Source organism: Odontesthes bonariensis, chromosome 9 (genome assembly GCF_027942865.1).
Source record: "Odontesthes bonariensis isolate fOdoBon6 chromosome 9, fOdoBon6.hap1, whole genome shotgun sequence".
Lineage (NCBI taxonomy): Eukaryota > Metazoa > Chordata > Actinopteri > Atheriniformes > Atherinopsidae > Odontesthes > Odontesthes bonariensis.
In genome coordinates, this window is record NC_134514.1 from 23323677 (window position 1) to 23395765 (window position 72089).

The 72089-nt window shown below is 41.1% G+C and overlaps 1 protein-coding gene across 1 annotated transcript; it reads left to right on the forward strand.

Annotated features, from left to right (window-relative positions):
• The first annotated feature begins 12974 nt into the window (after positions 1-12974).
• Positions 12975-24710, forward strand: LOC142388447 (cholinesterase-like). The gene is made up of 10 exons (XM_075473693.1): positions 12975-13082; positions 13946-14253; positions 14923-15151; positions 16184-16316; positions 16403-16554; positions 18494-18680; positions 19102-19412; positions 19643-19852; positions 19928-20085; positions 23998-24710. The coding sequence occupies exons 2-10, from the start codon at positions 13953-13955 to the stop codon at positions 24090-24092; spliced, it is 1776 nt and encodes a 591-aa protein (XP_075329808.1). The 5' UTR covers positions 12975-13082; positions 13946-13952; the 3' UTR covers positions 24093-24710.
• The last annotated feature ends 47379 nt before the right edge of the window (positions 24711-72089 follow it).

Sequence of the window (72089 nt, forward strand, 5' to 3'; positions counted from 1 at the left end):
CTGAAACATGGCACTATTGCCCCTTTTCCACCGCCAAGCTAGCCCTACTCTACTCGGTTCGATATAGCCCGACACTACACCACACGACACGGCACCAGTAACATTTCCTTTTCCACCCAAACCGTGACCTGGAAGTGGGCGGAGTCGGCCCGTTCACCACTAACGTGACGTCGGTTTCAGGTGACTACAAAGTGTCAAGCCGCGGTTAGTCAAAAGTAAACACAACGATGGAGTGTAATGTGTAATGCAGTTGACAATCCATATTGTTTAGTTAAACCAAGCTCTTTATTAAAAAAGACAGTACAAAAGTAAACAGCAGGAGTTGTTTCAGATACAGGCGTCGACGCCAGTGTTGGTGCCGGTGGAATGCAGATAGCAGCTGTTGCCTCAGCTGCAGATTGCGATGCCAGTGTCGGTTCTGAAGCCTGCGGAATTTGAGGATCTTCGCTGACCTCAGCAACCGAACACTCATCGGTTGCACAAACCGAGTCTTGAGGGGGAAAAAAAAAAAAAAGTGTGAACATACGAAACGCATACACGTAACCGCATAGGTGAGACACTGTGCTAGCCTTCCAAAACAGCGTTGTTTGCTAGCTCACTCAGAACAACTTACATGAGACACCTGTGTATCGTTTTATACAAGTTAAAGACTGAACATGTATTTGTTACGATATAAAACATGCATTTGTTAAAATATAAGCGTTGCACCAAGGGGATAAGAACAACACTTACCATTTTCCATCGCCTCCAACAAAGACGTTGCCGAATCAACGCCGTTCGCCGGGCGGTGACTGTAAATGCTGTCCATTTGGTCGAACCACTTCCATGTCTTTCAGTTTGACCCACTCCGGCTGTTGTGGTCCTTTACCTGCCGGTAATCACTCTTCAGTTTGTCTTGGCACTGCTGAGAATTCCGGTGATAGCCATGGTTAGCCATCAGCTTGGCTATATCCTGGAACACCTTCTCATTTTGTGTTGCTCCGTCCAGGTCCTTCTGTATGCGGTCCTCGGCCACCACACACAGAAAGGTCTGCACCTCGCTCATCGTCCATGGGCTGGCTTTCCTTCGCTGGTCTTCCGTCTTCGCAATTCTGTTTATTCTCTGTTGCTCTCGCAGGTGTGTTTTCATATGGCGGGTGATTATTTAAAGCTCCCCGAGCTTCGTTGCGTGTATGACGTAATTTCACCTGACCAATCAGTGGACAGCACTGATGACATGACGTTTTAGCACCGACTAGACCCACCTCTGAAGCAGGTACTAGCCGGGGCTAAAAATTGTAACGGGTCCCACCTTCAACCCGCGGTGGAAAAGCTCCCAATCAGGGTAGAGTCGTACCGTGTAGAGCCGTACTGGTACAAAAATGTTCGGTGGAAAAGGGGCATAAGACTGGCCAACCAAGACATAATGTAAAACTATCATGAAATGGGTGTGTGTGCACATATCATGTCTTTCCTCAGAAAACGTTCCATCACAGATCTCTCCAGGGTGTACTCAACCCCTTTCCCAATGGCAGTTAGAATAGTAGAATTTGTGTCAGCCAGAAGAAATGATGGTTTTTTCACATATGTTTCATGTTAGATTTGGCCAAGCATACTGTAAAAACCAAGATCTTTAAAGAGCCGTTCAGCTATGCTGCCAGCACTGACCGTATTCTTCCCACCAGTCATATTCAGAATAGGGTAGAAAGTTTCACGAGTTTTCAACTTACAATTGCAAGTCAGGCAAGTCTAAATGAAACGTAGATGAATTCAGCATCATTTCAATTTCCCTCCAAACAACTGTACATGCCGCCTATGCCGTCTGACTTATAGGCTGAAATAAGGAGGTTTTAAATTGATTTCAGAATTTCAATAAACATGCATGGGAAAGACAGCTTCACATGCATATGCAGAAACAAACAGATACACAAACCTTGCAGTACAATAAAATCTGTAGGCAAATAGGTATCAGCTGTGCCAAAGGCCAAAGTGATTTTAAAATGAGTTTCTTACTGCCTTAAATTGAATGTCACCAGCAAGGGATGTTATGTTCATGAATGTTTTAGCATATATCGTTGTTTGGGATGCACTGCATATTGGTGTGAATTTTTATGAGTGTGCACCGTTCTGTTTGTGTGAATACATTCTTTTTTTTCTCCCACTATGATCAGTAAGCAGTCAATGCATCACCCTCAGAGAGAATGTGAATGTTTCATTCCATCTTTTTTACATGCAGTGGACATAATGCACGTTTCCACAAGTTGGGCTTCTTTAAAATATGTAAAACATTGAACATCTTTTAAAACGGTGATGCAACAGCAGGAAAGCAAATAAATTGTTTCAGAGGGAACAACTTCATCCTCCCTGGACAACACAGGTTGTCTTATAAACACCCATGATGAAGAATGACATTATGAAAAACACATGTTGAAATATCTTCAATACCGCCTCAATTTTCATTCCAAATATGTTGTAAGGGAAAAAAAAATAATCAAAACGACAAAAACAACTCAGTTTTAACGCCAAGAATTTTCATTTTTTTAAATTACCATCAACGTTTTACTGTTATACTAGTATGGGACTTCCCTCTCCTCTCCTTTGCTCTTTTGTTCTCGTACATCATTCCCCATTTTCACCTGCGAGTCCTAGGAGCAATTAAACTTTCCTTGCAGGGTATGCTTGGGGGAGAAGCTTATAGACAGTAGGAAGAGAAAAATATAGGGGGAATAAAGGAAATGAAACACAATGGGGAAAAGAGACGCATATATAGAGAGAGAGTGAAGGAGGCAAAGAAAATGAATAAGAACATAATCAAGTCTCTCACCTCAGTTTCTTCTCCTTCAATCTCATATATAAATATGATGGTTTCTCTCCCCATACAAAACCCCATAGGCAATTTAAAGAAAGTAGGACAAAATGAAATATGGCTGCAATATAAAAACAACACTTCAGACACACAGCAGCAGGATTGGAGCCCTTTGTGTGCGCACATGAGCCAGTGAGAAAGACAGCATGAGTTTGGGGTAGGTATGGGTGCAATGGGACACTAAATGGGTTGCAAGACAGTTAAGTGTGTTATTAAGATTGAATGGGAAGTAGGATTTCAAATGAAATTTTATGGCATCGAAACAGCTGCATAATCTATCATCCTCTTTCTTCCTCATTTTCTCCCCCTCACGTAGATGCCCACACAGAAGCAGAAGCACATGGAGGACTCGGGCTACCCTGTAGTCAGGCTGCATTCACACTTCCCCAAACCTTTTAGCCACCAACATACTGTAGCATAAACAGCCTAAATCCCTGATAATCTGTGGGACAGCCATGAGGACCGTGTTGGCTGTGAGCAAAGCCTGACCCAAATATGGATGTGGGCATTAGCTGATAATTTGACCTGTTAGTAGTGTGATGTCATGTATGATTGCATAAAAACAAACAAACAAAAAAAAGAAAAAAAAAATATTACTGTTAAGGCTTGAAAAAGAGAACACAGCAGCCTCAAGTTTCACTCAGAGATGACAGTATCACCTTGTTAGACTTAAAGGCTTAATTTCTCAGAAATATGTATGGTGACGTATGTAAAGTGGAAAAATCCTCTTCCAAATGGTTCAAAGTTATTTTAAAATGAGTGCAGGAGGCTGAACCACAGTTGACAAATCCAGTGTGCTAGAGGACAGACCAGTAGCTAGCTGCCATTATAGAGAAATATTTGAGTGTATCCAAGCCAACTAAAAGCATGTAGCAGTAATTTATATCCATTGGAATTTTCCAGCAATACACGTCATTATATACATAGCCTACCTGTGAGGATGTGCAGAGGAGCGAACACAAATGCAGAAGAGAATGGAGAGATGTCGACCGCTGATGGTCTTGGAGCTTTCTTTAAAGATTACTGGGGAAAAAATTAAAACTAGGAATCAAACAGAATCAACATGAAAATAACTCAAGAGTATGAAGCGAAGCAGCATGAATGATCCAACAAGAAACAGCTGAAAAACAGGGGTGAATACACTGAGGGACTGAATTACAAACGAATAGCAGGTGAGGCAACGAGTAATGGAATGGAATGAAAACCAGGTGCGCAACAGGAAGTAAATACAACAAAATATTACAAAATAAAAAAAGAAGTGAACTATCTAAGGGGCAAGAAGTAAATTGATGACCAAAAGGAAAGCCAGAACGTCAGAAAATACAAAACACAAAATACTTTCTTTTAGCATTACATACCTAAACCAAGAGGCAGAGATGGTAAGCATTAATGGGTTGAAGTGGATGAAATAGTAAAAATCTAACAGTGCAAAAATAATTATGACTTATTAGCTTTTCTTGTGAACATTCTGAGGACGTGCACATGTGTGATTTTCACATGCACAGCTTTTGAGGCTCACAAATAGTCTTAGTTATAAAAATAAGAAAAAAAGAAAGGAAAATTTCAGACCATCCAGGAAGATGTATTTTTATAAACTTTGTTTGATATCATTATGTTTGTGCTGCCTATATTGGTACCCCTTTTTAACAAGTAACAACACTTACAAATTTCCACATTAGTCAGATGTTTGAAAGCAACTCCCTCCTGTCCATCGGCCCTAAAGCAGACAAAACTTTCACATCCTTTTTTTATTGCCTCACACATGAAGCTAACCATTATGTTTTTTTCCGCATAGCTGCATTTCCTCATAGATATCAAGATTTTTCAATGTTATGTCCTGTATTTGAAGGAGACGAGGAAGAAGTAATCCTTTAGATTTTTAAAAGTTAATATTTACTGCTGAAATAAAGCCCAAACCGGGGATGAAAAGGTCAGATCTCACTAATGCCCAAGAGTCAGGATTCTCTGTCCCCTCTGCAGTTCGGATCTTTTGGATTAAAAAAAAAAAAAAAAAAGCAGAAAATGCCTTATTCATTTCAACAGTTTGTTGCAGCATAGTGATGTGCATTACACGTTTAGACAGCTTTACCTGTAAAATACGATTTAAAAATAAATAAATCAAATTCAGTGATTTGCTATTGATTGATCACCTTCTTTCACTTGTCCATTTTATGTTCAGCCAAAAGAAATATGCACTATTCACACAATGGATTGTGCATTCCATAAATTGGTTGTGTAAAATGTTTTCGGATTTGTGTCTTCATGTCCCCGCTGACAGGAGTCCTGTAACTCAGCGAGAAATTAACCCTTATATTGTGTTAGAAAGCTGTTTACACCTGTGGTGTTCGCGGGTCAATTTTGACCCATGATTTGAAAATGCTTGAAAATGCTTTAAATCACCAGTTTTCTTCCAATATTGTTTTTCAACTCATTGTTGGCTTAGTATACATTCATATAGATGGAACCAGTGTGGGAAATTTCTTTAGTTGGCTCCACAGACACAGTGTTTTAAAATGTACCACTCGTTTTTGAATGCAAAAACTATTTAAATTCACTAAAAATATTTGTCATTCTTATAGACTGAGTAATTAGAAACTGTAAATGTGTTATATACCTATATTAGAGCACACCTATCAAAGAAAAAATTTATATGTTTTTTATTATTTAAAATTATTAACAAAAGTGACATCTTTGGTGTTTTGGGTCAAAACTGACCCGCATAGATAAATAGTAGGATAAAGACAACAAGTGTTCAAAGTTCAAACATATCACAAGTTATGTTGTGCCCCCGAAGACCCTTGGTCATGTCCAGGACGACCCGCTTGCCCTGGTTCTTCTCTGGCACTCCGGTGGCAGATTTTCCGGTATATATTTGCATATTCCATGCATAGGCAGTTTTTGCATCACATGCTGCCCATATTTTGATCCCATATTTTCCAGGCTTGCTTGGCATGTACTGCCTGAAGGGACAGCGGCCTCTGAAAGGGACTAGCGGTTCATCCACTGTCACCTCTGGCCCAGGATTGTACACAAAGGGTAAATTTTCCACCCATTTGTCCCAAACCTCCCTGATGGGAGCAAGCTTGTCATTCTCACGACAAGCAACTCTGGTCTCCCTGTTGTCAAAACGTAGCACTCTTGATAACACATGAAAAGCTTGAAGCGACATTGTGGCACGGAAAATAGGTCCTGACTCACTATCCCATAAGCTGGCCGTAGCTTCATTACAGGATCTGTACACCCCCGCAAGAAGCAACAGTCCCATGTGCGCATCTAGCTGTGTTTTGTCCATCTCCGTCCAGCTATCACCAAACACTCTTCTCCCTTCCATGTTGGTCATCTCAAGTAGGATACTCTGAATAGGTCGTGGAAAGAACAGTTCAAACGTTGACTTGATGTCTTGGGCGTGTGACACAGCGTATCTAGTAGGCCCTGGAGTCATTCTGAGGATGTTCTCCGTCGGTGCCCTGGCTTGGGTTTGAGATGGGCTTGATAACCATGAAATGTCACCTTTTTTTGACTTGAAGGCCTCTCCTTGAGCATCTGTGACATCTGGGTCCTCCTCATCAGATGTTTGGTCTTGTTCAGGGTCATACTGAACATCATCCTCCTCAGCTTCACTTTCCTCTCTCCTCAGGATCACCATCATTACCAAAGATATGATCTAGCGCTGCATGAACAGAATACCTTTTGCTCATGTTGACTGATGCTCCTACAGAATTCAACTAATATTATCCCACCCAAACCCTCTTTATATGTGCCAATGTTTATAAACAATGTATCAATATGCTGTGAGAAAGTTTTAGTTCACGTGGGGGGTGGTGTGTGTGTGTGTGTGTGTGCCTGTATGCGTTTTCTATATGTCTCTGTCTGTGCCTGTGCATGTGAAAGAAGCCTGTGTGTGCGTGTGTGTGTGTGTGTGTGTGTGTCTGTGTGTGAGTGTGTGTGTATGTTGGCCATAACTGGGCATATTGGGCCACAACTGATCCTCAGAGCAACCCATAGCTTTTAGGTGATGCATAAAACAACCAGTATTCTCTGCCGGGTCATTTTTGAACCGTAACACCACAGATGTAACTTTTTTTTTTGAGACCTTTAGAATTTACTAAAATGGCGAAAATTGATATTTCTGCATTCAATCGGGTGTGTCTGATATAGATGCTGGCTTGCTGATTTGCTGTTGAATGGTCTAAACAGGATTTTTGTGGTTGTTTTGCTAGCCGCTAAATGTCTGAATGTGAAAGGCCCGTCCACTGTACCTTACTACTTAAAGACCCCACACACACACACACAAAGAAGCAACAAAATGTCAGGGTGGGGTGGATGGAGGACACGGATGCGGACTTTTGCGAAAGGAAAACTGGATTTATTGAACAAAAACAAAGTAACAACACAAGGCGCGGCTAAGCCGGATACAAAAACGTAACTATGAAAAACAAACAAAAAGACTTGGCATGGCAAGGAATAAATAAATACTTAGCTTCGTGAAAATGACAAGGAACATGGGAATCAGGTCAGGTACGTCAGGAATCAATGGCATGAATGACAAACAGGTTTCTTGGCATGAATGACAAACCGGTTTCTTGGCATGACTGACAAACCGGTTTCTTGGCATGGGTGGCAAACAAAGATCAGGCAAACTGAGAGGGGAGACTGGAAACTAAATAGGGAGTGAGAGTGATTGGGGAGTGAGTGCAGCTGAGGGAAAAAACACAGGTGAAGTGAGTAAAACTAATGAACTGGTAAGTGACGTGAGGGGAAAAAGCAATGTCAAAAACTAAAAACCAAGACATGAACACAAAAACGTAACCTAAAACATAAAACTAAAAATGAGAGTCCATGGGCGTGACAAAAAAAAAGAAGAGGAAAATGGAAGAGGGCCAGCAGATAGCTGACCCACAAGTGCTGAACCCACTGACAATGCAGGATGCCCCCTATACAAGCGTGTGGGGGCAGTGTTATGAACTGGGGTTGCATTGGTTGGTCAGGTCCAGGTGTCATGTCCCGCAAAAATGGGATCAACTGACCACCTGATTATACTGAAATGAACAGGTTCTGCTGTCGAGGATTTTACCGTGGAGGCATTAACAAATATTTCTAAAGTCAAATAAATGAACAAAGTCTGTTATGTGCCCTGGTAGTTGATTTAGTGATACGTGCTCATTCAGAACACGGAGAGATCTCTGATGTTGCGTCGCGTCATACAAGCTTTTATACAGTGGTACAAACAGGTTACAAAGAGGGAGACATTTCCTGTCTGGCCACAAGAGTCTCCTTTACAATTATGGATGCAGGGGGAGGATGCAGATGTTCGCAGATTTTGCAAGTTTGCAGAGCAGATATTGATGACATGTCTTTGACATGTTTTGCAAAGTAACGATATCATGTTGTTGCAAGGCAGGGACAAAGTGAATTTAAAGGTTCAGTGTCCGGTAGTTCTAAGGGTTTGGTTTCTGACAGGGCAAAAGTTCAGTTTCTGTTAGTTCAAAGGTTCAGTGTGTATTCAGACACAGAGCATGAATATAAGATTGCCTGCAGCATGGGTATATAACATTCTCTGCATCGGTGAGTATGTAGGCACATATCATTACCTGTAATTATGAGTATATAGAGTATATGAGATAAGTATATAAATTCTTTCACACTGCAACCACACTTTTTATTTTCCTGATGGCACGGGCATGTTTTAAGATAACAATGTCCAAAAGGCTCAAATTATGAAAGAGTGGTTCAGGGAACATGAGGGATCATTTTCACATGTGGACCGTAACCTGAAAATATTTGGGCTGTGCCAGAGAACCTCATCAGTCTCCTTTTCAGACTCTGCTTTACTAAATTACTTTATTATAATGGTGCATCTTTTTAAACATGTTGGTTAGCTGTCAACCAGTAATTACCACATTCCTTCTGTTTCTCAAGTCATCAGTTATTAAGCATCACAACAATTGAAGCCGAACAAGATCCCTGTTCTCTGTACCTGCATTTGATCAACCAGTTAGTAAAGCTTATTTCAGAAAAGGAAAAGTACTTAATTTTACCTGTGAAGATTATACAAAGCCAGACCTTTAAGATTCTTCACTGGTTACGCTGATGTCATCGTGGGAGTGTACCTGGAGGCTGAATTAAGAATTCCCATTCAACAGTTTTGATGGTCTTTATTAAGGTATTTGTCTTTGTTCCCAGCATTGTTGCTGTAATAATCAGGAATGCTTAGTTTTTTTTTGTAGATTTGAAATTTTGTAAACAGGTTTAACAATGAAAAACCCATGGGATTAAAGTACCAAAAGCTGTGGCTTTAAATAATTTCAATATTGACACACATGCACACTAACACATCAAGCACATATTCAAATAAAGCAGAGACAAACAGAAAGAGCATGACATAAACCAATATCCTTCTCTCTGACACCATGATTGGATATTTGCTATCTCTTTGCTCCAGGCTTTTAAACAAAAAATGAATTAAATGTATTTTTCTGTCCTTTTGTCTCCTGTCTTTATTATCTTTTTTCTTTTTTTTCTTTTTTTTAAACTGGTGAGCTCTGCCTCCATAACAGCCGATTGACATGCAAGGGGCATGGATGAAATTAACTTCTGTGTTTTGGGGGTAACATTTCACTCCACAGCCTATTTTGATGATGTTGGAATGAGAGGCATTTTCTCAAAGGCTCCTATCAAATGCCTGTCATTTCTTCCTTTAACCACCTAATCCCTGATGGTGTGCGGTTAGAGCGTAGATGGTGTTGTCATGCATCCAAAACAAATTGCTTCCTTCGTCTCTCTTTCTTTCTCTTTTCCCGCCTCTGTCTGTGCACACATCCAACCCTCCTGGCAAGCTGTACCAAACTCTAAAGACCCAGACCCAGACCTCCCATGGCCCCCTCTGGATTGATGTCCACATTTACAGTTGAGTGACATGCTGAAAGAGAAACAACAAGTAATAAAGAGGAAGACAAGAAAGAGAGATGGCAAAAAATGACAAATCCTTGCTTAGGAATGACGCTAAATATTCTTACTTCCAAATCAGCTTCAGTATTTAGTATCGTATACACCATGAATGTGAATACATTGATTAGGTTGACATATTCAGAGTGAAGCCTGTGTCAGTACCTCAGCCTGCTGTGTCATGACATTGCATCAGCAAGGGTTGCTTTGTTTATTATTGATCCAAATGCATCCAAAATGCAATAAGTGTCATGAATATATACACATATAAATGTAGAGACACATACATGCAGCATATGCAAAGCCATACACTTAGTAGTGAAATGTTCTAAGATATTCGTTTCTCTTTCCTGCTTTGCACTCTGGATAAGTGAAACAGGAAAGAGCATGAGATCTGACATGAGATGACAAAAAAAAAAAAAAAAAAGCCGCAGACAGTATAACTAGACAGTAGTGTGAGAAATAAACAAGGGGCACACACAGGAAGTGGTATAATGAGAGTTAACTTACTGCCTCTGTTTCCAGGGAGGTCTTGAAAGTAAATCTGTGTGCAGTTTGACTACACTACGAGTTATGCTTGTAGCTATGAATGAACAAGTTACTTTGGTTAGAGTTGGTTGGCTCAGTTTAGTTTTTAACCTCAATAAAAATTAAAGTTGTGAAGCTATGTGAAATGTAAATAAAAACAGAATGCAGCGAGTTTTAAATGTCATGAAGTAACACAGAACATGAACATTTAAACTGTTCAAAGTGGAACATTTGTGGTGCCTCACATAACCCTAATCACCAATTCATTCATATGAAGATAGCTCACAGAGCATATCTTACACCCAGAATTAGACACTTAATGGGACAGGCACCACACCCATTCTGTATGTTTTGCTCCCAAAATACTTTAGGCACTTTCATGCATATTATGTGGGACTGCCCTAAGATTTATAATTTTTGGAAAATTGTTGTACGGACTCTGTCAGATATATGTAACTTTAAACTGCCCATGGACCCTGCTCTACACCTTCTGGATGATGACTCTCAAATCTGTATGAATGAAAGGTCTAGAAAACGCTGGCTTGTTGGTCTGACTGCGGCCAAGAAAATGATTGTACAGGTTTGGCTACCCCCCCACAATTTATCGCTGGAACACTGGCTGCATATGTTTTTGGACATTCTTCATCTTGAACTTTCTTCTGCAAAGACAAATGGTGCCAAACCAAGGACGATGCAAACTTGGTACAATGGAATTACCAGAGTTAAAGACTTGTTACTGAAGAAAACCTAACAAAATTGTCCGTGTAACTGTTTGTGAACTGTTATAGATGTTATTTGATTCCCATGTAGAGGGGTGGGGGGAGGGTGGGTAAGTTCAACAACCGTACTCTTGTCTATTGTATTGATATTTCCTTGTGAAAGTCAATAAAAAATGAGTACAAAAAAAATAAATAAAAAATAAACTGTTCAAAGTGAGACACCACACTGATGAGAAATATTAGCTCATTTGATGGCAGCAACACGTCTCAAAAAAGTTGGGATGGAGCCATGTTTACTCATGTTGTAGCATGCTCTCTTCTATTAATAACAGCCAGTAAACATCATGGGAACTGAGGAGACCAGTTTCTGGACCTTTAGGAGAGAAATGTTGCCCAATTCCTGTCTGATAAAAAGAGTTTAGCTGCTTAACAGTCCAAGGTCTTATTTTTTGTATTTTACGTTTCATAATAATGCACCAAATGCTTTCGGTTTAATTTCACACTGAGCAGCCTTATTCTAAACTTTCGCCACAATTTGTAGAAGCACGATTTAGCAGGTTGCTTAATTTCTCACCATATTTACTTCTTAGAGACTCTGCCTCTACAAGGTGCGCTTTTTATACTCAGTCATGACCTGTTGCCACTTAACCTTATTTTTATCAACATGTTCCCCCAGCTGTTTCTTTTGAGTGACATTTACTTTTCTAGTCATTTTTTTCCCCATTCCATTTTTTTTTGTAGATTTTGTTTCTGAAGGTGAGCTAAGATTTTTCTTGGAATAGTAAATTGGCTCACTTTCAACATTTAATATAACTTTGTGGTTAACTCTCTGCTGTGTTTATATGAGAATTAGTTAATCAAATCAGTCTAATAAACATGATTAGTTAAAAAATGGAACACAAATTTTCAAATGTGTCTTCTGATCCTTTGGAAGAATGGAATCACTGAAACTAAATAGGTGTGTATACACCCACTCGGCATGACACCAAAGCCACCCACCTGGAATAGAATAGAATTGTACATAATTATTTCCCAAAAAATGTAATCATAATGTTGTGGTCTTAAAGAATAACAGCCATTAGTCATCAGATATTATAAACAGTCATTGTGTAATGCTATTGCTGTGGGCAGGATTGACCTGTACCGTTCATTGTTGCAGTGACTGATTACACTCCTACACTCAAGAGGCTCTAGAGCAGTCCTCCTCATGAACAGTAACTCCTTCTCATTCTGCCAAAACAGCCCAGACCATGTCATGGGATGGACAAAGAACATCTGAGGGTGACCTGGAGTGTCTGGTACCCAAACGTTAGCAATAAATCCTTTGAGCCCTGTGTGATGCCGTCTTTTTGAATTCGGCTTGCTTGGCACTGATGCCATCGAATTCCATCCGGTTGATGTTTGGGGAGTTTAGCGGCTGGTTTAGCACCTCTGACTTATTGTCATGTTCTTAGAGCCCATCCTAAGAAGTTCTGGCAGACCCCACTGCTGTCCTGCTGTGGGATGATGCAACTGTAGGGAAGTGCTTTTGCCATATGCGACTGCTCTGCAAAGAATGTTAGGTAGGTGGTGAGTCCACGCAGATGCCACGACAGAGGCTTTCCCAGCAGAACATTGAGCTTAAACAACATGAGCAGTGATAACCCTTTCAATGATTCTGTTGTCATGGCTGATCTGGGTTAAGCATTTTATACAAGCTCCACCTCAACATTAGCCTACCAGTCTTAAGTAAGATGGCTGTAAGATGATACAGTACGTCATTAATCAGTCTGATATGATTTTATTTATATATATGTATATATATATATACATATATATATACACACATATTATCATTGTTTCCCTTGTTTATTTGGCTTAGTGGGAGAGAGGCTGTTACATTTTTAGATTGTTCAAGCATGGTCTACAATAGGCTTGGTTGCAGCAGTTGTAACAGCTTTGTCATACACTGGGACAGCCCAAGAAGAGGGTGTACACGCCTCCCTTATCCCATCAAGGCAGTGTTCTCACTCCTTCCAGACACACAAAAACTGACATTTGACAAGGTAAGACATGCCTTAAGCTTTTTTGCCGGCAATTTATCGCAGGCTCAATTTCTTTACGTCGCTTGTTTGAATTTCTGTCAGTGCGTGTCTCCTCTACGCGTGCGTCGAACCAAGCTGTGTGCGCTTTTTTTTTTTTTTCCTTTTTGAGCATTAGTTTACTCAGTGCCTCTTCGAGGTAAAGCGGCTTTGCGAACGCGCTGCATGTGCTGTCAGCATAGATTTAGTGTTAGCAGAGATCGACTATATCCCTACCTGTTTCACGCATATGCGCCCGCGCACACATGCACACTGCAGCCTGTGCCCGTTGTGTGGGCTGAAGTGCTGTAAAATTAAGCTGGTTTAGATCGGCGTGGCCAAAAAAAAACCCAACATGTGCTTGATAGATGTTATTTACAGTATGAATGTTGCTAAGTCTTATCAGGTCCTATCAAAACTCTAAACTTTAAAATTGACACATGCAGTAAAAACACTGATAAATACAATCAGTAAGTCACTGTTGTTTGATCCTTGAACCCAGCACCAATAAAAATGATAGAGGGCATGGTTGCTACCATCTACTTGTCATAAACATGATTCTTTTCAACACAGCATGTGACACTATATTCATTGATTCATGAGAGCAGGTAGAATCTTCGTATTCTACGCAAAACTTTAAATATCCAGTGGAAGCCCAATTTTTTTGTATGATTCGTAATAATATTCTTAGTATTACATGTGGAAAATGCTAAAGTAAAAAACTAAAATGTGATATTAAATGGATTGAATCCTGTGTTTGATTGTGTTACAGGTAACATATTAATATTATAGATTATTAATTAAATGAATTAAAAACTTGTTTTTGTTCTTTTGTTCCCCCCCCCAAGCTTTTCCATGGCGATAATCTTTCACTATATACATCTAGCTACTTTTTTTGTACTGCTTTTCTTCCTGACTCTATCATTTGCAACGCAAGATGACCTCTTAATCAGTACTACACATGGGAAAATTCAAGGGAAGTTGCTTTCAGTGCCGGGTGGAGAAGTGAGAGCATTTCTAGGAATCCCTTATGGAAAACCACCCCTTGGGAAACTGAGGTTCAGAGCTCCAGAGCCAGTGGAGAGATGGGAGGGTGTGAAAGATTCCACCAAATTCTCAAATTCCTGCTGCCAGATCCTCGATACATTGTATCCAGGTAGGACTCATACAGGTGGACGCAATACATACTGTATATGTACTGAACAATGTAGAATTTCTCCCTTATTTGGTCCTCCCTAATAATTTTTTTTTTTTTGCTGAAACTAATTACTTAGTATTAGTAAAACTGAAGTGCAGATTTTTTTTTTTTTATTTAGCCCAACTAAGCAGTAGAATCTTCCATCTACTGTGTCTCCGGTACCCCTGGCCAGGGGGGCGGATAGTTATATAACTCCATATAACAAAAACTGACACACACAGTGTGTTTGTAGCTGACTGAGTCAGTGCTGTATTGCATTTTCTTGTAAATCTTGGACATAAATCATAAAAAAAAAAAACATATACAGTTTAAGAATGAATAGTAAAAATGTAGTTGTTAAGAGCCAACAGTTCCCCTTCACCCAAGAGGTGGACTTGGGCTAAGCCATGGATGTCTAACTATTAATAGACACAGCCCCCTCTCAGGGATTGTTGGAAACCACCAATGCCTAGCATATGTAAGATGCCTTAACATACTCTAAATCTAGATATGACCACACCAATAGATATGAATATAAGGCAGCGAGGAAGTGTATCTAAGAATAGGACAACAGGTAGAAGCATCTATCAGCTGTTAAAACACAGTTCCAGTCAATCTTTATCGACATCATATTGATATTGTTTCCAGGGTTCCAAGGTACAGAGATGTGGAACCCAAACACACCTCTAAGTGAGGACTGTCTGTACTTAAATGTCTGGTCCCCGGTTTTCAACAAAACCCAGCCCTCACCACATGCTCCTGTCCTTGTTTGGATCTATGGTGGTGGTTTTGTCGGAGGAACATCTTCCCTGGACATTTACCAAGGCCACTTCCTGAGTAAATCTGAGGGTGCTGTTGTAGTGTCAATGAATTACAGGTAAGAAGTTATGTTACTTGAAAATATAAAATATAGAGTCAATATACTCTACAGTTGTCATGACACAAGACTGTAAACCAAGTAATGATCAGCATGGGGATAAATGCTATAAACTGGAACATGTTTCCTGGATGAAAAGAGATCAATTAGATGCATTAAACCTTTTCCCATACTCATTTGAAATTCAATAGAACCTATGCAATTAGGTGAGTAGAAAATGTGTCTTATGCTTAGGGCTGGGCGATAAAACGATAACGATCGAGGAATAATTTGTGAAACATGGTTGATATACTTTCCGATAGATTACATTCGTCCATCTTTTGACAGAAAATACGAATAAGCAATGACTACGAGAGTTGCGCCGCGCTGAACCAATCACGTGGCTGGAATAGAGCCATGCCAGCAGCTAGCCGTGGCATGTTTGTTCGTGCTGCTGCATGCATATAAAAAAAGAAAATGATTGCTAAAGAAACGATGGAAGACACAGCCTAAGGCTTAAGGGATGACATTGTTGATAAGAAGGGCCCGAAAAGTTTGTTGGTCTGGAAGTATTTCGGTTTCTTGAAGTTCGACACGAATGAGTGTGCACTACAAATTATTTCGAGCACATGTTCCAACAAAGATAAGGAATACCACTAATCTTTTTCATCGCCTGAAGCAGCGCCACCCGTTTGTGCACGGAGAATGCAAACTTTTACAAACGCAGCCCGGAACAAGTGCTAATCTTGCCACAATAACAACGCCTGTGCAGCAGCAACAGAAGACCATGCGGCGCTGTATGACAAAAAATTTAAGAGACACTGGGATATTACAAATGCAGTAGTTTATTATATTGCAAAAGACATGCTACCAATAAGTACAGTAGAATATAAGGGGTTCAAGTAGATTCTAAAAGTTTTGGACCCGATATATATTGATATCGAGTGATATAAAAAAATAACTATCGTGATATGACTTTTTCCCATAATGCCCAACCAACTTAATCTATATGCTTGCAGCATCTTTGTCCTTTATTGTGGTCATCAATAACAGAGTGGGAGCTTTTGGATTCCTGTCTCTTCCTGACAATAAGAACATCCGGGGGAATGCAGGCCTGCTGGACCAACGTTTGGCCCTCAAATGGGTAGCCAATAATATTGCTGCATTTGGAGGTGATCCGAAAAAGGTAACATGTTTCTGTCTCTTACCTTTTCTTAAAGTCTATGAGAAAGACAGAAATAAAGCTTTTGAACTTTAATTTGCTGTGGCCAGGTGACTATATTTGGGGAGAGTGCTGGGTCAGCGTCTGTGGGCTTCCACCTGCTCTCTCCAGGCAGCAACAATCTTTTTCACAGGGCTGTGATGCAGAGCGGCTCACCTAATGCACCCTGGGGTACAATCAGCCTCAGTGAGGCCTGGGACAGGTATTGTGTTTGTACAGTTTTAACACAAGTCTTTAACTAAGTAAAGTACCTAAATAACTTCTACATGTATATTTGTATAATTAAGTTTTCTACTGAAGTGTGACTCCAAAGGCTTAATATCTCCATTGCTGAAGAACTCACTTAACATGGAGTTCATCTGCGTAGTGTGTGCGGGACGCAATTGATTTTAATTTCAGAAGTTGCATGTTCTGCTCTCAAGTTACAGCTGGGAAACTGACTTTTCAAATCAAGTAAAAAAAAAACTGTTTTGAAGGCAGGTGCAGTACAGAAGCAGCAGCAGACATGTTGGTGTAGATACAAACACATAGCTGCTATGCACCAGACAACAAAGCAAAGACTGCACGCACAAGATGCTCTCAGTGTGAGCTTGGCCTAAGGTTTTGCACAGAATCTCATTAAAGGTAGTCTTAGCATTGCAATCCTTTTTACGACAGCAGAATTCTATGCTTGACATAACCTTTATTGCATAAAATGAAATAGTGCACAATTGATTTTTAAGAAATGTCTGGAGAAAGGAAAACAAGAAAACCAAACTGGTTACTGTATTTCCTCAAATAAAACCAAGATTCAATCAAAAGCCATGCCTCTTACAATGGCCATGGGTGAAGCTAAAGCAAAAAAACAAATGTTACCGTCTGCTACAGCCTGGGGCTTGCAGGGAGGGAGAGAAGACAGAAAAACAAACCAAAAAAAAAAATCATACTGATCATTACAATGTTCCTATCAAATATTTTGTCTTTACCACTTTTGTCTAATAAATTCAATTAAAAATGACCAGCCTTACCTAGAAAGCCACTTAAACCAACATTTTTACTGCAGTTCACTTGGAAATATTCAAACAGAATTTAAAGAACACATAAAACAATTAATTAGTTGTACTCAACTGAAATATGGTGGTGGAAGCATCATATTTGGTGGAGCTTTTTGGCATCAGGGACAAATATTCTGTTCCTTTTGTCTGTTTCTGATTAATGAATATGACCAAATATACAGACTGGTCCTTAAAGAAAACATTGTTGCAGTTAGCAGATATGGGGTGACACTTATTATGCTTTTCAGCACATTAATGATGGGAAGCACACAGCCAACACAAGTGGCTTGAGGACAACTCTTTCATTATCCTTCCGTAGCCCAAGTTGAACCGTACAGAATATCTGTGAAGAGACCTGAACATAAAGTTCACAAATAACCCTTAGCCAGTCAAGGGACTTGACAGGATTTGCTATGAAGTATAGTGTAAAAGAAAAATCAAAAACCTGTAATTGCTCCCAGAGAAGCTTTTACAAGATGTTGAATTCAGGGTCTGGATGCTTTTAATGAGCATTTCCAGTTTTGGATTAAAAATATAACAGTACAAAATATGCAGTGATAATTCCTAAGACGTTACTTTGGCTCATGGAGCTATTATAGTCACTTACATGGGATAGACCCCAAGTTAGAAATAATTAGGACACCCCCAAAGAATTAGGCTGATTTAACTAGATGTTTAAAATCCTTTATTGAAGCTAAAGCCCTTTTCACACAGTGGTTGTACCTTATCAGCACAATGCAATTGCTAAGATGCTACTTTTCCCTTTTGGTAATTCACACAGACCAAATAGAAGAATCTTAGTGCCCCATTAGTGTGTGCCTATCCACAACAAGAAAGTGCAATGGAATCAAATGAGCAACTACAATGCTGTTGTTTAGGACAGAATCCTCTGTGATGCCAGCTCACCCTTACAGCATATAACTTCACCAAGTTAGTTATCTTGTTTTATCGTCTCCCTGTCACTTAATAATCATACACTGCGTCTTTGCACCTCCTGTACTTTGTTGAGGCTTTTGCTCTACCTCTTTTTTTTTTTACCCCATTTCTTATCATAAGCCCTTATTCCTTCTTTCACAAATTGCCCCACTCTCCTTTGTCATGATCCAGGTCTGAGAGGCTGGCAAAATTACTGGATTGTCCTGCATCCCATCCAGCTCAACTGGAGGCTTGTCTGCAGCAAGCGGATCCAAAACAAATCGCAGCCAAGCAATTTGAGGTCCCCTCACAGCGCTCCCTCTTAGGCTTACCATTTTACCCTGTTGTTGATGGGGACTTCCTTCCAGCTGATGTTGACGTGGGTGTCTATGCGTGTGACTTTTTGTATTTGGTTTGGTTGGCATGGAAATAAGTCAGCTGTAGATAAAAGTGTGCATTTCATACCTTATGTTTAATCAACATTTCCAATATCACACACAGTACGTAAAGGTTTGACATGCAGGCACTGAGAAAAAAGGAACAGCTATCAAGATGTTTGTTTTCTGTTTATAACCAGGTTACTAGCTGTTGCATCTTAATTGCTCTTAGTCATGCTTCCTCACATACATCCTGTTGTGTAATGATTTAAACAATGATTAACCAACAGTAACCTGGTTTCAGCCTATTGTCAATGGCAAACTCACAAAAGAAGTGCAGTATATAGTATTATCTGGCTCATATTGCCATTCTGTACTGTTCCTTTAAGACTCTACTACTTTCTTTCTTTTTTCCTCCTGCAGGTACTGCTAAATCACAGAAATCTTCCTAAAAAGGAGCTGATGATGGGCTTAAATAAAGATGAAGGTACCTACTTTCTAGTTTATGGAGCGCCTGGTTTTAACGCCACTGGTCAGAGTATCATCACCAGAAAGGAGTTCCTGGAAGGTGTTCAGCTGGAAATGGCCAGTGCAAGTGATGTCACGAGAGAGGCGGCCATTTTCCAGTACACTGATTGGACTGATGTGGAAAACGGGATGAAAAATCGTGACCTACTGGGAAGTCTGGTTGGAGACGAACAGTTCGTCTGTCCTGTGGTGGAGTTCGCTCACAAGTGAGGAGCAAGCCTCAGTTTTCAAAAAATGACCTAGACTTTAAAGTTAACAATTAAAGTCATAGAATTGGATTGATTAAGAGGGTTAATTGCCTTCTGAGCGAGCGGGAAAGGTTCAAACAAAGCAGTTTTCCAGTATGACATTGCTATCTGTACAGTATGCAGAAATTTAAAACAAAATCACTCTGTCTAGAAAAAAAAAAATGCAAACATATTTGTGTCTTTTTCAGGTACTCACAACGTGGTGGTAAGACGTTCCTGTATTATTTTGACCACCGGTCATCTGTCAATCCGTGGCCAGAATGGATGGGCGTTATACATGGCTATGAAATAGAATTCGTCTTCGGAATGCCTCTGAATCCATCCCTTGGATACACAAAGAATGAAGTTAACATGACCAAGACGTTTATGAAACACTGGGCCAACTTCGCCCGAACCGGGTATGAGATAATCAGTCTGTGTGAGGACCCCCGTGATACTGTTTATATTCCAAGATTTTAATTTCTTAATTTCAGAAATCCAGGAATTGGTGGAACTACTTGGCCGATGTTCACTGCTGAGCAGGGGGAGTATGTCACCCTGAACTCCAACCCTCCGCAGCTAAATAGGATGATGAGAGCAAGAGAGTGTCAGCTCTGGAACAAAGTTCTGCCTCAAATAGAGAACATCTCAGGTTAGACCTATCTGTTCACGTTTGTTACATGCATGCAGACACATTAGGTCCACTTACACACAAAGATCTCTTTACAGCATCTGTAGTAAGAAGCCTTGTGTCAGCCTCTGCCTTATCTCGCCTTTAAAAGAGATTTTAAATACTTGACTGCTCCCCCTACAAATTGCATGATCTGAGTGGGAAGAGAGGAAGGTCCGCCATCCCACCACTAATCACTTCTTATACATTGGGTGAATAATACTAACACAGCCACAGGTAGATCTTTTTCTGCTGTCATACTTGCTGTCAAAACTTGTGATATAATACATTACTCATATCCGGATTAATTTAGCACACACATTGCAGCTATGGTCCGAAGTTCACTCACACTCATCATGCTCAAGAGTGTCATGGCAACATTGGGCTTTAAGCTGTTTCCTTGAAATATTCTTTTACTGATCAAAAAATAAATAAAAATACACAACATAAATTATTGATGTAGAGCAAGAGAGAAAAAATATATATATTTACAAGTTTTAGTTTAATTGTGGGTGCTGAAAGTTCCAAGTGTTCTTTAAGATGGCAAGGCCCCCTGTTCCTTAACCCGACTGACTGCAGCTGTTTCCTCTATCTGCTGACATGAAAAGGTTTGTTTGACAGTTCTCATGGAATTGATCAGCAGAGATCAATTCAAGAGCCTAATCTTAACCCTAATTAAAACACAAATTTTGTTGGAAGTTTTCAAATATTAAAGCTGGATGAGCCCCCATGAGCTGTCACCTCACCGTGGTGGGGGGGGTTTGCGCGCCCCAATGAGTCTGGGAGCTATGTTGCCCGGGGCTTTAATCCCCTGGTAGGGTCACCCAAGGCAAACAGATCCTAGATGAGGGACCAGACAAAGAACAGCTCACAAAAACCCCCTATGATGTACAATATTGTTGGACAACGCGTTCCTTCGCCCGGACGCAGGTCACTGGGGCCTCCCCTGGAGCCAGGACCAGGGGTGGGGCCCGTCGGCGAGCGCCTGGTGGCCGGGTCTGTGCCCGTGGCGCTCGGTCGGGCACACCCCGAAGAAATGACGTGGGTCCCCCTTTCGACAGGCTCACCACCTGTGGGAGGGGCCAAGGGGGTTGGGTGCAATGTGAGCTGGGTTGCAGCCGAAGGCGGAGATCTTGGCGGTCTGATCCTTGGCTACCGAAGCTGGCTCTTGGGACGTGGAACGTCACCTCGATGCTGGGGATGGAGCCTGAGCTGGTGCGCGAGGCTGAGCGGTTCCGGCTAGATATAGTCAGACTCACCTCGACGAATGGCTTGGGCTCCGGAACCAGCCTACTCGAGAGGGGTTGGACTCTCTTCCACTCTGGAGTTGCCCGTGGTGAGAGGCGTAAAGCAGGTGTGGGCATACTTATTGCCCCCCGGCTGTGCGCCTGTACATTGGGGTTTACCCCAATGGACGAGAGGGTAGCCTCCCTCCGCCTTAGGGTGGGGGGACGGGTCCTGACTGTTGTTTGTGCTTATGCACAGCAGTTCAGAGTACCCATACTTTTTGGAGTCCCTGGAGGAGGCACTGGAGAATGCTCCTCCAGGAGACTCCCTCGTCCTGCTGGGGGACTTCAATGCTCACGTGGGCAATGACAGTGAGACCTGGAAGGGCGTGATTGGGAGGAACGGCCCCCCTGATCCCCGAATAAGAGTGGTGTTTTGTTATTGGACTTCTGTGCTCGTCACGGACTGTCCATAACGAACACCATGTTCAGCTATAAGGGTGTCCATATGTGCACTTGGCACCAGAACACCCTAGGCCGCAGCTCGGTGATCGACTTTGTAGTTGTATCGTCTGACTTGCGGCCGTATGTCCTGGACACTCGGGTGAAGAGAGGGGCGGAGCTGTCAACTGATCACCACCTGGTGGTGAGTTGGCTCCGCTGGTGGGGGAGGAAGCCGGTCAGACCTGGCAGGCCCAAACGTATTGTGAGTGTCTGCTGGGAACTGCTGGAGGGGGCATGGGAGTTCGCCCAACATGTGTTTTGTGGACTTGGAGAAGGCGTTCGACCGTGTCCCTCGGGGACTCTTGTGGGGGGTGCTCCGGTAGTATGGAGTGCCGGACTCCTTGATATGGGCTGTTCGGTCTCTGTATGACCGGTGTCAGAGTTTGGTCCGTATTGCCGGCAGTAAGTCGGACATGTTTTCTGTGAGGGTCGGACTCCGTCAGGGCTGCCCTTTGTCACTTCTGTTCATAATTTTTATGGAGAGAATTTCTAGGCGCAGCCAGGGAGTTGAGGGGGTCCGTTTTTGCGACCTCAGAATCGGGTCTCTGCTTTTTGCGGACGATGTGGTTCTGTTGGCGTCGTCGGGCCGTGATTTTCAGCTCTCACTTGAGTGGTTCGCAGCTGAGTGTGAAGCAGCTGGGATGAGAATCAGCACCTCCAAATCTGAGACCATGGTCCTCGGCCGGAAAAGGGTGGAATGCCCTCTCCAGGTCGGGAATGAGATCCTTCCCCAAGTGGAGGATCAAGTATCACGGGGTCTTGTTCACGAGTGAGGGACGAATGGAGCAGGAGATTGACAGGCGGATTGGTGCGGCGTCTGCAGTGATGCGGGCTCTGCACCGGCCCGTCGTGGTGAAGGAGCTGAGCCAGAAGGCGAAGCTCTCGATTTACCGGTCAATCTATGTTCCTACCCTCACCTATGGTCACGAGCTGTGGGTAGTGACTTAAAGAATGAGATCGCGAATACAAGGTGCCAAAATAAGTTTCTTCCGCAGGGTGTCTGGGCTCTCCCTTAGAGATAGGGTGAGAAGCTCGGTCATCCGGGAGGGGCTCGGAGTAGAACCGCTGCTCCTCCGCATCGAGACGAGTCAGATGAGGTGGCTCGGGCATCTGGTTAGGATGCCTCCTGGACGCCTCCCTGGTGAGGTGTTCCGGGCCCGTCCCACTGGGAGGAGGCCCCGGGGAAGACCCAGGACACGTTGGAGAGACTATGTTTCTCGGCTGGCCTGGGAACGCCTCGGGGTCCCTCCAGAAGAGCTGGAGGAAGTGGCCGGGGATAGGGACTTCTGGGTTTCTCTGCTTAAGTTGCTGCCCCCGCGACCCGACCCCCGGAGAAGCGGAAGATGATGGATGGATGGATGGAAAGCTGGAGCAGCTTGCAAAGACTCGTTCCACCAAGTATTAGATGTGGTATATATGTATTTTGCACCCTGTTTTGATTTCAGAAAACCCAAAATAAAATAAAGCATTTTCTGTCAAATGTCGCTTTTCCACTAGCTCGGCACGGCTCGCCATGGCTCGGTTTGGTTGTGTTACCATTACAAACGAGTATACTTCGTGCCTCCTCGACGTGGGCGGGGTCGTAGTAACAGGGCTGCGCGTGTTGCTGCTCACCCTGTGGCTTTTTGTCGCACAGAAGGCAAGAGAAGAGAGCCAGAGAAGACTCCTGGCCGCCAGACAAAACAGTATTGAAAAGTACCGGAGAGTTTTGTTACGAGCTTCAAAAAGACGTTTGGAGGTAAGCTAACGGTTCCTGACGCTAACTTTTATTATCCGCGTAATGATGCTTCCAGTGACGACACTCATCGCCCAATCAGTGGAAGGCATTGGACTGACGTCACGTTTTAGTAACGCTTCGGCCCGCTTGGAACCAGGGCTGAGGTGATACGGAAAATCATCCCGGTTGCAGGTACGGTGTGCTAGTGGAAACACGCAATAGCGCGCCTAGCCAAGCCGAAGCGAGCTAGTGGAAAAACGCCAAAAGATGCATGTTGTACAGTCATTTTGCCCCTGTAAAAGAACAGGGTCAAAGAAACTAGAATAGAATCGGATTTTACTGGATTTGTACACAAGCCCACTGTAAAGTTGAATGATTTTTTTGGTGATAATTTGCTTCATACAGTAACATTCTCTTTATCCCGTTGTTCTTTTTCTGTTTCCACAGATGAGCTGCAGTCTTGTCTGAATGCAAGTGGGATAATTCTCCACTATAATGATTTAATCCTCCTTTTGTTATTGGTTATAAGTTTAACCTGTTGACTGAGTGAAGAGGCCTGTCCTCTGTTGAGCTCAGCTGCTTATGTAAGAGTCGTCAGCTGTATGTTCAATTGACAAAAGATATTGTAATATTTTGTGTTCAATTTTGAAGGCACCAGTAAAGTGCAACACTCAAGCTTATAGTGACTAGTATTTACATGGGAATGTTATTTGTGATCACAAGGTTCAAAATTAGCATGTAGCATTGATTAAAACCATTAAGTTAACAAATTTAACATTAATGTTTCTCCTCTAAATGTGAGCTTATCAGTAAGGCTTGTAGCTAGTGTAAATTTGCATGTTTGGATAGACTCATATTGGAAAAAGAAGACAGAATTACTGTATATCAATACTGTATAATGCTCTGGACTCGTAGCATTCAAACGTTGCAACTTGCTGACACAAATTCATCTTGAATTTATATGTAAAATCAACAGCTACATAAAGGCTATACTCGCTTCTTTGCTTTGTGAAAGAGAATTTTCATCTAATTTTAATATGATTCTTTTTTTTAGATGTGTTTTTAGAAATATTAATCAGACCATGTAATAAAAAAATTGATGTTGATATATGTTTGTAAAGAATTGTGGTGTTAAAAAAAAAATTGATGTTTAACTATCATGTTGTTTCACTGATTTTTCCTCTGTCCGACACAACAGGAAATAACTTGTTCTGTCTCTGTTTTGCACATTATTTCTAAATTTTGAGAACAAATATGTTATTCTAACAATTCATAATGTATCTAAAATTGACAAGAACAATCAGATTTTAAAATACATACTGTAGTCTAACTGGAGGTGCATGGTCAGCAATATGTGGGACTTTTTTGTCTTTCTCTTTATAGCCTTCTTCATCTCTTTTTTTTTTAAAGTTTATTTGAGTCACTGGTTCTGATGTTGCTGCCCACAAAAGTTGTCTTCAAAACACTTTGCACTCTCTACCACTGACTTATAGAAGATTTGCAACATGTTGATGCAGACACTGATGGACCTAAGTTTCCGTAGGAAGCCTGCGCTCTCCTTTCTCGAAAACGGCTTCAGTGTTACATTTCCAGTCCAGTCTTCTGTCCAGGTAAACGTGTCTGTATTCCTCAACCACCTTCACATCTTCTCCTAGGATGGAGATAGTTGTTGGCTTATTCCTGGTCTTCCTAAAATCCACAATCATCTCTTTCTGTTACTCTTCATGTTCAAAATGAGGTGATTATTCCTCCACTATGCTGCAACGTGGTCTGCCAGTTACCTGTATTCAGCCTCATTATTCCTTATAGACAGTCAGTCTCCTGCTAGGTTTTTTTTTTCCAGATGTTTTCTCGAGGAAAGCTCAAAGATGATGGGAAACAAATCATCTGCGGTGTCAGGTTAGAAAAATACATGCTGATTTTGAATGAATGCCACCACCATATTTAGAATCAACCAATCAATCAATAAATACATTGGTACAAGTAGAGAAGAGACATAACGATTAAGGTAAGATTGATTACTGGGGTTTTGAAAGCAGATATTAGTAGTATTAGAGTCCAGATATAGGAGCTGAAACTGGAATTCCTTTCAGGAATGAACACCTATAAAAAGCAAAACATCCACTTGTCAGTTTGTCATGTCAGACATACAAACTATTAACAAACAGCATTCTATAAAAGTAATAGTTTTGAACTGGAGGAGAAACGTCGTATGGCACTATGTTTTTTCTCCTTGTTTAATTTTATATTGATTTTAATTCTGTATTATGTGTATCTCAGTAGGAGATAAAAAAAAATTAGATGTGTATATATATATATATATATATATATATATATACACAAATATGCACTCCACCAAACAATTTTACATATGCCATCGGGATCTCCTACATGAAGTTTTACTCTTATCATCAGAAGTGTTACAGAATACAGTGATCTGTATTATTGTTTCTTATTCAGTCATTGAAGCCAGCAATGTGATAATGAACAGTGTTGCCAAGCAAAGGTCAGTCTCTTGATTCAAAAGCTGAATGCAATGTTGGAGAAAAGTTAACTGGTTTGATAGAATGACCCTGAATTCTTTTTAAAATCCTCTGGAGCAAAGGTTCTTATACTTTGAGGTTCTCTGCAGTGTGTGCTTCTATGGGCATTTAAATTTTTTGAGTTTATAGACTTTCGTGAGACTAACATGTTTAGGTTTTGCCCATACAAGTTACAATTTGGGCTTTCGGGTAAAATCTACTTGATAAATATTAAGTCATTGTTTTTGTTAGAATAAGTTTGCGGTTTTATATCGACTCACTGCAACCATGCAAGTGATCACATCAAATATATAATGGGTGGGTTCACATCAGAAATGAGCAAAATCTCGGAAATGTGAAACGCTTAGAAGCTAATCACTTTTTGATAATTGAAACAGAGATGGATTTATTTGGATAAAAAAATAAATAAATAGATATACTTACCTCTTGAAGTGGTTGGTTTCCCCTGAGATGCACGACATCCTGCCAGGCTCCTATTTATATTTTGTTTGTGGCAGACACACAACATTTCAAACCAATTAGCATTGTTACTTGTAATAATACTAGTGACAAAAAGAAAAATCTGCACTTTTGCATTTTGGCTCCATGTGGCCACATAGAAGAAAAGGTGCCAAAGAAGGGAAAAAAAAAAAAAAAACTCAACATGGAAAAAGAGAGAGGGAGTTTATCGGAAGACCAATCAATAATCAGTGGAAACGCAGTCTCAGCAGCAATCAGTGGATGTAAATTGTGCCATTGTACCATGAACCAGAGCTGTGCTATCTTTCCTAAAATGAGATAATCTCAGCTCTGAGAAAGAGGCTGGCACATGAGTCAGACTTGGCTTTGTGGGTTTGTGTAAAGACCAATGGAGTTTTCTTTTGATCAAAACTCAGTGGAAAGGACATACTGTCAGCCTCTGCAAAAGGTTGCTATTCAGCACAGATAAACTTAGCTTAGGATCAGAAAAGAAAACTTTAGAAATACATTAAGAGCAGATTCTTTGGTCAGATTAAACTAAGATACATTTGCTCAACTCAGATGGTGTCCACTGTATTTGAAATGAACCTGGCCGGAACAAATGCAGCGAATGCATTGTCACAGTAGTGAAGCACGGTAGTGGGAGTGCTTTGCTTAGTGTGGGAGTCACAAAAAACAAATGACATGTAGATGGCAGCACAAATGTCTATGGTTTTAAAATACTGGCCGACAAGATGAGGTCCTGTCTCTGGAAGTGGTAAATCCAGTATTTTATCAGTACAGACCACACTGCCAAAATACACACAAGTCTTTTTTGATTTGTTGCATTTGTATGTTGCATTTGTATGTGAGTTATAGTCTGTGAAGTATATATGGAATGCAAGGTCATTCAGATTATTTTCCCTCATATCTTACGCTGGCAAGGCTGCTCAATTTCTCCATTGATAAAATAAATTCACAACTCTACAACAGAAAAAATCATAAAAATTCATGTAGAATATGGCATATACTTTGTTGTCTACAGTAGTAGATCAACCCTCATCTTACTTTGAAGCTCCCAGATCAAGGAAGTGACGTCGACGCAGCTTTAGCAGCAGAGAAGCTATTAGGCTTGTGTTGATAATAATAAACTCCTGGACTATGTACAAACTTCCAAATGCATCGTTTTGTGAGTACAGACCATATTTGTACTACTGTAGAAGTTTGGTGTCATGGCATGTGATTTTAGTGTGGTAATTTTGGATATACTGCCAGGGTCCATTAGCGCTTGTACTAAGCTATTCGGGATAACTCAGTAACTCAGCTGATGTTCAGCCAATATCGGAAAAACTTCGGTAAAGTATACAAAGTTTTTTACATGGAAAAGTAGAAAATGTTTTTTTTCCCCTAGCTACAAGCGCTTTCATGTGACTTCAACACCGGGCAAGACGAAGTCTAGGCCACCTATAGGGGGAGGGGGAGGAAGGTGGGCATTTTTACGACAGTGTAGAATTTCAGGTTGCCCAGTAGAGATCGCTATACTGTCGATAACCAATCCTACCTTGTATCCCTTTAAGATAACGGAATTTCCTGCGTCGCCTTTGACCATAAAACTTTAGATGTAGCATGTTCATTTTCTGAGTGGTTCCACTCTAAAATACCAACAGTGCAGGTTAAGAAGGGCTGACATGAAGAGTGTGGCACACCCTCCCATATCAGACATTGCTGAATAAAAAGATAGTAGCCAGTGCATGTATTGTTGTAATGTTTTAAATACTTGAACGCAGTTTTTCTAGAGAAGATAATTGTTTTGTATATGGGAGTATCGTCTATTGACTCTTTTGGGCTTTCACATGCGCGAGCGTACAACTAACCGGTGAGTTACATGCTGTTTATAAAGTTGTTTTGTAACGTCCCCATGCCAGTAATGTGAGAACCATGCATATGGACTTTATTGTCGGATGGTTTATAAAGTGGTGTGACGTTTCTGCAGTGTGCACGTTGTTGTTTTACGTGGAAGGGTTGGCGCTTGCCCCTAGCCACCACGTATTAGCCTCACATGACAGGCTGAGCGAACAGCGCGATCTCCACACAGGGAGCGCAGATTTGCACCTGTCTGTGTCCTACTATCAGTATTTGACAACCTCTAGCAATGGAAATGCGCTTCAAATGCCCCGGAGTTCTCATTTAAGTCTCCTGAGCTCAGCTCCAACCTCCTCTATAGTTAGACACAGAGGTTGTAGCGGAGGGATGGCGACAGGAGTGATGTTGCTATCAACCATTGAGATGGGGGTGGGGGTGCAGCTGGACCGAGGAGGCCAGGCGGTGGGAGCAGCCACAGATGTGGAGATGCAGCTGGGCTCTGGATGCCTGGTGGTGGAAGCTGCCGCAGAGGTGGAGGTGTGGCTGGGTTCAGAATGCCTGGCAGTGGAAGCTGCCGCTGAGGTGGATGTGCAGCTGGGCTCTGGATGCCTGGTGGTGGAAGCTGCCGCAGAGGTGGAGGTGCCGCTGGGCTGATGAGGCCAGGCGGTGGGAGCTGCCGCACAGATGGAGGTGTGGCTGGGTTCAGAAGGCCTGGCAGTGGAAGCTGCCGGAGAGGTGGAGGTGCAGCTGGGCTCAGGATGCCTGGTGGTGGAAGCTGCCACACAGGTGGAGGTGTAGCTTGGCTCAGGAGACCAGGCGGTGGAAGTTGCTGCAGAGGTGGAGGTACAACTGGACAGAAGAAGCTTATTGGTGACAGCAGAGGTAGAGGTGCAGTCAGGCGGAGGAGGAGGCTTGGCGATGCAGGTTGCCATTGAGGTGGAAGTACAGCAGGGCAGTGGAAGCAGTATAGAGGAAGCAGCTGTAGTGGTGGGGGAGGAGGGAGCAGCAGCAGAGGTGGGAAAAGCCACACTGTCAAACCTGTTGTAATAATGGTTGAAAGTATTGGCTCTGTCCACATCACCTTCCACAGACTGAGAGTTCTTCAGTCTGTATCCAGTGATGGTCCTCATGCCCCTCCACACCTCCTTGGTGTTATTGTTCTCCAGCTGTCTCTCCACCTTTTTCTTGTACTCCACCTTAACTCGACGTAATGTCTTTTTAAGCTCCTGTTGTACACTCCTCCGCCTTTCTCTATCCCCATTCTGGAACGCCCTCTTTTTCTGGTTCAGGAGGTCTTTGATGTCACTGATGATCCATGGTTTGTTATTTGGATAGCACCTTACAGTCCTGACTGGAATCACAGTGTCCTACACAAGTTAATGTAGTCTGTGATGGTGCTGACCCTCCTGTCCATGTCAATGTCCATTTCATCTTCCTCCAGCAGTACAGCCCAGTCTGTGACATCAAAGCAGTCTCTCAATGCATCACTCGCCTCTGGTGACCACTTCCTGAAAGGTCTGGTAGCAACAGGAAGTCTTTGTACACACTGTCTCTATGTGGGTTGTAGATAGACCATGCTGTGATCAGATCTACCCAGTGGTGGAAGAGACACTGCCCTGTAAGCCTCCTTCACGTTAGCATAGAACAGATCTAATGCCTTTTCTCCACGTGTTGGACAGTCCACATACTGTACAAAGCCAGTCAGGCAGGAGGATAGAGAGACGTGGTTGAAATCTCCTGTGATTGCAATGAATGCCTCAGGATGCTGGGTCTGTATCCTAGCAACGGCGTCATGGATGACGTCACACGCCGTTACAGGTGCCGCCCTCAGTGGAATGTAGACAACGATGATGTATGGGAACTCTCTGGGCACATAAAATGCATGGAAACCAACTGACAGCAGTTCGATGTCTGGATAACAAACCCTCTCCTTAACAGTCACATTGCGGGGATTTACCCACCTCTGATTAAAGAACAGTATAACACCCCCGCCTTTCCGCTTACCGCCGTTCGTACTCAGGTCTCGATCCGCTCGTATGGCTGTGAAGCCGGGGATGTCCACACATGAGTCTGGTGTGTTGTTGTTCAGCCAGGACTCAGACAGAGAGATCAAACTGCTCTCCTTATACAGCCGTTGGTTCTGCACAAGCGCCTCTAACTCATCACACTCATTTGGTTGCGAGTTAGCGTTTCCCATGATCACCGAGGGCAGAAAAGGTTTGTACCTCCACCTCCTGTTGTGCCTCTTTGCCTTTAGTTTCACTCCAGCTCTGCATCCATGGTACAGCTTTTTAAGCTCGGTCTGAATTGGATGTTTAATTCCGCGTCCAATCCTTGACAGTGCCAACAGTTCTTCTCTTGTGTACACTGCTTTAGTAGTAGTGCACATTGTAAAAAAAATTAATTAAAACAAAAAAGCAGATCAATAAAAACTAACTAAAAATGTTTAGATAGAAACAAAAAATGAAAAATGACAAATAATCATATAAACGATGAGAAAAATCGAGAGCTACACAGATTGCCGATAAGGTCGGCGCATAGCAACCATATTGCATGAAGATAAGAAATGAGGTTCTGCATATGGGACATTGACTACAAAACACAACCAAAATGATAATGAAATCTATATAAAAAACTTTAAGGAAATAGTTGGAGGTGTAGTGGTTATTTCTAATTTTGTGCAACATCTTCACTACGCGATGACAGTGTGATGCAGCTATGTCATGACCACAGGGACAGGTGGGAATAAACAAAAGCACAGTCAGGTGGTTATTCTTTCCGTAAATTGACTCATCAAGAGGTAATGACCTAGTTTTATCTTTGGCTGCATGTGTTCTATAGTTCACTGATTTGCTGTGTGCCATTAGGAGGGTGATCGAGTCTATGGGCCTCTTTAGATTACGACAGAGGCTGTAGTGTGTCCTTCCAAGTCACAGAATATCATGGAGGAGGGAAAGAAAAGTTAATGGTTGGTCACAAATTAATGCAGATATGTTTGATACTTCACAGTCTGGTGCTGCAAACCCCTATGATGTGAAAATGGTGTGAGGGCTTCTGGTGAATGTGAGAAAGGTGGTGACCAAAGCCTCAAAAGCACCTGTCGTTCCTCACGAATAGGTGGCTTTTCCACGCCTGCTAAAGCACAACCGAGTCCCGGGTGTTTTCACAAGTTTCAACAGTTTCCCTGACATATTTTATCATTTGGAAAGGAGCAGAATGCCGTCAAGGAAGATGGCATGACGTGCAGCCAGTCGGACAGATGAAGATATGCTACTGATCCAGGAGGTCATCAAATGGATGTCCCGCCTAAAAGTGGCAACCACACTCTTTTATAGAGAAAGGGAAAAAAAAATATGATAATAAAATAACTCACCATATCAGTGATCTCTCAAATCCAGGGCAAACTGCTGAAGCATTTCTGGCCAGATGAGAGCAATATACAGTTTTTTTCTGATAGGACTTTGATGGTTACACATTACCTCTTCAACTAAACCTCAGCACTTGATTCATATTTTGATTATCTCGCTGTCCTGAACAACAGTGACAGACAGTGCATCATACTTAAAGCTGCAGTCTGCAACTCTTTTTCAAGCATAATGCCTGGAACTGTCTGGGGATTCTGAAAGTAGTACATTAAATACCCCAATACAAAAAAAAAAAAGAGTTCTCTAGGTCCCGCTAGGTCCCTCCAAAGCCAGCAGGTTTGTTTACAAAATTGCAGACCGGACCGGTAAAAGGTAACCAATCAGGTTACGACCTGGGCTCTGCTGCCTGTCAATCACCGATTGTGCACGCGCAATACAAGGTAGGCTCGTCCCCACGCTTATTTATCTAGACTATTGAACTTCATTACGGGCTAGTCTACTTACTGTGTCTTCTATGATCGCAAATGACAGGTGAGTTGATGAATGAGGAGTCGTGTACGCGAATCTGGCGTGCACGTAGACGTGCACGAGTTCTCATGTGTTTTGATGGGGCGGGACAGGAAGTTGAATAACTTTTCATTTTTCGGTTAAAAAATAAGCATTTCTTGCATTTTGCGACTACGGAGGTCACCGTTTTCAACTTCAAGCGTTATGATAGATCATGTAAACTCTTAAAATGCCAAAAATTAGGACTTTACGTATGACAACAACAAATCCTGCAGACTGCAGCTTTGAGAAGATAACAGCAATTTTTATCTTAAAGTAAAGCTATTATATTTTTCTTCAACAACAAATGTATGTATGTATGTCTAAAAATATATCTAATTTCACAGACATCTATGATTTTAGCTATTCATACTGTAAGTTAGAAACAGCTTGGATCAGGTTTCCCCTAGTTGACAGCCTCAACATTCATCAAATTATCTCAATCTTTCATAATGAAGCTTTATCTCCATCAAGAATTTTGTCAGAAAATACAGGGATGTCCATGATTGGCATGTCCGTGTAAAGCAGAGCTCAACTGAATAATCCTATAATAAGGGACATTTCAGACAACCCCAGGAGTTAACCAAAAAATGCTATTTAACACTGTGGCAAAGTGGGAATGAATCTGACCTCGGCTGTCAGTTGAGACGCAGACACCCATCATTCAAATGAGACAGGTGATTAGGGAGAGGACAAATTCCGACAGCCATCGAGAAACTGAGAAGGAAAGAAGGAGGCTGCAGTGATGGGAGAGAAAAAAAATGATGGCGGGTAATGAAGAGGATACAACAGCAACAGGGGGTGGGTTCAGATACTCAAGGGGAGAAAAAGGACTGAGGGAGAACTGGGAGCTGTTGGTAAGGATAGAGAAAGAAACTCCAAGAGATAAAGAGAGGGAGGATGAGTTGTTTTCATGCAGACCAAGAAAAATATACACAAACGTTTGGAAAGTGATAGAAGATGAGAAGAAATGTGATAAAGGGACACACAGTGAGGGTAATGGAAGACTGAAGAGTTTCAAAATGAGAAGGGATTTGGTGACACTGAATGATACAAGAAACGGCAGCCGGCTTTCATCAGGCTACTGATGAGTTGAGGCGAAGAAATATAATAGCATCATTCCATGGAAATTGAAAAAGGGCCTGGAAATGTCTTTTGGAAATCATTTTTTAGGCACACTGTAAGGTTTATCGCCGGGTACGGGGATAATTTTTGGAGCAGAAGAGCAAAAATAAATACAACCTTGTCTGAAAGTGCAAGACAAACATTAAAAATTTGCCCAATTTCAACTTTTCCCTTACCACTGTCCTCCTTGTCTTCTCACACTTATTTACCTTACAAAGAGCAATATTTTAGTTATGGGATGTACTGTACTCTCAGACAGTATAATCCTATCAAAGTTTGTGGATCTTCAGCTAGCTCTAAGGAGCTAGTCTGTTATGAATGTTTTGTTTGAAGAACTTGGGTCGAACATGTCTGTCGTTCAATATTAATATTAACATGATATCCATTTCTATATTTTGGGGATTTTAGACAAATTGGTGAAATCTTGCTGATTGTGCTGAATTGACAACAGATTTAAAGTAAAAAAAAAAGTCTTTTTGTGCTTAATTTTTTTTTTGTAAACTTTGACCCCTTTTTTTCAGTCCATGTTTTTATGCAACACATATGCATGGTGATAAATCTGTACTGCGTGTGGTCAGATTGGTTTTAATCGACAATGCCTGATGTTTTTAAGGCATTGGCTAAAAATAATCGTCTTTAACTACTTTACCTCAGAATTCCAAAGTACTTAACATTTTACATTTTAACAGAAAATGAATCAACTTTGGTTCCTGTTGCACTTTATTGTGACAAAGCAGCATCACAATAGGCCTCCTGTTTTTATACACAATAATAACAATTAACCAGACATGCAGTCTGCATCACCAGCATATTTTAGCCTTGTACTTAGGAACAATTATGCTGCTGGGATTATATTAATCCCTCTGACCTTGTAAATTTTGAAATTGTTATGGCTTTCTTTTAATAAGCTGACAGTCACGAATGGGATAATAACGACTCTACAAAACTGGTATGTGTGAAATTCAGATTTTTACACATTATATGGCACTGATAATCTGTCCTTGCAGATAACGTTGACACAAAATGTTGCACATGGTCTGAATTGTGGCTTCACTATAGAACCCAAAATTAGTTCCCAGAGAGCTTTTTACTCTCACTTGTTGCATGTGCGGTGATGCCGTGGGTGGAGGACAAACCAAATGATGTGACAAAAGCACGATTAGAGGCTTTACAATGTTAAAGCCCATTAATCCACAGAGCAAATTACTGCTCAAATCTCAGCTGATCACATGTGCACATCTAAAATATATTTTTTTTCAAAATGCAGGAAAACAGTGTATGAGTGCTTTTTGTAATTTCTGTCTTTTCAAAATCCATCTCTTTGACAGGAAGTTGGCTTTCTCCTCTTCTTCCCGAAGCTTTGATGAGGACAGTGGTGCAGCCTGTGTCACTGAGGGTTAAGGAGAGATGTACAGAGTGATAAAGATGACAAGGAAGCATCCAGGGAGGAGCTGTCATTATCTGTTGTCACTGAATGACAAGTGAAAGAGAAGAGGGAATTAATCATCATATACATAATGAAGTGGTGAATAATGCAGTAAAGGCATCAGTGTGATGGCTGTTTGAGGTCAACTTAGATTTCCCGTGCAGATTATTTTTTTGTAACAGGCTACGTAATTGTTTGTGAAAATTCTTTAAAAGTGTAAAGTCCTAATGACCTGCAGCTGACTTCAGAAAATATGAGACAGGGATGTTTAGTTTGTTAAAGAATTACATATCAATAAATGCTAAATATGAGGAAAATACAATAAAAGTTATACGTAATTTTGTACTTTATATCTGTTATGGAGTGAAAAGAGCAGACAATGACTAAGAGAAGGCAGTACACAGTGAACAAGACAGAAAAAAATAACTTACTATCTGAAAGTGTTTATGAAATTTGTTTGATGTTTTAGGACTATGCTCTAAAAAGATTTTCAGCAATATAGTGTGACAAAATTGCATAAAGCCAGGATTCAATGTTCATGGTGCCTTTTTAGGGCTTAGAGAAATCTGTTCAAAGTAAATATCAAGGCCCAAAGCCCCAAATCCACGCTGACTGTAGGTTCGAATGAGCTTGACATGCTCTGATATGTCCACATCAATCTGTTTGCTTAAGTAGGATTGGTTGAGAAAAAAAGGACCCAATAATAGAACTGACAAAAGGAAAGGGAGCCTCGAATAAAAACAGAACTGAATTTAACCTGTGGAGGATTATTCAAAACGCAATAGGAAAAAGTAAATCCAACAAGTTTAAACACACAAAAATGATCAAGAAATTAATGGGAATGTGAACAATCCAGGATGGACTCTCAATGAAAACAAGGAAGAAAGGAGAATAAAGGGTGGCTGGTTGGGTAAAGAGACTCAAGTGGTTTTTCAAACTGTAAAACAGAGCATGGCTGTGTTTGGACGGTGCACTGAAAGATGATTGCTGATGCATTTCAGACATTACTGTACTTGTATGCAGTGATGTAACTATGTGCCAGGTATTCAAATATATATATTATATAAAGAAAAACCTGTGGACAACACCAAACCTGTGTTAATGGGCAAACAGCAAACCTATTGCTCTTTTTCGGTATGAATTTGTTGTAATTAACATCTCTCTCCACAACACTGACATGGTACTTTGTAACTAGTTTTCTCGAGATAACGAGATAATTTACAGATGGTTTTCGAAGCCACTTTTTCTCCCCAGTCCGCCCCTGATTAAATGTGTTTATGTATTTCTGGCAAAGGTGTACCCATTTTTACCCCCCTTTCATTGAAAACTGAATAAAGTAGCCTATGAATAAGATATGGAATGTGGAGCGTTTGTGTAACAATTCTGCTTGTGACAATGCACAAAGCAAATCCCGCTGGTGTGACAAGCATTTGAAGAATGGAATCAGGTTTAACACACACCAATCATGCCGTTCTCATTTCTCGTTATCTCGAGAAAACAATAATGGCACCTCTCTTGCATCATTCGGTAACCGTGGAGACGGACTGGTCCCCTCAGCTGGTCACTGATGATGTTGACTATATCAGCAGGATCACTTGGGTGTAAACGCCTATTGAGCTGCAGTCGAACCAGCCGTCTCCAGCTACTTTATTCAGTTTTCAATGAAAGGGGGGTAAAGATGGGTACACCTTTGCCAGAAATAAACATAAACACATATAAACAGGGCCGGACTGGGAACAAAAAGTGGCCTCGAAAACCATTGGTAAATTAACTTGTTATCTCGAGAAAACCATCAGAAAAAAGTTTATACATACCACTTCCGCTCTGGGCTTCCGTAGTTTTCTGTCTGGACATGTGATTTCACAAGATATGTGTCGTATCCACCCGCGGATATTGATAACAAGTTAGTAATAAGATAAAAATGCATAACATTTATTAAAATGTGTCAGGAGAAAAAAGCAACTGTTGGCAAACAACTGTTTTTAGAGGCAAGCGGACCCATTGTCGAAGCTTGCATGCAGAAATCTAAATAGTGAGTTGCATTACAACTTAAACCTAACATGTTTTCCTTACCAGGCATTCTGAATCATATAAACACGCTGCAACGCACACACAGGAGCACACGTTTCTCATGGCCTTAACACTTCTTGGGGCTTGACTTTCTAACTTCTTCCTCATTCAGTGAGTGGGGATCTATGAATATGCCACTGAGCCACCAACTTGCTTGTCCGCCTTGCTTGTTTTAGCTTATTGTGTAACTTTTTAGCCTCACCCCACAGGTTAGTCAGGATTGGTTGGCGCTGGTTCCTCCAAATAGTCTCCACAGATCCACAGATTTTAAAGCTAAAATCCTGTTTCGTAACACATACACAACAACCATATGGACATTTTATGAAGATAAAAAAAAATGATGATTTAAGGGATCATTTAGCTCATACAAGAAAAAGGATTAACATTTTGGTCTGGAAAACAAAAGTTGATAACTAGTATAGCATCAGTGCTACATAATTTTCTCCAAGAGAGAGAGTGGATCCCAGCTTCTCTGATGGCCCAAACCTCCTTCTGCATTTACGATGCAGAGAGGTGTGAGCTTGAGCCAACAGTGACTATATATCAATGTATACATGAAACTATACTAACTTTAACTAATGAGGATGCATTTAAAGGCTATTCTAAATTCGATACATTCGATACACATTTACGCTACAATCCATTTACTTTCTCAAAATTAGTTTGACAACAGTTAAGAACCAAGTTTCCATGTTTTTATTTAATGTATCTTTCACTGTCCACTTTCACTGTCTACAATTTCATCAAACAATCACTATTTCTTGCACCAAGATTTTTTTCAAATCTTGAAAGAAATATTTTTCATTTTATCGAGTTAAATTCAACGATACACAGATAAAAAAAAAAAAAAACATGCACTCCTCTCTTCATCTTTCCATCCTCTTCTCTCAGTGCACTGCGTTTGCCAAGCGCCTTAGTGCTGAGCTGCTCTCTTTTCAATACCGCTGATTAAAAATGTCTGATGCATCAACACAACTAAGCTGATTACAGATTTAGTTTCCCTGAGCAAAGGTTTCCAAAGATGGGAAAAGTGGGAGAGAAGTAAGCAATAACAGAGCACACAGAGTGAGACGGGCTGTATTGTGTTGAGTCGAATTTCTGAAAGTGTGTTGTAGGTAAGGGAGCATGTACTTCTGTGTCTGGGTGAACAGCTCTGGGTGTGACTGGATAAGTATGTAGTGTTAAGAGGCAAACCTCTCACGAAGGAAGAGATGAAAAGAGTCTGCGAAAGTATGTGTGTGTGTGTGGTGGCTGTTTAAAAAGGGAAACCTGATATCTATAGGAACCATTGCAGAGACTAAAGGCCACCCAGTCTTTCTTTTTTATGTTTGTCCTTCTTTTTCACTCATCCAATTCTGCACATCTAAAAGGTTCGCATATGGCCCTATCTTACGTGGCTGATCTTTTATTCAAGACTCTCAACCAAATTGGTTTTCTTTGCCTAGCTTGGCATCAGGTCAAAGTTACTAGCCAGATCACAGCTTTGCCACTTTCCTCTTTTATACTGTATCGATTGTTGTGGTTCTTCTTTAAAGACTGTCAGATTTTGTTTTTTTTTGCCGTTAGCTCCGTCCTGAAGCTGTGTGCACCCAGGTGTGCACGCAAAACTGGAAGAGGGAGGACAGCTGTCTCTGATGGAAAAATGATCTGGGAAATAATCTGACCTATTTTAACACAGATCTTTGCTTTGAAGTTCTGTGGATCAAGCAAATGTTCTAGTGGTAATACACATGAATCTTTTAGTTGCTACTTTGCATGGCGACTCCATAATGCAGATCAAAAGTACAAGATTATATTAATGCTGCTACAGAAACCAGACAGAATCCATTCCGACTGGTGTGATGGGGATTGAAGTTAAACCATTTTCAGCCCACACTGAACATGAATACTGCAGGGTAAAAGTGGCATTCTCGATGGTATGGTCATGCAGTGGTTGTAAAAATAGTATTTCATTGGATCTAAACATGATTATTTTCTAACCCTAACAATATAGTTTTTATTTATAACTCTAACCAAATAATGTTCATTCCTAAAGCCAACCAGAAAGTGACAATGTTCCTCATAACATCTTGTGTTTACATGTAGCCAACTGTCCATGACAGTTTATTTCAGCCAAAACCATGATATTGCCTTAACTTTAACTATGCATTGTTTTTGGCTCAGCCCAATCTGTTAAAAAAGTATTTTAGTAAAGGATTGTCGTGTTATTTGTGTTATTTTGCATGTCGGCCTCAATCTCACATCAAACTAAGGCCCATGGTGGAAAGCTCAGCACTTAGCTCTTCCTTACTTATTTCTTTAACTTTGTGGCCTCCAAAACAAACGACTAAATGTTAAGATGAGTCTAATTTACCTTCTGCCGCTTTTGGTGACGGTATTTTACAGGCCGCTGTTATGAGCTGTAATGAGCAGTGTAAACAAATTACTTGTGTGGCCATGTAAGTTGGAGAACTTGTCGGAATGAAATATGTGCATAACATTTTAAAGGCCAACTTTCGCTGGAAACCACTTTTGTGTCACTCATTTTAAAATGTGGTAGGTCACAACAAGTCATATGAGTATGCGCCGCGCCAAAGTGTAATTCGATCTACTTGGGCTGCACTGGTCATTGAAGGGTCAACCCACTTAGAGACACAGACAAATGAGCGCGTGAGAGAAGGCGAAACTTTGATTCGTCACTCGGTCGTAAGCCTCGCCCATAGCCTTGTATGGCATGGCCACAGCTAATCTGATGGACAGGCGCTCCGCAGCTGAAATGGAGTCGTGTCTGTGACATGCAGATGGGACTGCAGATGGAAATTAGCTTCTAAACTACAATCTGGTGCAGGTCATCTCTTTACTTTGTAATGAATGTACTTTGCACATGGTCCCTGACTAAATAAAATAAATAAAATAAAAAAATAAACCTGAAATCACGGCACCGATTTCAGGTGATCACGGCACCGTAGCTCCATTTCAGCTGCGGAGCGCCTGTAGTTGGTGTCCTGCCGAGAGATCACGGCACCGATCCTCCCGAGCAGGTCATCAAACTGGGTCCTGGTGAGCCTGAAATACCGCTGGAAGCGGCCGTCATCCAGACGCAACTCCTGGAGAAGGCGGTGAAATTCTCCGAGCTGAATGCACCACCGGATGATGTCACTGACCCAGACACGAGGGCGTGTGCGTTTCAGACGAATCTCGGACTGCCACAGCAGGTACAAGGACGCGATGGTACTTATATCAGCCATGGTTGATGAGAGAATGAAATGGATAGCCCCTTGAGCTATTCGCTCGTTTTTTACTCGCGCGAATAAGGCGAGTAAATTCAATTTACACCCGTGGCAATACTCGCGCGAGTAAAGCGGTGCGAATACATGAAGACATGAAGACATGATTTTATCCGCCAACTTTCACAAATTCACAGCAATGATTGCCAATCGTTGCAGTGCAACAAGAAACTCCGGGCACAGTTCAAACATGGCGCGCTGCGGGCTGGCAGTGGCACAGCTCAGCTGGGGTCTGGGGGTGTGCCCCGTGACGTTTTTTTTTTAGAAACCAATCAGAGGTGCCTTATTGTCACGTCGCGGATATTCATGAGGAAAACCGGAAAAGCCAGTCGTTTGCCACACAGGCCAATTCTAGCTCACACAAAACAGCTTGAAACAAGGAGACAAGGACGATATTTTTGACAGAAACGATGCACAATGCATTCAATCATAGTGGTGACCACAGTAATATGTATATTTGTAAATTAAATAACGATGGAAGTGGATCTTCAATGAAACCACGTAAAGGCTTCTGAGCCGGTATATTTTTGTTTGTCTCCTCTATGATCTCTCTGATCTAAAGTCGAAGCCTAAAAAAGCATTACAACAGTTGAAATGCACACTCACTACTGTTGTGTGGTATAAACTATGCTGAATTATTAAATAAATAAGTACATAAGTAAATTTTCAACATAGGTATACAAGAGCTTTAAAGTTTTTCTGAATAAAAAATAATATGATTCAAGACCCGATCCCCGGACCAGCGGAAGATAATGGATGGATGGATGGATGATTCCAGAAACATTACAGGTTACTCTGATGTTCTATATTTTCATGAATCAAAAAGTTTGATTTTCTTTCTCAGTCACAATTTCAAGAGTCAGCAACTTACTGCCAATTCAGTGGGCTTTAATGCCGAAGTCATTCATATTCATGAGGTCCTGCATTTTTACTCTTAATGGTAGAAAGATACAGACTCGGATAAAAAGAAAGACTATGATTTTACTCAAAACATAGAGGAATGGAAACCTATTATCTTTGTCCCAGTCTCATCATTCTCTAGATCAGTACTTAGATTGCAGTGCATAGAATCCATAAAAAAAAAATTCCCTAAAATATTTCAGCTGTCAGTGTGTGTGGTGACACAAATACCTGATGGCATTTTTAATACAAAAATTCTATTTTGCTGATTAAAACACATATTTAACAAAAATCTGGCAGGGCTCAGGGAGACATATAAGTTTTGTGGGTGGCAGTTGGCATAGCTTTCTAGGTAAGAGGATCTGCATTGCATGAGTTATCCACTGTGTATGCTTATGTGTTTGTGAATGTGCTGACAGAAGGCATAGATTATGCAGTATTAAAGAAGTACATGCACAGTGCTTTGATATACATACTTTAAAGCAAACAACTCTGGAAAGGTTTTTAAGTGACACATAAGAACCACACTGTGTGTGCATTTACTTATCTTTCTGATGCTGGATTACACACTTCATTTGTGAGTTTGAGGAGCTCATGCTTGTTAAGGAATACCCTTTTTTTACATGTCACCATAGATTAGGTTCCTTTTTAATTAGCATTATGTAACAGTTTTGCACACTTTTTAAAATACATTTTTTTATGAAATTTTATAAAGCCCACTTGTGAATACAGTATGACAACACTGAAAAAGCCCAAGGTGGAATTTATCATAATGCATTAACAGGGTACACCGAGCCGAACTTTTTGTTTTAACTTAACCAAACTGCTTAGATATTAAATCACAAAAGCACACAGCAGATATTAAATATTCAGTTGCCTTCCTGTCATTGACTATGTTATCAAAATTCTTACACTTTATTGTGTGGGTTTCTCCTGATAGTAATGCAGCTTAGCTGCCTGCACCATGAGCAAGTTAGCAGGAGGGAGTGGTGTATCCTTTAATCCCAGCTGTATCTGGTGAAAATTGGTATAACTACCAGGTAAATGAGGCAGGTGTTGGTGCTAATCCTTATTTCTCTATTACTGTGGCACTGCACTGCAAACACACACACACACACACACACACACACACACACACAAAAAGTCAATCCGCAGGTCATCCCCTTACTTAGAGTACTTGTAATTTAGTCATTCAATCGTTGGAGCATAAATCTGATTTTCTGAGCTGGTTTATAGCCATTTCCACATCTTTGGTGCAGCACTTCAGTTTTGCTCTTGAAAAATAAATCAATTTCTTATTTATCTTGTTTTCATCTGCAATTGAAGTAAGCAGCCTTAGTTATTTCTGTTGTCCAGGGAAGACACATTTCTTTAATTAAAGCAAACCAATTAGTTACATAGCTGTCATATTCACAGCTAGTATAGATAGCATGGTTGACTAATTGCTGGCTAATCATTGTAGTATGCCTATTCAAATTATTACAGTGTCAGCTGTGCGGTTCGCTTTTGCATGGCCTAAATATCACTCTGTTGTGTCAGGGAGGCCTGATTTAAGAATAGCCCTAAAAATCTTAAACCAAAAATTATCCATGGTAATCTAATGTGTCCAGTTTAAGGGCACACTGCTTTTTGTCAGGTTACCACTTAGCACATTGGAATAATGAACAAAACCTGCACACCAGGAAAAGTACATAGACTTAAACTGGCCATACACACTGACCATGCAGAGGGGGGAACCTTCTACTTAACTGTTCTTTCTAGACACATGTTCAGCAAGTGGCAAAATTCAACATTACTTCCAGTCATTGTTTTATGATGATAACAAGTGAATATCTGAAGCTGTTGGACTTAACATGATTCTTGGGACCTACTGAAGAATCAGTGGATTGCAAAAATGAACTGTGGGGTTTCTGTGTTTTAGGTGGGATTTCTCTGCAAAGTTCAAGTGAAGAGGATGGATATTCTGGTTGTATATAAACAGGTTTCACTTTTATTTTCTTCAAACATTTGTAAGGAAAACCGTGAGCCAGCAGTGCGTGTTTTTTTTTCTTTTTCTTTTTAGCTCACTCCGTCTCTTAAAGTTATCTGTGTTGTGCAGGCACGTGCAGAGGGGGGGGGGGGCGGAGGGTGCTGAAGCACCTGCCCCTTTGGCCCTCTCTGCCGGAAGTACCCTTTTGTCAAAAAAATGTTCTTGTTTGTTTGTTTTTTGTAAGTGTCTGTATGAAAGTCTGTCTGTGTGGCCCAAAATAATAATAATGAAAAATAATAATAATTTAGATCTACCCTCGGTCGGTTACATGATCCACATAGACTGCGAGATGCGGAGAGAGCACAACTGACGGTCCGGTGAGTAGGTTTTGCAGCAGTATTTGTTTGTGCACGCCACGGTGTGTTCTTGCAAGATGACTGACGAAGTTAGTGAAGTGAGCAGCATCCTGTATGTGTGCGTCTGACTCTGCACACACTCTCATAAGTTATAGCCACTAATTAAACACACAGTCTGCTGAGGGGGAAAAGTATGTCTGTATGTATGGCTTCTTTTTGTTTCTATATGTTTCTTTTGTCATGTGCAAAGTTCATTAGAGAGATGTATAATTTTACTGTCAAGTGAGTTGCAGTGTTTTTCCTACATGTATGTTTCTCGAGACAATGAGGCATAGGTTATTTCACTAAAACTATGCAATGTAGCCTACATGCTTATTCACATAATTTTGGACTAGTATAAATACAACATCAATGACAATAATAATTAGAATAATCTGAATTGTGATTTTCTCAACCTCTCATTTAAACAAATCATTACTTGTTTATAACATTTGTATACTCACAAATTACATATAATATGCATAAATATAAAATATATAACTTTTATAACCTTGCTGTCTTGCGCAAAGTGGTCAAGCACAAATACATTTAAATACATGATTTCTGTATCATTTCATTCTTTTTTACCTTATTATAAGCATTACGAATAATAAAGGGCAGATTATGAATCAGTACCATGGAGCAAATTCGTAGCTATACAGTATATGTCTTGAAAAAAGTATGAAATGTCACTGTGTGTGTGTGTGTGTGTGTGTGTGTGTGTGTGTGTGTGCGTGTGTGTGTGTGTGTGTTTTATGTGCATTAGATTATAGTTTAACAATCATATTTAATTCTGCAAAGATGCCTCTTAAGGAGAGGACATTAAAGCAAAAACAAAAGGAAAGGAGTGTTTCAAATTTGTGCTCCATGTGCCCCCCTTTTTACTTTGAGCACCTGCCCCTCCAAAGGTCTCTGCACGGCCCTGGTGTTGTGCAGGTTAAATACAGGCAAATATGGAATGCTAGCAAAAGTATTGCAATAAAAAGGACCATAAATGTGAAATGTGAAATGCTAAATACGCGTTTTAACCTGTGGTTTGTCAAAATATTTTACAATTAGGATTTTAAAGCAAAATTTTAACACAAATCTTCAACAAAAATTTCTGAGGGAGGATTTCCGTTGTCTCTTTGCAGAGATCCATTTAGCTTTCTTACCCTCACTGTTTGAACACTGTAAAAAGAAAATATTTTCGCTGAATCTGTAGATACAGCTAGTTGCTCAACAGATATTCCCCACTTTGAACATGTCTGTATGTTTTGCACTGGTCAAAATAGTCCACGGTCACTGAGCCAAGTGTTGTTTTGCCACTCAGCTGGTAAAACCCGAGAGCAGTGCATATCTTTATATAGCGCCCAAAATCTACCCAAAAGCTGTGAGAATAACATGCCGGTCCACTTTGATCTAAATGCAACAAATGGATTTGTTTCTTGCTTGAGGAAGAGATAAGTAATTCATTTCCATGTTTGTTTGCAAAGCTCTGATTTAGTCAACATATTATTAGGTGATGCAATTGTTCAGTCAGTCATCCAACATTTCTGTCTATTAAATTAAATTAGGCTGCGTCATAAAACACACCATCGAACCAATCGTTCATCTTCGTAATATATTTTTTTACATAGATAGATAGATAGATAGATAGATAGATACTTTATTGATCCCGAAGGAAATTCAACTTAGTCACGAAACACCAATTGATACGCAATGATTATGTGACATCACAATCAGTTGTTCAGTTGATTAAAAATCATTTTTGGCATTTGTAGAAAGTGGAGCACAGTAAGTTGGGGTTCCATCTGTTGGTGTTCAAATGCAACACCTATTCAGAATATACATGACAGTGACGTACATATGCGATGCAAGTACAAACACAAGGGAAGGAAACCAATGAGCTCGATAGCGTGTTTGTTCATATGATGACAGACAGCAGATGGAGCCTGTTTAATTTGAGATAAAAGATCGTGTACATGTGTGTGTGCGTGTGTGTGTGTATGAGCACTGTCTGATCAAGAGGGCTGCATGACTAAACGCTAAAGGGATGTATTAAAAGAAGTAATGAGTAAAAAAGCTTTCACAGGCACTTACATTGCCTAAACAGAATAACTATATGTATATAAATATATGTGTGTGTGTGTGTGTGTGTGTGTGTGTGTGTGTATAATCAGTCCTCAGCTTTACATTAGGCTTTATCAGAAAAAGGACACAGAAAATGACCCATTTATTTTCAATCTGTTTGGTGACATCAGCTGGTAAACTGCTGTCTAGGGACATTATTTACCTTGCTTCCCCTGAAATCCCACTTCACTACCAGTTTTACTTTCATCATTGATTGTCCCATGTGCGACTGGAGCTATCTGCAGTTATCAGTGGGAGATGCTGGGTAACAGGGTGAAACAGAAAGACAGAAGGAGAAGAGGGAGTGCAAGAGATAGGACAGAAAATTGAAAGCTACAAACGGGGTACTTCGACATCATCACGTACAGTATTTGGTTTGTTAGAATAGAGACGATTGCACAGTGTCCTACACAAAGAAGTGCAGTATGATCAAATTAAGTGCATGAGCTTAGCATACTTATATTTCAATGTGTTTTTTTGTTGTTTGTATTTTCAAAGACTTAACTGGACACAGTCCTAGAGAATAACAAATTGGAAATCTAACAGCAGATGTGCAATCAGGACCATCTAGATCGGTTGATGAAAGCACACAAGTGACACAGTTTGGTCTCCTTTGGCCTAAAGCACAGAAAAATCCCGGATTATCCTGGACAGCTGATGTTCTTAGGCATGATAGATGGGGTCCTTTTTAAATCTGGCAACCGCTGTGAACCCTGTGGATGTCCCAGCAGCTTGGGTGGAATGACAAAATCCATGAACTTTCTGTACCAAAGTCACTGCCAGCAACAAAGCTGTTCCATAGACAGCCGGTTGAGGGTCATTTTCTTTAAAGCTCCTAAATTGCTCAGAGAAAAAGTTAAGTATGAGAGGCTTATGCTGGCTTCTAATGCATCATGCCAAAATCCTCTCATCTTCTCTCACCATAACCGGCGATCTGTCTGATTCTTTGATGAAGGCACTATCAAAGAGAATACAATAAATCAACTGAAGTACAGTGAGTCGATTTCCCACACCATATTTGAAAAGTAGTTAACCTTTGATAAATGGCTTGTGTGGTCGAGTCCACTTTGGTTTGACGAAACTGCTTGGAGTCTGAAAAAAAATGAAGAAATGAAAACACTTTGATTCATTAGTGGATGCCATGCCAGGTTTAGGTGCTGTGAAAGCAGCATCTAGTCAGTTACTATAGCCCCTTTCACACTGCCGAATAACCCGCGTTTAATTCGCGAATTTAGCGTGTCCGCTGTTGTGTTCACACTGCCGACCCGGGCTGCCGCGTCAACTCGACTCGCCTTTCGACCCGCGTCGGACCCTAGTCTTTTTGCCGAGCCGAGTTTGATGTGAACGCAATCGACGCGGGTCGGACGTGGGCGTGACGTGAGGAGTTTAAAAGACAGAATGGACAGCTGATTCAGAACAACAGCGACAGGTGAGGACAAGTTTCACTCTGTTTTAGCCTACATCAAGTTGGAGACATTTTTTAATATGGCCAACTGGGGAGACAAGGAGGTCCGCGAGCTCCTCAGCCCCCGAACAGAGGATGTTATTTTCCGCCACATTTCGGGGACGGTGAAAGATGGACCTCTGCTGGAAGGGCTGGCGAGAAAGATGGGAGAGCGCGGTTTCCCACGCAGCAAGACGCACCGTAAAGTAACATCTCCATGAACTGCATTGCAAAAATGAGTTCTCAAGGTGTCCCGCCATCGTTTGTTTGAAAAATTTAATGCAGACAGGTGTATTTCACCCTACCTCCGACGCATGGCTTGTGCCTACGTCATTGTACACACCCAGCATTTTATGTGTTTCGTGTGACGCTCTGCCACTAGGCAACTCCCCCTGAACTCGGCTTCAGGCGACACGGGTCACCCTGACACGCCAAGCGTTCACATTGCTCGACGCGGGTCGAAGGTGCAATTTGGACCCGCTAAGATAGCGGGTCGCAGTGTGAAAGGGGCTTATGTCTAATAGAACATACATCTATCCATTTTCAGTACCCGCTTAACCCAATTCAGGGTCGTGGGGGGTGCTAGAGCCTATCCCGGGTGCCGCTGGTCGAGAGGCAGGGTACACCCTGGACAGATAGCCAGAACAGCTCACTGCAAATATTGGTAGGCCAACCAAGGTGACCATATAAACTATGTCATCTTAAAGCACAGGTGCCAACACATTGAAGCCAATGTGACTGATACCAACTGTGTCAAAATGTGTTGTGAGTTCAGGTATTGTAACAAGGCCAATGCCACTGGGTTCAAATAGACACACACACACACTACAGAAATGGAATGCCTGATGACTCTGAACAGAAGCCTTGAAAGAGAAAAGGCACGGGTTGAAAAGGAAAACACAGACAGATATGTAATATATCTTACATATAAGAAATGTAAGAAAAGTGTGAGAAACTGGTGACATAGAAAGACTGTAAAATTACAGTCTATGAGACAGAGCGGGGAATCAAACAGAAAAGTAAAAAGATGAAGGCAACAAATCGAAACAAAACACAGGACCAGAAGACAAAAAGGTGTCTGTGCCCTCATCCTGTCGTCTGCTGCTTTAATTCAGACTCTGGGTCATTAATCAGACTATCACAGCAAAATGTGAGGGAATTAACTATCCTCACAGAGCATGAAGCAAACACATATGCACACATAAACCTGAGACTCCTTTTTATATTACACATAAACACACAATCTCCCACGTATTGAGATATGCTGTCATACAGGTGCAAAGCCAGGGTTATGGCAAATGTTGTTTTCATGTAGTTTTATTGCATCAGTGTGTGTTTAGTGCATATAGTGCATATAGTGCTGCTTTAGTGTCAGGACAGTACCAAAGTGGGAGGAGAGGTGCAGCAAACAAACCAACAAATATAAACCATACACAAATGACAGCACAAAACTGTATGTGCCAATTCCAACCGCATTTTACTGAAAATACAGGTGTGTCTTCAAAAAGCAATAAACCCTCATTTGAAGGTTAGTTTTTATATTTGCTACACAGACTAAGACAAAGAATTGCTCTCACTGATGTTGACTTTGATGATGAGGATGCTTCAACACAATGTGGATTGCCTGATATCTTCTTTTATCAAATATTTGCAGTTACAACACAGAAACTAATTCAACTTAAATATCGGCTTCTATTTAAACAGAGATGGGAACTGCTGATGATTTTCAGGGCTTAACATCCTTTTTTGGCAGCAGGATGAGTCATATTCTACAGATGAATAATGTTTTATTTTCTTTTGCAGGTCTCGGATTTTCTTTTTTTCCTGAGGTATTGCAATTTTAAGAGTAAAATAATTTGGAGCTTTGAAATAATAGTAATAATTTCTGTTCCATGATGAAGAGTTTTGTCATGACTGAAACTCATTCTGACTCTCTCTGACAATTTGATGCATTCCTCTCGCTGATAATTTATTCAACCTCTGTTGTACGTTGTGCTCAGATGAAATTATCTGCACCTGGTTAGCTCCAGTGACATTTTTTCTAGCTACCGTATGTAAATGAGCCAGTCCTCACTCTATCTCTTTTTCACACGGGCTCAGACTGACACACACACACACGCGCCAAAGGTATACAAGCATGTAGACCCTATTATCTAAACAACGCAGTGTGAAATTAGAGTGCTCTGCAACTCTGCTCTAGTTCCTTGACCACGGAATAACAAGGAACATTAACTTGCCTTTCTGTTTTACATGCATGTAATGATGGTAAACCCTGGTCGCTTAGCCTGCAAACATCCCCCACTAATAATACTACCAATGAAAAAAAGATGTCATGAAATCAAAATCAACCAATTGATTGATTAATGGGGCTGAAGTGATGAAATGCTGCCAATCTAAACGATACTTTGTGTGTGATGAATTAGAGTTAAATCCCTTTCACGATGGTGATTTTATTAGATTTAATTGCAGATGATAAACTGTCAATGACCATATTGTATTGAGGCCTCAGTTTGACACAACATGAACAAATGATGCTATTGGACTGATTAAATGGTTTTTGACCGGTCAGCAACTACAACAGCAGGCATCACTTCAGCGTAACTTCTGTGCTGATTTAAAGCAATACTATGTTACTTCTCAAAAAGCCCATTATGGAGCTCCCCCTACAGGCTTGGAGGTAATGTACGGTTACGACACTGCCTTTCTCTTTCTCTTCCTTGCTTCATCAATCAACGTCTTCTTCTGTTTCTTCGGTGCCTCTGCCACATACTGACAATGTTGCGCTAGCTTAGCCTTATACCTGGGAGCGTGAGAGGGGTCTATTTGTTTTTGCGATAGGTGTGCCAGAAAGCATTTTGAAGTACTTCCGCTCAGCTCCCGGGCCGGTCCAGCAAAGTTACATAGCGCAGTTATTCCAACTCAGACCCCCGAAGGGCATAGGAGACAGGCCAATCGTAATATTAAAACTCATTCTAGCCGCGCAATTTTTTTCAAGCTGTTATTTTAAGGTAGAAATGTTACATAGTGTTGCTTTAATGAGATCCCACATACAGACTTTGGACTTAGCTAACAGAGAGACGTTCCTCAGTTGAGTTATTCTAATAAATTGTGTAACAGAAACACTCTCTGTTGCATTCCATTGTAAAATTGTGTACATTTTCAATGATCCGTACTAGATTTCACAACGTTCTGTCGTGTATGTATATTTATAGATATATATGTGTATTGTAGAATAAAGATGGCCTGATTATGTTCAACATGAATATGCTCATTGATGGTACAGCATTTGTGTAAATATTCTACACTGGTTACAGTGCTCACTGGATATGACATGCAAAGGATAAAACAAATGACAGCTCAAACTTATGATTGGGGTTTCTCAATAAATTGATTGTGTTTCATTTAGAAAACCCAATTGTCCCTTCCCTATCTCATAGTTTGCACACAAACACTGAAAAAACAATCTCCAAATCTTTCTTGGAACCTGCTTTTAAAGCAATCACTCACATTTATTTTCTGAAGTCTGTCTGTCCAGGATGGAGATGTGAGGCGTGATTTATTTTATGTATCTTTTTTAATTTTGATTTCCAGTTATGGGCTTTTGAGCCCGAATGGGCCATGTTCCGTGCCTCCATTGTTGAGGCTGCCGACCGGAGCTGTGGCCGTAAGGTGGTCGGTGCCTGTCGTGGCGGCAATCCCCGAACCCGCTGGTGGACCCCAGTGGTGAGGGAAGCCGTCAAGCTGAAGAAAGAGTCCTATCGGGCCTTTTTGGCCAGTGGGACTCTGGAAGCAGCTGATGGAAACCGACAGGCCAAGCGGAACGCAGCCTCGGCGGTTGCTGAGGCAAAAACTCGGGCTTGGGAGGAGTTCGGGGAGGCCATGGAGAACGACTTCCAGACGGCCTCGAGGAGATTCTGGTCCACCATCCGGCGGCTCAGGGGGGGGGAGCGGTGCACCGTCAACACCGTGTATGGTGAGGGCGGGGCTCTGCTGACTTCAACTAGGGACATCGTGAGTCGGTGAGGGGAATACTTCGAGGGCCTCCTCAATCCTACCGACACGCCTTCCGATGAGGAAGCAGAGTTGGGGGGCTCGGACGTGGGGCCTCCCATTTCTGGGGCTGAGGTTGCCGAGGTGGTCAAAAAACTCCTCGTGGCAAGGCCCCGGGGGTGGATGAGGTCCGTCCTGAGTTCCTCAAGGCTCTGGATGTTGTGGGTTGTCTTGGTTGACACGCCTCTGCAGCATCGCGTGGACATCGGGGGCAGTGCCTCTGGACTGGCAGATCGGGGTGGTGGTCCCCCTCTTTAAAAAAGGGGACCGGAGGGTGTGTTCCAACTATAGGGGGATCACACTCCTCAGCCTCCCTGGTAAGGTCTTTTCGGGGGTAGTGGAGAGGAGGATCCGCCGGATAGTCGAATCTCGGATTCAGGAGGTGCAGTGTGGTTTTCGTCCTGGCCGTGGAACAGTGGACCAGCTCTATACCCTCCGCAAGATCCTGGAGGGAGCATGGGAGTTCGCCCAACCGGTCTACATGTGTTTTGTGGACTTGGAGAAGGCGTTCGACCGTGTCCCTCGGGGATTCTTGTGGGGGGTGCTCCGGGAGTATGGAGTGCCAGACTCCTTGATATGGGCTGTTCGGTCTCTGTATGACCGGTGTCAGAGTTTGGTCTGCATTGCTGGCAGTAAGTCGGACATGTTTCCTGTGAGGGTTGGACTCCGTCAGGGCTGCCCTTTGTCACCGATTCTGTTCATAATTTTTATGGACAGAATTTCTAGGCGCAGCCAGGGTGTTGAGGGGGTCTGGTTTGGCGACCTCAGAATCGGGTCTCTGCTTTTTGCGGACGATGTGGTTCTGTTGGGGTCGTCAGGCCGTGACCTTCAGCTCTCACTGGAGCGGTTCGCAGCCGAGTGTGAAGCGGCTGGGATGAGAATCAGCACCTCCAAATCTGAGACCATGGTCTTCGGCCAGAAAAGGGTGGAATGCTCTCTCCGGGTCGGGAATGAGATCCTTCCCCAAGTGGAGGAGTTCAAGTATCTTGGGGTCTTGTTCACGAGTGGGGGACGAATGGAGCAGGAGATTGACAGACGGATCGGTGCGGTGTCTGCAGTGATGCGGGCTCTGCACCAGCCCGTTGTGGTGAAGAAGGAGCTGAGCCAGAAGGCGAAGCTCTCGATTTACCGGTCAATCTATGTTCCTACCCTCACCTATGGTCACTAGCTTTGGGTAGTGACCGAAAGAACGAGATCGCGAATACAAGCGGCCGAAATGAGTTTCCTCCGCAGGGTGTCTGGGCTTTCCCTTAGAGATAGGGTGAGAAGCTCGGTCATCCGGGAGGGGCTCGGAATAGAACCGCTGCTCCTCCGCATCGAGAGGAGTCAGATGAGGTGGCTCGGGCATCTGGTGAGAATGCCTCCTGGACGCCTCCCCGGTGAGGTGTTCCGGGCCCGTCCCACTGGGAGGAGGCCCCGGGGAAGACCCAGGACACGTTGGAGAGACTATGTTTCTCGGCTGGCCTGGGAACGCCTCGGGGTCCCCCCAGAAGAGCTGGAGGAAGTGGCCGGGGACAGGGACGTCTGGGTCTCTCTGCTCAAGCTGCTGCCCCCGCGACCCGATCCCCGGACCAGCGGAAGATGATGGATGGAGTTATGGGCTTTTGTTTTTATTGTTACCGGGGAGCTTTAGACTGTCTCCAACAGGTATGTTGTGCTGAAAGGGATAAAAAATTGCATGTTTGACCAGTTTCTTCCAGAAATTAATATTATTTTCAAACTGGATGAAATTAAAGGGCAACCAGCTTGTATCACACTCAAGTTATATCCTGAAAGCTGGAAATGTGGAGGTGTTGAAAAAAAAAAAAAAATCATATTTTCTCATGAAGCATGTCTATATTAATCATAGCCACCAGACAGTTTCCTCCACAGTGGACATTGTAGTTGTTCTCCTTTTAACATTTTTCTGATCCAGTTTTTGCATGAAGAGCGTCTTTGCACTGCATTGATGTTTGATTTAGGATTGGGCTTCCCCTTTTCGGTCTCCTTGTGGCTGTGCCATTTTAATAAAAAAGACAAAGAAAAGTATTTTCTTTGCTTCATTTCCCAAAAGAATATACATGTACACTGGTCAACATGACAAATAACCTTTGTATGACTGCAGTCTCACTTCATCCCCACAGATTTTTTATTATTAGTAATATTATTAAATATTATTGTGTTGTTGTTGCTGTTGAACATGTGCAGATCTATTTTGACCTCTTTGCAGTGAAAACCTTGCATATCATATCGTCACATGTCATTCTCGGGTGCCTCAGGTTGGGCACCAATGACCAAACGAATTCAATTACAATATAGAAAATGAGGAATCAGAGCTTCACAGCTTTACTTACACTTAATCATTCAAAGACTAAAGTAGGCTGTTCAAATTCAAAAGGCCATACTTCAACCTAACTGTTGTTGCAGTGAAACTCTTGCTGGATTTATGCCCTTAACACCACAGAACCATGTGGACCAAATGATGCAAACCTTTTGATGTGTCATCAATGACACACCTCCACCACTGTGGGTCGTAGAGAGGGAAAGGTTGAGAAACACTACCCACAGATCCTGTTTTATTTGTGATGTAACAAGTAGGATTTTGTTGTTACATAATACAACTACTCCCCACAATCTTACTGGTCACAGGATGATACATAATTTAGGCGGAAGAGAAAGACAGTGGTGTTGCTGCTCCGCTGGCTCTCTCAACTGAGATAAGGGCAAGGTGCTGTTGCTAGAGCTTCAAAGATGGAGTCACCTCACTCGGTTTTAGACTGACAGTGTGGTAACATAGAGGGATGTCCTTGTCTAACTTGAATGGGCCTTCCATCAAATTGAAGGAACTGTTCCAGTCTTCACTGTCAACCTCACAGGGGCTTGTGCAAACTTGCAGACTCAGAGTTGTAAAAACAATTTTACCCCTGGGTCTGCCTGTCCTCTTTGTATATCTTTTTTTTCTTTTTTTGTTCAATTGTTCCAAACATGTGGCCTCCGAGAGAAAAAAAAAGAGCTGCATATATGTTTGTTTATCTATTTCTTTCAGCGCTCAAACCCTAAGATTTGTCTGTTTCAAATAGTCTTAACTTTGTTACTGTCTCTCTATATCAAACAACCAAACATATGCTAGAAATTGTCACCAAGGTAACCATAGATATGGAGAAGAAGCAGTTCCAGGTGTATCTGTCTATCATATTCAGACTTTTAACCTGTATCTATTGTAAGACAATATTCCGATTATAGTGCTTACATGAGTAACAGAGAGAAAATGTTATTCATATTCCCATTTAATCCTCATTTACGGATCCCGTTGTGACAGAGCATAGTCCAATTTATGACTCACACCTAAGACTCACATCTTATGCAAGTGCAATGTTGCAAATTGTTGATTTTATCCATTTTTCTCAAAACATGAAACATTAGTTTACGAGACTCTTTCCCTGATCGCAAAGGTGCTGATTCTTTTTACTGCAGCCTTCCTGTTCCACACTGAACTCTTTTGAAGCTGGTATTGATCTTGTGACAGAAACAAGCAAACTGATCCATGAAAAAAAGCTTTTTTTAAAAAAGTCCAAAGTTGCTCATGATAACCAAATAATCCCAAACCAAACAATCAAAATAAGCTGTTTACAAGGCAGTGTCTTATTCAGTGTAAGATCTTAATTGGGCTGATATTTGAATATTGCTGGGCATGTAAACATAGCCACTGATTGGGAGCACTTTTTTTTGATGAGGTGCTGGGATGAAGCACGCTCAAGACCCCAGCCAGGAAAAAATAAATACTATGTGACTATGTGAAAATAAATACTATGTAAAAACAAATACTATGCAATTGCCACTGTCATTGTTCTTGATATGAAGTGTTCACCAAGACAGCGTGTTCATCTGACCTGGACATTCTCGAAATAGACTTTTTAAACCTGAATCAGACTTTTCCAGGTTCAGTTATGGGTAAATAAAAATACATTTGAAAATGATATCAGGTTGGTGTTGTGGTTTGCACTGTTGTTTCACAACAAGATGGTTTTTCAAATCTCTGATGGGGTCTTTCTATGTGGATTTAGCATGTTCGATTCAATTCATTTCAGTTCATCCATCCATCCATTTTCTATACTAGCTGAATCCATCTGTCGGGTCGCGGGGGGGCTGGAGCCTATCCCAGCGGTAAATGGGCAAGAGGCAGGGTAAACCCTGGACAGGCTGCCAGTCCATCACAGGGCCACACAGAGACAAAGGAGACTAACAACCACACATGCTCACACTCTCTCCTAGGGACAATTTTAGAGAGACCAATTGACCTAACATGCATGTTTTTGGACGGTGGGAGGAAGACGTAGTACCCGAGAGAACCCACGCATACATGGGGAGAACATGCAAACTCCACACAGAAAGGCCACAGCTGGGAGTTGAACCTGGAATCTTCTTGGTGTGAGGTGACAGTTCTAACCACCACACCACCGTGCAGCCCCATTTCAATTCATTTCAGTTCATTTCAGTTCATTTCAGTTCATTTCAGTTCAGTTCAGTTTAGTTTAGTTTAGTTTAGTTCAGTTCAGTTCAATTTATATAGAGTCAAATCACAACAAATGTCCTCTCAAAGCACCTCAAAGATGCAGTCCAATGTTCTCCCTCTGACTGCGCAGGTTTTCTCTGGATTCTCCGGCTTCCTCCCATAGTCCAAAAACATGCATGTTAGGGTAATTGGTAGTTCTAAACTGATCATAGATTTGGTTGTTTGTCTCAGTTGTGTCCTTGTGATGAACTTGTGACCATCCTGGGTGTTCTTTTCCTCTTGCCTGATGGCATATGTAAAAATTTGTATGTATAACAAATGAATATAGCTGGGGAAGGTATACTGATTACTTAAGGAGTTGGGATTAATCAAAGGAGTGTAAGAACATTATATACATATGTTTATTTATTGTCGTAGAGTTTCAAATGGCAGGAGCTCTGTGAGCATCATTTATATTACTTGTGTATCTCATGCAATCGCTGTCATTCCCAGGAGCTACAAAGGTGTCTGGTGTAAAGGTCAAGGAGAGTCACAGTCACAGTCTGACTCACTGCTGTCAGGTCAGACTTTCAATTGAGGTGGCTGTTGAAGACATACAGCATAATTTCATATGATCAAAATTAGGGCTGATGGGCTCGTGCATTTTTCTCACACAAGTGAGTCTGCCACTCACAAATGCAAATGATTACAGGGTGAAAGCTGGGGAAAGGCTTTGCATTCCAAGTAATGTAAGTCATGCAAACTTCATCTGCATTCGTGGAGGAGGTCTAAATAGTTTACTGTTATTAATAGTGCTGCTTTCTGTGTTACAATGAGTCAATTGGGCAAACTGTTGAAATGTTACTGATGCACACTCCCTCTGAAGCCTCAGTGGAAAACAACGGCAGGATGTCTAATGTTTGTCAGTTATTTACAGTTGTAAAAATAACTTTGAGTGAAAGAAAATAGAGGTAAGAAACGCTGAGGGGCATCAAGAGAGTTAGGACTGTTTTTTTCGTAATACAAGTGCATTCTTAAGGATAGTATATATAAGTATGATATCACACTCATCAAAATACATTTGCCGAAATGAACACAGACAGAGCTGCTGGTGGCATGTTTAATGAAGTCATCGCGGTCAAGCTGACCTTTCTTGTCATCCAATATGTCTCACTTGACTCCACTTCACTTACATGTGTACACAAACAGATATGCAAACAGATTGCCAATACAACTAATGCACATGCTTGCATGCAGACATATACGTGCACCAGTCAAGCATGCACATGCTACAATCTACCTAAATTCCATACAGTCAAATGAATCATCAAACCACAAAAAGCGAGAGTTAGACTTGTTGGAATGATGGGCGAGGTATCTTTTGGAAAACTGTGGCGTTGCTCTTTGTCACACTGCAGACACGGGCAAATGCCTCAGTGAAGATGTGGAGACACATGCTCAAGAAGTGTTCATCAGAAGTGCTTTCCGGGTTAATTTGGGTCGCTGCTCCCATAGCAGTGCCCTTACTTCAGGCACAGACTAATCTTCTTGAAAACTAGAAAAATTGTGTTTGTGAAGGGTATGTTATTTTACTACAGCTATCAAACATGTCGATTTTAATATACACTCAGTGTGTTCTTTTGAAGCTTTGAGCTTCGAGCCACTTACTCAAAGTTGGTATTAAAGGGAACAGTTTTTCAGTGTCAGTCAAATTTTACCCACATCCACTTATATGTAACAATTTAATCCTTATCTGACTGCAATATTAGTCTTTGAACTTTTATTTAGTTTATGCCAAAAAACAGTGCCAGTGGAAAGTTGTCAGACCCTTTCAAGTTTTCAACATTCTGTTATGCTTTAAACTGAATTTGAAATTAATTCAATCAAAGCCAGCATCATGTCGCTCCAACTTCGAGTCACTTCCAAGTTCGAGCTCCACCAGGTTGGATGGGGAGCATCACTGCAGATCAGGTTTCTCATTAGATGCTCTGCTGAAGTCTAGACTTGGCCTTGATCGTTCACGCCAACCTGGGCAGCGGAAGAATATGATGCCATGTGCTGTTTCTTCAGGACACAATCACACAAAAAAAATCTCTTTTATTTTACCTCCAGCCATTACTGTTTCAATCTGAGGGAATTCCTGTTGTTTCTTACGTACATCTATCTATCTATCTATCTATCTATCTATCTATCTATCTATCTAGTCTAGATAGATGTAAAAAAAATTATGGAAACGCAAAATAACTATATAACTTTTGTGAGACTTAAATTCCTAAACTTGCTCATAAACTCTAAGAACTCCTGTATTTCAGATCATTCTCCTGGCAAAAAGGTGATCTTTCACCTCTTTTTATATTTCTGCAACTGTCTTTCATTCAACAGCACCTTGCCACTCCAGTCTGCTGGACCGCCTCATAAAGATTGTAGCACCAGTCATCCAGTGCATGACAGGTAGCAAAAACTGACACCAAAGCACCCACCTCGACAGGTGTCATGATGTCAATTTTGGCGCATGTAACCATGAGGGAGGTTGAGAACAGAAAGCGTACATTTTGCGTGAGGCTCTTCATTAACCAGTTACTGTTTGTCTGAGTAGGCAGATCCATTAAGTCTTCTACTGGTTGAAAAAAAAAAGTTTTTCATTCTACAAGGAAGGCGGATACTGTGCTCTTGGATGCTTTAAACGCCACACAATTATTATTTATTTTTTTACATGCTTTACCAGATCATATCTTGTTAAAAAATTGTCTCTGGCACGTATGTGGACCTCGTGACTTGATTTTCTCTCCGACAAGCACCACCAACAACAACACTATATGTAGACATGTGCATGCCTTCATAACAAGTGGACATATAAGTCACAAGTATTACTGAAAAAAAAAAGCCTTCAAGCCAGAAAGAAGTTGGGCTTGAAGGCCCAACCACCGTCTCCTGCCGCCACACTGACGGAAGTCTGGGCGTCCGCCAGACCACCGTCTCCTGCCGCCATGCCGACGGAAGTCTGGGCGTCCGCCAGACCACCGTCTCCTGCCGCCACGCCGATGGAAGTCTGGGCCTCCGCCAGACCACCGCCTTTTCCTGCCACGCCGTCTGCGGTCTGGGCGTCCGCCAGACCAACGTCTCCTGACGCCACGCCGTCTGCGGTCTGGGTGTCCGCCAGACCACCGCCTGTTCCTGCCACGCCGTCTGCGGTCTGGGCGTCCGCCAGACCACTGCCTGTTCCTGCCACGCCGTCAGAGGTCTGGGCGTCCGCCAGACCACCGTCTCCTGCTGCCTAAAGCCAGTACCACATGCCTGTTTCTGGTCCCCCGCCTGACCGGCTTTGAGCCCCTCCCTCCCACCCTCGGACTTTTAAGGGATGTCTGGGATCCACCCCTTGAGGGGGGGGCTCTGTCACGCCCATGGACTTGTTTTTAATTTCATGTTTTAGGTCACGTTTTTTAGTTTGAATCCATGTTTAGTTTTTCGGTTCATGTCTTAGTTTTCCCTGTACCCTGTTAATTAGTTCACGCACTGCACCTGTTTATTCCCCTCCAGCTGCACCTTGTCCCCAATCACGCTCACTCCCTATTTAAGTTCTCAGTCCTTTTTGTTCCTTGTGAGATTATTACCCTTAACCATGATACCCCTACCTGACCTGCCTGCCTGCCTTGCTTCCCATGTTCCACGTTTTTGCCAAGTTAAATATTTATTTATTTATTTATTTATCCATGCCATGTTTAGTTCCTTATTTTGTCAGTTTGGTTTTTTGGATCCGGCTTAGCCACGCCTTTTGTTGTTACTTTGTTTTTGGAAAATAAATCACCCTTTACCTTTGAAGTCCGCATCCGTGTCCTCCCTCCATCCTCACCCACACCTGACACAACCCACTTTTCTTTGTCTCATATCTTGGAGTAGTATATTAAATCTTTTCTTATGATCACAGCATGTGCCCAGCAACACTAGTAAAAAGGTGTTAAAACACAAGCACACAAACATACATTAGAATTTGTTTAGGATTTCAGAGAAACCGATGGGAGCTGTAACTACTGGGAACTTACACCCTACATAAAAATGAGGGGAAAAGGGAACACTAAAGTATCTTTAATGATATGCGGTTTAAGTTTGCACTTAAGAACACTTATGACCACCTCCCAATAATTGGACAAAATTACTCATGTATGCGGAGTGGGTGTACTTGGAATGTCTTCACATTTTATTGTGATCCATTTACACCACAATTGCAATTTCACCCTGTGTACAACTTTCCCTTGAAAATCGTGGGACGCTTTTCATTTCACCACATTGTTCTCAGAATACACTGTTCATTCTGGGCATGCACCAATAAAAAGCTGAGACACGTCCATTTATGAAAACAAACACCTTTTCAGTATGGGTAATTTCATGTATAGACAGAAATAATACACACGTTTATTCTTTGAGAATCAATGTTATGATAGGTATTAGTTAAAATGCAAAGTACTCACAAAATACTGTGAACTGACATGAGATAAACTGCGATGATTGGTCGCATTGTATAGTTTAACATCAAAATTAACTTGAAAAATAAAAGCAAAGCACCAATGGGAGAAGCATCATGAAAGATAGACTAAATTTAGTTAATAAAATAGAATATTTAAATGTGAGGGTTGGCTGGATTTAGAGATAACTGAGAGCAATGTAGAAGTCTTTCATTCTTAGGCTGCAATCTTGCATCACTGTTTCTTGGACTTGAAAACATTATTTGTGAAGATACAATCCCAAACAAAACAGCAAAAATGTTTTAGAAATGTAATAAAAAGAACTTGATGAAACGTGACAAAAGTTATGTTCCATCTGTATCCATCATTACTTTATTCTTTATGAAGGATGACCAGTTAAATTACCAAAGTGGAAACTTGCCAGTGCAAGTGATTAGTGGAAGTATAGTGTCATTCTAACCATTCCCACATAACATAGTACATTGTATTCAAACTTAGATGTTTCTGTGCACTTCCTGTTTGGCTGTTTTTCACACTCATTGTCAGTTCTTCAATTGTTGCATTATTAATTACCTCCCCCTATCTGCTGATAAAGGCTTGATCAAGGTGTGCATCTCACTTTCCTGCCTGAAATGGATTAGACTTCCAATAAAAGTCTGCTGTCATTCTCAATATCCTGCTCAACAAGCAGACAGGCTGATGGGTGCAGTGATTACAGGAGCCAAATAAAGTGCCAGTGAAAGTTAACTTTTCTCATTCTTATAGATACTCTGTCACAAACAGACACAGGAAGTGCGCCTCATTTATCTGTCAAAATGAATGCCTAATTGAGTCAGATAATAAGATGAAGTAAGATGTCTAGCTGAGCAAATGCAGCGGTGAATGTGAAAGGACATTAGTGTTTGCAGTCGAACACCTCGCCTTGCTGGCATTTTCCTCAAAGAACATTAGTTTGAGCTCAGTAATGATAGTAATTGCTGGCACTTTATATTTGGCAATTCAGAGATATTACCTTGACTGTCACAAAAAAAAAAAATCAAATAAAGTGGGACCAACAAACAGATTGAGAGGTAGAAGTGTAGGGTAGCAGCTTCTGTACTTTTCACATAGACCACAGTATGCACAGTAACAACTGTTACTTCTCAAATTCAAATGCAGACTGACTTGCTGCTTGCTGTCAGTGACAACTGTTAGAAGTTAGTGCTACATTGAACCAGTCATTTAAGTGAATCGGGGCAGTAAGTGAGTTCTGCAGAAGGCCCTGGGCCTGTGCAAAACCACTTTCTGTCAATTTACTGTAAAACTAAGTCAGCTTCCACCTGCCTCCTGGCTGTAACTTTCCACTTCCATCCTTGTCCTGACTAAATCCTTGCCACATTTGTCTGACTTTGCTTGTGTCTTTACGTTTTGCAACATTATTTCCAAAAACTGAAAAAGTTAAACAATGTAAAAATGTATTATAAATAAATGATTGATGAAGGATAAAATAACATGCTTACTACCATTATCAAAATGATTGAATCAGCACTTAATTGAGGCTTGTCAGGCTAACTAGGCAGACAGAATTGGAAATATGTCTCTATAAACAGAAAGGCCCATAATTATGTGACCTCTTGTGGTTTTGAGAGTAGCTGCATGTGTTTGTCACAATTACTTTGTGAAATGTCTCTTTCAATCCTAATCATGATTATTTTTCTAACCCTGAAGAAGTAGATTTATTCCTTTTTTCCTTATTTCTAACACTAAGTGAGGGAAGATGTTGGCTAAACCCTACAAACAAGCAACAAAGATTTGTCGTAACTTGTTGTGTTAACAAGCAACCAAGGCAACCACACTTGTAGTCCACAATGGCCGTGTTGTAAAACGAATTCTATTCATCTTAGTTCAAACCACAATCTTTTCTAACAATAACCACTATATTCTAATTGGCTTAAACCCAACCAAAAGGGTTCCAGGTTCAACTCTCGGCTGGGGCCTTTCTGTGTGGAGTTTGCATGTTCTCCCCATATGTGCGTGGGTTTTCTCCAGGTACTCCGGCTTCCTCCCACCGTCCAAAAAGCATGCATGTTAGGTTCATTAGTGTCTCATAAACAGAGCCGATTCCAGAGTCTGTGGGGGCCCCAAGCAAAAAAATCCTAGGGGGCCCTACCGACCAGTGTTCGTCACCAAAACATCTGACACCAACGAAAAATGTATGAAATAAAACCTCTTTTTATTCCAAACATGTTCCAAACATGAAAAACATTGTTATTTTTAAAATATACGTGTAAAGAATAAATAAATAACTAAAAAAGACTACATTGTCTACGTTGGCACTTGATATTCGCCTGTTGCTATTTATCTACCGGGTGTAGCTGGCCATCCAATAATAATTGTGTTCATTTAAAGATTCTTTGTGACAAGTAAAGCTGTTCATGATATCGATTTCATAAGTATCGTTTTTATTTTCCACTAACCTTGAATTTCAGGCGAACTTTGCCAACAATCGCAAACACTCTGAGGGGCTAGTTCTCCGCGAACATAGCCTAGAGTGGAACTTGACGTGAGGTTGACGAAGTCAACAATGCAATTATGGAATTATAGAATGGCATGTTAACTAGACAATCTTTGACTAAATCATTTAAATTTAACTGTTCAAAGAAAACATGTTCACCACTGTTTGAGACAGTTTATAAAGTAACTAGACAATCTTTGATTGAATGCACCTCAGCTCTCGGGGGCCCCCTAGTGGCTCGGGGCTCCAAGCAGTTGCCTGCCTTGCCTGTTGACAAGGTGCGCCTCTGCTCATAAATTGTCCCTAGGAGTGAGTGTGAGCATGGGTGGTCATTTGTCTGGTGTGTCTATGGGTGACCCTGTGATGGACTGGCAACCTGTCCAGGCTGTACTCTGTCTCTCGCCCAATGACAGTCGGTATAGGCTCCAGCCCCCCCGCGACACTACAGTTGGATTAAGCGGGTTTATTTGGATTAAACGGGTTTAGAAAAAAGGATGGATGGATAAACCCAACCAGGAAGTGACAACAGTGTTTTAGTACATAGTTGTTGTGTTATTGGCAGAGCATAACACAGACATGAAAAAAACGTATGCCGTTCCTTCACTGTTATGTGTTGTATTTTATGAACAAATGGCATTTATGAAACCATCGATCGAAGGACTTGTTAGAACAGTCAAAGAATTTAAAACTCATTCGATTGTTCTTTGTGAGTCTGAAATGACTTTCTTTCTTTTCAGTTCTCTTTTCTTGTTGCAGGATTGCTAATTTAGCAAAAAAAACTAATCACTTCTGATCAATCAATATTTTCACAGGTGCCTTGTCAGGTCACACCCAGGATTCCCATCGCTACTTCCATCAAAAGATTTCATCAAGCAACAGCAACAGAGCACCTAGAAATTTAAAGAAGCATTTCCCTAATAATCCAGTATGTCCTTGAACTCCCTGATGAATCACAGCCCATTTACATCCCCTAAGGGGAAACATGTGGTTCTTTTGAAGAACATGAAAAATGCTGATTATCTCTTTCTGTTTCACTTTCTCACTGACCTTACACCTGTGTCTGACTGAGGTATTTTGCATGTTCAACTTGAATTTAACTGTGCTTCAGGGATATAGTATGAGTTTGCACACATTTCTGATTGTGTGCCTTACCGAGCTATGATTTTGCTGCTGATGGTACCGGATGCAACTTGTCGTGAGTAAAACTGATGCACACACAATTTTACACCTTTCATGTGATTAGCTATTGGCTTACAAATGTATCTTTAATTTTTCAGGAGCAAACATGTAGACGTTCCTCTCCCATGTTGCTGCAAAAGAAAAAAATCAAGCTTTGTACATTTCACACTTTTATCATTCAACAGAATTCACCTGAGCACTTCATAAGGGTGTTTGTGAGAGCAGACTTTCTCACTGGGAAACAAGCATACTGTAAATTCTCCCAAAGAGCCTTTAGGGTTCATATTAATTTGACATGTTGAGCCTCAATGTTCTCTCTGCTAAATTACCAAAAAATCTACAGAAAATATTGAATGTGAAGTGTCCCAACTTTAGAACGAACAACTTTAAAAATTACTCAACAGTAAATCAAGCAGTGGCGGAGCATCAAAATAGCATCAGAGAGTACTTAAAGGCACATAAGACTGCAAAATTACTGAAAGTAAATCATCATCTCTTTTCCCAACTCCCTACTTGGAAAATTGCAGTTTATTGTCTTTGTTTGTAACATAGATTATTAATACCATATTGAACATGTTATGTTTTGGCACCATGATTTAATTTACATTTATGGTAGATTATAAACCAAATACTTTAATTTGCACAATATACTTGTGTGTATGTGCGCACAATGAAAATATTAATGAATGTTGAGGTTAACTTTTCTTCAAGCAGATGCACACACATACAAAAAGACACACATCAGCACACACTAAGTAATGCATAAAAAGTGAGATGCACACTGCAGACCAACACTACCGATAAATCCACTTTCAGCAGAGCCACAAATGGAAGTTTTAGAAGCGATCAGCGTTTTGCTGCCCAGCTGAAATAAATGAGAACGACCATAAATAGTCATGCAGTCCCATCTCAAAGGGTAATTGTTAAGTAATGGTATGCTACTTTGCTTCTTCCCAGCAAAACAGAACTCAGGATGGTGGGTGGCGTGTGTGCTTGTTGAAATGTGTTGCTGAGTCCGAATGGAGAAGGACTTTAAATAGGAGCTGTATGGAAAAAAAGAAGATGGACAGATACAGTAAATGAATAATCATATTAATAAACAGGCAGTGGTGACAGGGATAGATGGGAGGACAAAATTAACAATAAGAGAATGGAAGGAAATAGAATTTTCTAATAATTAGAGCCCACAATTAAAAATGGTGTATTACTAATCATAAAGCTCTTATTGGGCATCTCTTGGTACGTTTTTGGGAGGCTGTCAGATTCAAAATGCAGAGCTGAAGGCTTGGTGAGGACTGACAGTTAACTTGGCAGGCTAACCCAAATAATTTATATTTTCAAAATGTTAAAATGTATTTTTTTTAAATACATAAATGTATTTTTAATACCTAAACCTAACAAATCACAAGTGAGAACAAAGGTGAAAAGTGAAAGTACTTTAGAAAATATTGCGTGTTGAAATCAGTTCTTTAGTATTAAATCCCACAGGATAGTAGCACTAGCTAGCTCCTGCTACCTAATTAAAATGTTTTTGGGCATTTTAAAAGTGGAAAACATTTATTTCCTGACAGTTTCACTGGTTAATACATAATACAGGCATTTCGATATTTTTAAAGGCAAAGTTGGACTTCTAATACATTTTAAAACCTTTACATTGATGACATTTTACTATGTTTGAGTCATCATCATGACACTAATGCATTTAGTACTGTTGACAAACATAGCTGTGAGCCATTTTTGTTTTAAGTTTGCTTTGCTCTGACACTGCTTTGGTAGTTGCTTGCCTCTACCTATACTCTTTTATTGAGCTGTTACTTTTTGTCTTTCAGTATTCTGCTCGAGAATGATTACAAATAATGTGGACATTGGAATACTTTTACAAATTCTTCAGTACAGTGACAGTGGCCTAACAACAGCACAAACCCTCTTCCAGAAATCTGGTGCTCAGCTTAATCCACAGTAAGTAGGATCAAGATGTCTCATGTTAATATGGATTATATCTACAAAAAAAAAACAACAAAAAAAACTGCTGTGATCAAAACCAGAATCTACTAGCTAGATGTGAATATGAGTTAGTGAACTATTCTGTAACACTGCTGATACTACCACCTATTACTACCTAAACAGGAAGTAGCTGCATCTCAGGTATCAGGAGTCAGAGCCTGAACCCAGTGTCTTGAGATATAGTGCTTCTGGCTGGCCTGCATTACCATCTAGGCAGAGTGCCTCATCAACTTGTGTCCTTTGTAGGTCACAGCTGTCCACAGTGGCATGGTCTTAAAATAATTTTGAAAGTAAAAGCTTCAGAGAAAGCTAATGATTGTGTGTCAAACTCTGATTTTCATTGACCTTGTAGTGAAATATATCAGGTGCAGTAAGAGCACTAAAATCCGCTTCTTGTTTTTAATATGGTCTCTTTTAGGCCTGAAAAAACCCTATGCATTGTGGCTACACATCCAAAAGTAAAATATGTCATATTTAACCAAAAATAACGATAAGAAACATTTAGAAGCCTTAACATAGGACGACATTGATCTGATGAACAAGCTTGGATTGTTGTGTTCTGAATTGTCTGTTAGTACCATTGTCAAGTTGGGTGAGGAGGGAGGACACAGATGCGGACTTTCAAAAAACAAAGGCTTGGTTTATTAAACAAAAAACAAAGTATTAACATAAAACGCGGCTGAGCCGGAGAAAAACGTAGCTATAAACAAAACAAACAAAAGGACATGGCATGGAATAAATATATAAGCACTTAACTTCGTCAATCGTGGAACATGGAGGAAACAGGAAAGGCATGAGTGGCAACAAGGTCAGATAAGTTAGACAAAGATCCAGCAAACTGAAAGGGGAGACTGGAAACTAAATAGGGAGTGAGAGTGATTGGAGAGTGAGTGCAGCTGAGGGAAAAAACACAGGTGAAGTTAGTGAAACTAATGAACTGAGTGCAGGGAAACTAAAACATGACTAAAAACTAAACATGGACTAAACACAAAAAACATAACCTAAAACATGAAACTAAAAACGAGTCCATGGGTGTGACAACCATCTTTCCAGCAGTCAGAAGATGAGTTGACATGTTCTTCAGAGTACATTAAGTGCACTCCACATTAATATTCAGGAAAGAGATTTTGAAGGCTGTTCCCACTCACACAGCAAGCTTTGCAAAACTTGTTCACCTGGCAGTTATGTATAGGCACAATTATTGTAATCTTACTCTGGACTGAATTTTAAATCCTAAAAGCTAAAGGTTTGATGTAATTTTGGTCAAAATCAGTCCAGTAGTCAGTTCTGTGCCAAATAACTGAATTTACAATGCTAATAAAATGCTAATGTTGCTTTGCAAACCACACAGATTTTCATTGCAGATTTATGATAGGTTTTTAAAGCATCAATACTTTTCAGATTATCTGAGACTGCTCTTACAATTTAACCCTTATAGGGTCCTCATCTTTTTGTTACACAGTAGAGATGGGATTTATGGCTCTTTTGGGGGATCCGGCTCTTTATGGCTCGTTCCTTTCAAAGAGCCGTTCAAAAAACTGGCTCGTTTGGCTCTTTTTTTTTTTTTTTTTTAAGTATTTTAGGCTTATAATCAATTTCCGCCATGTCCGCTCGTACCCATGGTTACTCAAAAGATTTTCTTAGTCCTATTTGACCGTCTCTGGTTACTCCACAAACGCAAAGTCCTGCACACATTTGGGAATGCGGCAGAAATCATACATAAGATGCATAAGTTACATTTAGCTTTGATATCCTCCTCAGCTGAAAAGTGGTCCCAATATTGCTCCTCTTTCTCTGGCTCATTTCGAAACAAATTTGGCTGCTTCCCTTTCTGTCCCTTTCTGCGAGCAATGAGTGACTGACTGTCTGACTAGATTCCTATATTACTTTTCCCTCACGTTCTATGTGTGCGTGTGTCGGCGTGGCACCGCTGAGGCGCTTATTTTCGCGCCACGAAGGCCTCCCCCCCATACAGAAGTGTCAGTGCTCACTCAGACACTCACTGCTCATGTGAAGGGCACGTGCAAGCTGCCTCCGCCCTACCCCCCCTACTCGTAGTTGTCCTATGTGGGGGGAATCCGCAACTAGATGTCCCCTGGGAGCTGCGTGAAACACGCATGAGTAAAAAAAAAAAGAAAAAAAAGAACGAGAAATAGAACGGCTCCCGCGCCGCCGCGACTCGGCTCCCTTCGTTCATATCAAAGAGCCGTTCAAAAGAACCGGCTCGTTTGCGAACGTCACAACACTATTACACAGGGAGTCCTGCTGGGTCTGGTGGACCCATTGCTTTTATGGGGCTTTTAATTCAACATAATCAAACCTTTTTTTGTTAAAATAATCTGCAGATGTTTACTCCATCCCAATTGCAAGTATTATAAACAACACATATGTTAATTTTTTTTCCTTTACCTTTGTTAAATTAAATTTATGAATAAAAATTCCACTCGTTTTTGTTCATTTTCTTATTAAAATGTAACAAAATAAGGAAAAGCATCATAAAACAGGCATAACTGGAAAGTAATCAACAAATGTACAAATGAAGCAAGTATTATTTATTTGAATTTCATTAGAAATGCAACCTAGTCAGGTCAGTTCTGTAATTTGGGAGGATGTGGCACCATCATCTTCCCCCTGAATCCTCCTCACAATGGATGGAGAGATTGGGTTCTTGGAAGATGTCGTCTTCTCTCAATCTGAGGTGTCCCCAACATTTTCCCCAATTCCTCTTCTGCAGCTTTCCCCCATTACACTCTGGGCTCAGTGACATCCAAATGACGAAGGTGTTGTACAAGGAGATATCCAACATATCAAAGAATATCACCAGAGGCCATCATAGGGTCTTCCGTTTGCAGCTGTAAGCAGTCACCAGCTTATCGAGGTTGTCCACCCCTCCTTTTGTGGCATTATGGTCCATGATTATTTCGGGTGATCCTCACATTCTACTTCCTCTGCATCACCACCAAAACCCTCTGTCTCTTCAACTATCAACTGTAAGGCAGCCTGAACAGAGAGTCGCTTTGCCATCTTGATCAGTTGTGGTATGGAACCACGCTGACAGAGCTATTTATAGTGTCAGGTCCCTAAGATTGGTTCCCGCAAGACAGAGGGTCAAATGTGTGTGAATCTGGGTTCAGACAGTGTTAGGTGCTCTAATTTTGCAACAAAGTTGGTAAATTACCAACATACACACACAGAGAGGCCCAGAGAGGAGTAAGGGAAAATATGGGTGCACAGGACCTTTGATTACCTCACTTTCACTAGCCCCGGGTCCAGTGGACCCGAAGACCCTGTATGTAATATAAATGTGAAGGGGGGGTATACAGGGGGGGGTAATTTATAAGTTTTTTCTGATTTATGTTCCTCACAGGAAATGAGCCAAGGCCAATGAATCTTAGTTTGAAAAAAATAATTAATTGTATCATTTTTACTAAGCTAAAAACTGAAAATGTGTCTCCTGCAAAACTGCGGTTCAGACGGGTATGAGCTGTCTTGAAGAGGGTTTTGCAACTGATTCAAATTATTGAGAAAGAACGAGCTCAGGGAAATTTTTTGCAACTCGAGATATATATCAGTGATACAGATTAGAACGTTTTCACATTGTGGAATAAATCCAGTCCAGCACTTTTTTTGTCTTTGTTGAGCCTGACACCTGCTTGTTGCTGCCCAGAGCATTGGATTTGTTCTGAGCAGCTTAGCAGCTTCCCTCTGTGAATTTGAAGTGGTGTTACATCCTGAAGAGGTCATGTTCCATGTGTTTTATTATTTCCTATTTTATTTTGAAATACTTATCCTTGTGTATCATTTCAGAGTCCATGTCTTGTAAAGTTTCCCTCCTGTGATTATCTTCCCAGCCTGATTAGATTTCACATGTGCTTCGTTATCCCTTCTCCTATTTATTCTATATATAGTATCATATGTATTTAGTCCGTGTGTTTCTGCTGTCTGTTGCCAGTTTGTCTGATTTTCAGGGAGCATTCTAGCGAGTTCCCTCTGTCCTTGACCCCTTGAACCTTTAAACCTCCTTTGTGATTTTGACTCAGCTTCAGCTTCACAATTTGGTTTTGTGTGACCTGTGATTAATTTTCTAGGTACCAGTAACGACTATTTTTGTAAAAGACTGGTTTCAGTCTGATAACTGGTTCGAACCTGCAAATTGTTGCTTGAAGCTTTATATTTTTTCCTTCATTATGTCAAAGCGAAACACTTTATTTTGTCGATGAAAAGTACATGTACTTTACCACTCAAGTTGCTTTTGTCTTTGACTGGATCATACTTTTTCACAGTGGGAGGATTAGATAAACCTGAATGGTGGAACACCACACATGAGCTGCAATAGTTAAAGTCTCTAGCTTTTTTGCTCAATCGCATGTCAAAAATATCATGATAGCCTATCCAAATTTGGGTGTGGACTTTACCATGTTTGAACTTCACAAATATTTGCAAGGATTGACTTTGTAAAGAAAAAACCTGCTCAGACCAGTTTTATAACAATTAATTAAATTTACTTCATTATCCTGAATGGATGTGTCATTAATTATTTTTCATAATAGCCACACAACTTGGTTCATCAACAGTTCTGAAATCATGAACACATTCAGATCATAATATCAGAAAATAATGCTATCTTTTAATATTACTAAATATTTTCTAACTGCACTCACACCCAAGGTTTTCTCTTTTCCCCACATGTTTTCTCTCACCTGATCTGGTGGTGTAAAACGTGCTTTGAGAATTGAGTATGCTTATAATTTATGCCCCAGATCTATGCATTGTGTAACAAACAGTGACATGTCAAATGGCTTTTGCACATTTTGCAAAACCAAAAGTGGGCCAGCAGTATTTGAACATTGTTGCTTAACTTGTTGTTGCTTTACGGGGGGGCATTTTGCAATCACTGCTGGCTCAGAACTCTTTCCTTGCAAGTGTTGGGGGTTTAGTTCTTAATCATTATAATTTTTATTATGTTTTATTTTTTTATGTAAAGCATAGTATGGAACCCCCAGCAAACAGCCCGCAGCCACAATGAAATTAACATTATTTTTTTAAGGGACAGCTCAGTGAGTTAAACTACAGATAATCTGTGTCATTAAAAAAAGAAGCCACATTATTTGGCTAAATCCATTATATATTATACTAAGTAGTTGCTCTAATTTGACCAACATATATTGCAATCTATGTAATCTGTATACGTTTTTACCACCACCTCACCCCTCTTTTTCCTTCATCTTCCCCACTCTTTCTTTTTATGTCTCAGTCTCCCACTCCCTGTCTCTTTGTTTCATCTTCTTCTCCCTTTTTCTTTCTGGCACACGTCGCAATTGACTCAGTCAGGGCCACGGCATCTTACTGTCAGCAGTTCTCGTGGTAAATAAAGGAACAGGCGTACATACCAAAATGTATAATCCTGAGTAAGAACCGACATCTATATGACGAGCTCTGACTCTTGTCCCATGAGGCTCCAAGCATATTGCTTACATACACACTGTAGACTAGATTACATCCACCCACAAACAATCAGTAGAATGTTGGCTCAAAACACAGCAATTTAAAGCCCTGTATACAATAAGTGAGCTATAATAAACATTCTGCCAATGACTGGCTTGACTTTTACATTTGGTTTGTTCTTTAGCAATGTGTTGTATTTAGGGGGGTGTATAAGCAAAATAATATTCATTATTATGCTTTGAAATAGATGATTCAGGTACATAAGATGGATGGATTTTTTTTAAAAATAAACAGGCAGCAGAGCCTCTTAATCTAAAAACTTAACTCTAAGCCACACTGTGCCACAGGCATCTAATGAAACTGGCTGACACCATGTTTGATGCATACAAACTGTACGGTGATGATACCTACTGAATTGTTATATCTACTGTTCACTGTAACATTATGGGGAAGTAGGTATTATGAGTTGATAGACTGAAACGTTGCTGATGTTTGCTGGTTTGCCACTCATTTAGGAATTGTTATTCCTCTTCTATTTCTTTCCATGCTGTGTCACAGTAGGAGCTGGAGGACACATTATGCAGACAAGGCTTCTTCTTAACCAGACTTCTACTTTGTTTGAATTCCATAATTTACGTTTAGCTTGCTTCCATCACTACATTTGTCCTGGCTTATCTTTGTTCACAAGAGGATAACAACAGTGGTCACTGAACATTTCTTACTTTCTAATGTAGGACTTGCATTTTTATCCTTGTTCCAAGATAAAGTATCACCACAACTCTTTCATGTTGGTCATCTTTCATCTGGGACAGTTGAGAATTACACAGTGTGCACAGGGCTTTAAATGAAGACTGTTACACTGTGCCAACAGATATAAAAAAAAGTTAAAAGTCATTTAAAGGTTTCAGGTTCCTCATCGGGTAGATTCTCTGATGTTCTTGTTTGACAACAGACTCAATGTTAACATCAAAGTT

Coding starts and splice junctions, on each gene's coding strand:
- LOC142388447 (XM_075473693.1), top strand. CDS start 13,953: ATGGCGATAATCTTTCACTATATACATCTAGCTACTTTTTTTGTACTG. Junction 14,254..14,922: donor CCTCGATACATTGTATCCAG/GTAGGACTCATA, acceptor TATTGTTTCCAG/GGTTCCAAGGTACAGAGATG. Junction 20,086..23,997: donor TCAAATAGAGAACATCTCAG/GTTAGACCTATC, acceptor CTGTTTCCACAG/ATGAGCTGCAGTCTTGTCTG.